Raw genomic sequence first — 70,426 nt, forward strand, 5'->3', positions numbered from 1 at the left:
CAGTAAAGGCTGAGTGGCTGTTGTTCAGTCGCTCAGTCAGGGCCGACTCTTTGCGACCCCAGGGACTGCAGCAGGCCAGGCTCCTCTGTCCTCCACTGTCTCCTGGAGTTTGCTTAAATTCACGTCCGCTGAAATGGGGATATTGAGCAGCTATTCATAATTTTCTTCATGGAGCTCTTAGCACATTATGTATCCGTGTGGTGCTGGTGGCTTATTATCTGTTATCTCGACTCTGTAGAACTTTGACTAAGTGTTCCAGTCCCGAGACTGTAGAATGGTAGTCCCTCACAAGCATAAGCTTAGAAAACTCCTTTGAGAGCATATTTTGAAGGCTAGCTTATTTCGCTCCTGTATCCTATTCAGTGGCTGTATGCTTGCCCAGGAAAATTAATGTGAGTTATTGTTTAGCTTGGTGGGTTAGAAGTCACTTGGCCAAGGGTGTAGGTGTCTTCTGTGTAGCCATTCCTATGCATATCGTCAGCCATGCCTCTGACTTCCAGCCTCCCGATCTTGCAACCTGGGGCTCTTAATGAAAGAAGAAGATTAGGCAGCAAAGGACAGATGGGTCTCCAGTATCTATGCTATCCAGCTAAAGGGAGTCAAAAAAACATGCTCAAAACACACAATTTATTAGATATCATCTGTCCCCAAACCAAGGGGCAACTCCTCAGTACAGAAACAGAAAGTGCATTTGAGATGTTTCTCTCAGCTCTACAATTTCTGAAAAGTTAATCCTCCTCTTCTGGCAAAAATGAAAAACCACTATAAACAGAAAAATTCTTCTGTTCCCGGACCCTTGAACCAAGGAAAATAGAGTTCTGGGCTAATTTATATATTTCACAAACATTTTCCCATTTCTGAAATGGAATTTCTGTGAGTTTATGAAACTGCTTTTGTTTAAAGCTTCGAACAGTTTCAACAGCTTTAGGAGAGAGTGATCTTATTTTTTATATTACTGAGAACACAGATTTATGATTTCTGGAGGATTATAACTTATTCATAAAAATGGAAAAATAAGATAGTTCAGTTCAGTCACTCAGTCGTGTCTGACTCTTTGCGACCCCATGAATCATAGCACACCAGGCCTCCCTGTCCATCACCATCTCCCGGAGTTCACTCAGACTCACGTCCATCGAGTCAGTGATGCCACCCAGCCATCTCATCCTCGGTCGTCCCCTTCTCCTCCTGCCCCCAATCCCTCCCAGCATCAAAGTCTTTTCCAATGAGTCAACTCTTCGCATGAGGTGGCCAGAGTACTGGAGTTTCAGCTTCAGCAACAGTCCTTCCAAAGAAATACCAGGGCTGATCTCCTTCAGAATGGATTGGTTGGATCTCTTTGCAGTCCAATGGACTCTCAGGAGTCTTCTCCAACACCACAGTTCGAAAGCATCAATTCTTCGTCGCTCAGCTTTCTTCACAGTCCAACTCTCACATCCATACATGACCACAGGAAAAACCATAGCCTTGACTAGATGGACCTTAGTCGGCAAAGTAATGTCTCTGCTTTTGAATATGCTATCTAGGTTGGTCATAAGTTTTCTTGCAAGGAGTAAGTGTCTTTTAATTTCATGGCTGCAATCACCATCTGCAGTGATTTTGGAGCCCAAAAAAATAAAGTCCGACACTGTTTTCACCGTTTCCCCATCTATTTGCCATGAAGTGATGGGACCGGATGCCATGATCTTCATTTTCTGAATGTTGAGCTTTAAGCCAATTTTTTCACTCTCCACTTTCATTTTCATCAAGAGGCTTTTTAGTTTCTCATATATATATGTATATATAATAAGATAGTTATATATATATATATATATATATATATATATATACAATTCCAATCCTAGTTTCTGTAGTTCCAATTTGTTAAAAAAAATCCTACTTCCCTGGGAATTCCCCCAGGGTCCAGTGGTTAGGACTTGGTGCTTTCACTGCCGGTATCGGTTTGATCCCTGCTCAGGGAACTAAGATCTCTCAAGCCTCATGGTGAGGTCAAAAAAGGGAAAAAAGATACTACTTCTGTGGCAGGCAGGAAGAACAGCTATTTTTAACTCACAAGTTGTAAATCTTTTCTGTGGTAAAGGATTATCATTTATCCCCAAAGAGATAGGAGACAGTTCCCGTGGGATTTTCAGCAAGTAAATGGTTCCGCTTAATCTCACTGAAATCAAGGGGCTCTGTTTCATTTAAAAAATATGTTCAGGATAAGACTGATGCCTGTTTCCTAACTTCAAGGTCATTTTTAAGGTCGGCTACAGAGAAAGTGACTTGTCAGTGATGTGTCTCTAACAGTACAAGGGGACATATCTACAAGTGGAAGGGAAAAAATAGCTGACCTTACTCAGGTCAGCTAGTGAGGACTGTGCCAAACGTTGGATTCTAAACTTCAGCAACCTAGTTGTAAGAAAAAAAGCTACTTTTTAACCCCTTTCCTGTACCCCAGAAATTCTGAACACACCATGTAACAGCAGACCTAATATTGTATTGCAATTACTTGTCTTCCTCCTGCAGGTGAAATCCTACAGTGAGTGACCAGCAGTGAGCCTACAGTAGATGCTTTATAACCGCTTTCTAAATGTGTGTGCGTCTTAGTCTCAGTCGTGTCCGACTCTTTACCACCCCATAGACTGTAACCCGCCAGGCTCCTCTGTCCATGGAATTCTCCAGGCAAGTGCAGCGGGTTCCCATTCCCTTCTCCAGGGGATCTTCCCTGGATCGAACCCACATCTCTAGTGTCTCCTGCTTCAGCGGGTGGATTCTTTACCACCGTGCCATGGGCTATCCAGTGTGAATTCTCAGAGGGACCCCCCTCTGCACCCCCGCCCTCCCTGCCCCAAGCTGAGCAGAGCTTTCGCCACCCTGGGAGCTGGTTCATGGATGAGTGTTGTGGTTAAGGAGGCTTCTGTGACCTTCTTACTACACATTATTGGATGAAGAAATCCCTGAATTTTTAACATTGAAGTTTTACTATCATGTTTTTGAGGACAGTCTGTGTGTTTTCCACAGTCTAACATTGGTCCTTCCATATAAGAGGCTGTAACTACTTGATGAATAAAGAGGTACGTAGAGGTATTTTACACATTATGGACTGATACCCTGGAAAGGTTTCTCCCCTCCCACCCATGGGTGTCAGCCACTTATACTGATGCTGACTTCCAGCCACTGATTTAGTTTCAGAAGCAGCACTGTTCTTGTCAGTGTGTGTGTGTGTGTGTGTGTGTGTGCTCACTCAGCTGTGTCTGACTCTTTTGCGACCCCATGGACTGTGGTCTGCCAGGCTTCACTGTTCATGGAATTTTCCAGGCAAGAATACTGGGGCAGGTTGCCATTTCCTTCTCCAGGGGGATGTTCTTGTCTATATATCTGTGTTTGTGAAATCCTTTGAACACTATCACATTTGCCTTTATTAGAAGAGGAAACTGAAAAAATGTTGGGAATTACTGAGTGTGCTAACAGTGGTAGACTTTTATCTCATGATATCTTTAACTGCTTGGACTTAGGCTGGTGAACTCGGCAGTTCATGGTGGAGGAAAAGGATGTGCTGCCAAAGATTTGTGCCTAAAAACTAAGGGGAAATTTGGAGTTCTATAAAATGGGATCTTTAGAGAACTTCCATTCTCTTTACAACATGCAAATATACATACAAAGATAGTTTGATTTTTGTTCTTTTCAGTTTATACATATACATACAAATATAGTTTCAGTTTATACACATACATACAAATACAGTTTGATTTTTGTTCCAGTTTACACATATACATACAAATATAGTTTGATTTTTGTTCTTTCCAGTTGATAAAACATTGGAGAAATATACAGTATAAGAAAATGAATTAACTGTCATTGTTTAGAGAGATGACAAGTATTTATTATAAAGATCTTTAAATGGTGTTTATTACAGAGTAATTGAACACTTTTTCCGAAGTATAATAACAGCTTTTTATGGACGGTGTGACAGAGACCGCGTGTGGGTCAAACTCAGGCACTAACTGGGAGGGGCCCTCGATCAAGTTGCTGGAATGTTCTGCGTTACTCATCAGTCGCCAGTGGACAATCTCTGTCCAGGGCTCTTTGCTGCTCTCAGGGAGGCTGAAGCTCCCTGACTTGTGGGAAAAGCTGTTTCTAAAAGGATGGGTCCAGGGAGCTGGTGCCCAGGGGCGCGTAAGACAGGGGTGGTCCCCGAGTCTTTTTTATAAAATTTGGAAACGGTCTCAGGGTGGCAGTCTTTGCGATTTCTCGTTTAAAATGACTGTTCATCATCAGGCAGAATGAAAGAAACTGCAATTCATAGTTTCACGATGCCCTGTGGAAACCGTAGTGTTTTCTTCTTTATCTTCATGCCAAAGAAATTAGTTTTTTACGGTGAAGACTCCCCCGGCTAAGGACTCGTTTCACGCGTCGGAAAACGGACTTCTTCAGTATTCTGAGTTACCAGACTAAAAGAAAATTTTTAAAAAGCCTCCAAACAAAACCTCATCATCTACGCGTTCTCTCCTCAATAGTTTCTAGAGGAGGCTTGGCCGGCACCGTTTCCAGGGATAATCAAAAGTAAATGTTTAATAAGTAACTATGCAATCGAATGACTTCTATTTTTCAGCTTATTTCCGCCCCGGGGACCGTAAAATCCTCAAAAAAGGTGGGGGGGCCGTCTCCCTCCCCGCCACTCCAGCTCGGGGCGGCGTGCACGCCCTGCCCTCTGCCCGCCGCGCGCCCCAGGCGCTCGGGTCCCGGGCCCCCGCCCCGTCGAGTTACTCAGGCCCCGCGCGCAGGGCGGAGCCGCGGGCCGGCGGCGCAGGTGGGGAGGGGCGGCCGGGGCGCGTCGGTGACACCCGCGGGGGAGCGGGGAGGCGCGGCGGCCGCACCCCGCCCTGGGAAGAAACCGGCCAGGTGTGGCTTCGGCGCCCGGCGCCAGCGGGGAGGAGACTCGCGCCCCCGCCGACCAACACCACCACCCGCCCGCGGCCCGGCTCCTCTGCGCCCTCGCCGCGCTGCGAGCCGCAGCTCCCGCTCCCGGCCCGTCCCCAGCGCCCTACCCCCGCCCGCTTGCCGCGCTCGCAGCGGCCCGGCCGGCCCCAGTGGAGAGGCGCGACCTCGCGATCCTTCTGCGTCCCCAGCTCAGCCCCGGCGTGGGGCCTCTCCCGGGAGCCCCTCGCCCTCGCCGAGCCGGCCGGCCCTCGCGTCCGCCCCGGAGCTGAGCGGCGCTCCAAGTACCCGCCGACATGAGCTGCAACGGAGGCTCGCACCCGCGCATCAACACGCTGGGCCGCATGACCCGCGCCGAGTCCGGCCCCGACCTGCGCTATGAGATGACCTGCGGCGGGGTCGGCGGGGGCGGCGGCGGCGGCGGCGGCGGCGGCACCAGCAGGATGTACTACTCGCGGCGCTGCACGGTCACCGACCAGAACTCGGACGGCTACGGGTGGGTACCGGGTCGGCCAGGGCGCCCGGGGCGCAGGCCGGGGCCGCCACCCTCCCCTGGCACCCTGGGACCGGAAGGATCCCTGACCGACGGGGAAACTCAGGTCCCGAAATGGGACGGTCGGTCAGTCTGAGGTCCTGCGCGCATTCCCCGCGCGCGCTGGGGCCGGATCGGCGCGTCCCGTGCGCGCCGCGCCGACCGGGGTGGGCGCGTGCGCCCGGGGGAGGGAGCCGCTCCTGCGCGCCCGCGGCCGGCCAGTGAAGGTGCCGGCGGGGCGCGGGGGTCCCGGCTGAGCCCGGAGCTATCCCTTGCGCGGCGTCGCCTTAGTCTAGAGCCGCAGATGGGAGGTGAGGCGGCCGGGGCTGCGACCACCAAAGCCAACTTAGCTAACTGTAACCAAAAGTAAATCAGTACAGAAGCGGGGGCTCCGGCCTGCGGGCTGGCCGGGGTGGACTCGGCGGGCGCTACTGCTCATCGCCAACTCGTGGTCACCCCGAGACCCCGTCCGCAGCGGCGCCTGGGCAGCTCGGCCACCAGGGGAGGCTTTTGTGTAGAGGCTGCGCGTCCCGGGTCGAGAAGGCTCCGCTTCGTCGGCTTCTCCTGCTACCTAGACTGAGTTGCCTGGCGGGGGCGGCAGCCTGTTCCCCCGCCTCCCGGCCCCCCAGCCTGGATCGGCCGCGCCGCAGCTCCGGCCGGAGAGCACACCTGTGGCCCCGCGCCCGCGCCCTTTGTTTCCTGGTTTTTCAAATGCACCCGAGAAACGACCTCGGATTCCGGGTGGCGGAGGGCGGGCGCAGACTCCTGCGCTCTGAGCCGGGGCTCGCGGAGGAGCGGCGCCGGGTCCCACCCCCGCCGGCCCGCCACGCCGGGGGCGCCCTGGTCCAGGTGCCCCGGGGAGGGCGGTGGGAAGAGAGCCAGGTCTGCCTCCGAGTCAGCGGGGAAATCCAGCGAGGAGGGTCACTCGGGTGGGGGCGGAGAAAGATAACGAACCTACGTCTACCCGGTCCCTGGAGCTGGGGTCGCCCACCTGAATCGTGAGAATTTCTCGGCCCTCACCCCTCTTTCCGCCCCGCTGCAAGTCCTTGCCTTGTAGGGCTTTGGGGGAAAGAGGCCTGGGTTCCAGAAACTTTGCCGACCTTGCCTTGTGGCCTTAGGCTGGGGAGGAGCAAATTGAATCCACTCCCAGGGGTTTTGTTTTGCCGGCAGTTTTGGAGGCGGGGACGGACTCGAGTTGCAACGTGTTTTCTGCTTCGATTTATTCATTTCTTTATCTTCCTGGAGCACCTTGAAATTTTATTTTCCCTTTCTGAGTGACCAATGAACCGTCTCAATCTTGGCGCTCTTCCTTTTCTTACTAATTTTCTTTAAAAAATCGGATGGCGCTCTTTAATGAACAAAATCCGCCTGGGGGTTTCCAGAAGAATGTGCCAGGCCACTAGGGAGGCTGAGAAGAAACTTTTGCTCATTTTCACTTTGGTTTTTAAGTTAGTTTGAAAACTTGGCCAACCATTTAAATCCGAAACTTTACTTACCCCTCCCAGTCGTCTAGTATTTGGAAAGCACATGCTATACATTTAAAGCCATTTAAACCCAAGTCAGAATTAGCAAGGCCACTTCTTTGCCGCATTTTATGAACCAAATTGTTTTTCTCTTTTTAAATGCTCCTGTTATCCTGTTTTAAATTGACAATACACATTATTATTAATGGAATATTTCACCCTCTTGGCTTCTCCTGGAAGTAAATTTGTAATTAATATCTTGCTTAATGAACCGAATAAAAAGACACCTGGTTTTTAAGAATTCTTAAATTCTTAAACGTTAAATTTGGGCAAGGTTCAATGTTTTCGCATAGTAGAGCATCATTTTTTTGTGTTTGGTTTTTCCAACTTGAAGGCTGTTTGTAAATCTGTTAAGTTTTACATCTCTGCGGGAAGGGAGAACTGACTCAAGTGAAAAATGACCTAACTTTGAGGGAGGTTGTTTTCCTGCTCTTTGGTGTGGAGCTGCCGGGCTGAGAGGTGGTGGGGGGCTGGGGCGGGGGCCTCAGCAGGCATGTGGCCCCGGGGTCTCTGTGGATCCAGGGACTGGAGTTTCCCCTGGCCTGGCCCTGCCTGGCGGGTGCCCCTTAGAGGCTGAGCATTATTAGCACACACACAAAAGCCCGCAGAAGCCGAGGTCTGCATTTTACTACAACAGCGACTGAGGGTCCCTGCACACGCCACACCTGTTGTCCAGGTTTTTTTGTTTTTTTGGTTTTTTTTGGTCTTGTGTGGAGGGAGTTTGCTAGTCCCTGGCAGGGACTTTGCAGAAGCAAGATGCCATCTCTCACTGCCAAATGAATGTTGAGGAAGGATTCAAAAAGCACTTTTCTGGCCAGAAGTTTTTCTAAATTGAGGTGCTTTGTTTTTAAAGTAAAAAACAAAAGAAAAACAAAAAGAAGCCTCTAAAAAAAACCAGCATGAGAGCGACCGGTTGCATCTAAACTCCTTTGTTTCTAAAGCTCCCACTTGATTGGCTGAATTGGATTGGTGATTTTTTTGCGTGATCAATGTTTGCATGTAGCCCTTCCCTAAATACACGGATTTGAGTGTGAACAGAGCCCAGATCTTATTTTTCCTTCGAAAGTGGCTTTACAATCTCTTGCCTTGGTCGGTCCTTTTCTTAGAACAGTTGTCACTGTTCAGGACCAGACCGTTCTCACTCTGACAATCCCTCCTTCCCTCGTTGTCTTTTTCGGCTTTGTTTCAGACTGCATGGAATCTGCAATGACTTTGTTTACCTTCTGCTGCTCTAGCTTAATATTTTCAAGTTTAGTACATACTACAGGCTTAATAATTAAAGAGGTTTATTTTCAAAAATTTAAACTTTGGATTTTTCCTGTGTAGGATGTTTGCTGTTTTCAATGAAGGCGGAATTACTCTAGTCTTTTTCCTGTAGAAATCACAAATCTGTAGTGAAATTTGGTGGCCAAGTGACCAAGTCCTCCAATTAGATCTTCCGCTGATCAAAGTGTGGAATTTTGATTCCACAAAGGGGGATTACCAGCCGAATACAGTCACTAAGGGCTTCCCTTGTGGCTCAGCTGGTAAACTGAATGCCTGCAATGCAGGAGACCTGGGTTCGATCCCTGGGTTGGAAAGATCCCCTGGAGAAGGGAAAGGCTACCCACTCCAGTATTCTGGCCTGGAGCGTTCCATGGACTGTATAGTCCATGGGGCCGCAAAGAGCCGGACTCAAGAGCGACTTTCACTTCACTGTCACTAAGCCACAGAAATATGTGCATAAAATGGTAATGCTTTTCTCCAGAACTCACAGTTTCCAAACCAGGATGTGTGTGTGGTCCCTGTGCTGTGCTTGGTGGCTCAGTTCTGTCTAACTCTTTGTGACCCCATGGACTGTAGCCTGCCAGGCTCCTCTGTCCATGGAATTCTCCAGGGATCGGAGGCGGATTCTTTACCGTCTGAGCTACCAGGGAAGGCTCACTATTTGATATCTATTTTAAACTACCTTTTAAAAGAAGCCTGTTTCTTAGCATGAAATTAAACAGGCATATTTGCATTTAATTTTAGAGTGGGAAGGGGATGCTGGTGAGGACATAAACCTCACTTTCTCACTTGAGAGACAAAGAGATTAAGACTTGCCCCGAATCCCAGAGTCGACGCAGGGCTCGTCCGTCTGCCCTCTGCCCTCTTGTACCATGCACTGAAGTGTATGAGACTGGACAGCCCTGTCCTTCCAGGATGAAAGTACATCGAGTGTGTGTATTCGTTCACTCAGCCAATACATTCTGAGCATCTGCTGTGTGTTAGATGTTGGGGAGATTCAAAGGTGGAAATACAAAGGCTTCTGGAAGGGAACGGATGCTCTTTAAGGGAAGATAAGGACATAAGTACTCTGTTACACAGGAGGGGCGCCCGTGACTCAGGCTTCATAAGGGACATGATAACATCTATAGTGGCGGCACTTGGAAGACTTTATTATTAAGGCAGTGGTTGAATTGGACTTTGGGGAATTTCAGCTGGTAAAGACAGGTGGGCAGAGAGTGCTCCAGCGGGAGGGAAGAACAGGAGGAAAAATGTGAGAGGTGGCAAACTGGAACAAGTTCCAGGGCTAGAGAGTGGCGGTCTCCCTGTGGGGCATTTGCTGCAGGGGGGAAATGGTAAAGAAGCAGAGAGGCAGGGCGGGCTGGGGCAGCGCCTGGGAGGCCTAGACTCCGTGGTGGGGGGATTTGGGTAGGCACAGGGGATCCACTGCAGGTTTCATCCCAGCCAGCCAGGGTCTTCGTTGAAGGAACAAGGAGATGAGACCGTCACAGAGAGCTCTAGGACTGTTTTCAGGGCTTGTACCGGTGAAGGAGGGAGGTGATGGAAGTTGGTCAAGTTTGGTGGCAGTGGGACAGGAGGTAGATGCGATGGAGTGACAGCTTCAGCTCAGAATTGGATCAGAGAGGCAGGGGAGAATCTGAGGAAACAGGCTCAGGGGTGGGTGACTCACAGAATGGTCATTCTAAATGTTTTAATGGGAAATGATGGCAAAGTAAGATTTAGTGTTGCTTAATATAAGGCAGATGATACCACTTACATAGTGATTAAGTTTAACATATTTGATACAAATATCAGATCCGTGGTTAATAATAGTTATATCACCACAGGGCAAACACCCACAATGTGCCAGGTATATTGTTGTCTCAAGCCTCAGGACAAACTTCCCATTTCACAGATGGAAAACTGAGGTTAATGCAGTTAGATGACTTGGCCTAGGTCACACAGCTAGCTGGAAGTTAAGCTGCCTTTGCATCCTGTATACCACCATGGCTCAAGAAAAGATCAAACCTTAACATCTCTTCTCCTTGTAAACTCTTTATCCAATGAGTTTTCACTTCTTTTTAAATTGTTGCATTCCTAGGATGTATTTTATAACCGTTGTGTTCTTTCATTCACACTCCTGTAGAGTTTCCATCTGCTGAGGAATGCAATTAAGCCCACTAATTGCTGGGCAGATCTACAGAACAGCTTCCAAAAGGAGTTAATTTTTTCTCTAAATATGGGCATAATTTCATTGTTGTTCAGGTGGCTGAAATGTCTTGGGAAAGACAAAAAGTGCTGATGCCTCCATGCTGACTTCTTGGGGTGGATCCCAGGAGAGCTTGGGTGTGACTTGGGGAGTCTAACTCTCAGCCAACCAGTCTTTCCGGACTTCTCAGAGGTTCTAGAAGGAGTGGCTGAGTCTGGAGGCCTTGGTGCCTGGGGCCCTGCTCCCCACCCTTTGCTTTTCTCTGTTTCCCTCTTGCAATCCTGGGAAAATGGGCAGGTGTGGTTCTGATGTAGAAACCACCGCCCTACAGACCCCAAGACTCTGAGAGACAGCATCTCGTAAAATGCCAGCATGGCCCCATCATCACGGGCACCTTAGCACCAACACCCTGGGCTGGGGAGGATCCAAGACCTTCAGAGACCCTAGGAATGCGAAATCCAGATTTCATGAAGATGATGACCCAGGAGTGGGAGGCTGTAGCCGATAGGTCTAAGTTTTTGCTTGGAATTCAGTGTCTTGACATGCAGACATTTTTCCCTTGCTTCATCTGGCACCTGGAAAAAAATTTTTTTTGATTTGAGTTGGCTTCTTGGGTAGTGGCTCAGATGGTAAAAAAAAAAAATATGCCTGCAATGGAGGAGGCCCGGGTTGGATCCCTGGAAGGGGGAGATCCCCAGGAGAAGGGCATGGCAACCCCCTCCAGTATTCTTGCCACGAGATCCCATGGACAGAAGAGCCAGGTGGACTACAGCGTGTGGGGTGGTGAAGAGTCAGACATAGCTGAGAGACTAACAACTTCAATTTTTTCACTTCTTGGTGGATAACTCGATAACTTCTACATGACTTTTTTTTTTAAATAGACATCAGAAGGAATGTAAGTTTTTATATAGGGACAGAATTCAAAATAGAAATCCCTACTTTGGCTTTGAATTTTTAAGGGTCAAATATTCATCCCCACTCAATACAGGAAAAGAAAGCATATTTTTCTGATCCTTTCAAAAAATGTCTTTCATGCAGTTAAAATGTATCACTCTCTTTGAAGTGTCTCAAATTTTATTTTAGATCTTATAGATAATTTTAGGAATTAAAAATTACTTGGTGAAGTCTGAAATGCCCCACACTTCGTACTCAGTCATCATTTCTTTCCTTTTTTTAATTTCTCTCTCTACTCTCAATTTGCTGCAAGATATCCTTAAAATTAGGCAAAGTTCAAGATTATAAAATGGGGCAAAAACCACAAAGTGAAAAATCAAAGGGAAATCTAAGAATCATTTCACAACAGCAGCCACTGCTCCCCTGTAAGAGCGACCCGGCAGGAGGATTTAGTTTCTGCGGGGCTTGCACCCTCTGGGGCTCCTCCTCGAAGCATCAGGCCAGCCCTGGGAGGTGGCTGTGTTCATGCAGAAACCCCAGGCCCCTCCAGTCTAACTAACTTGCTCCAAGTCACAGGCTGTCCTGCCGGAAGTGGCCAAGCAGGGGGTGGCCCCCAAACTCTTCTGAAGTTAATGATCTGTAATCGGGGTGCCCGCCCCGCCCCTACCTTTCACCAACAAACTGTGAAAATAGTAAGCATGGAGAGGAAGTGGACCTTGATTAGAATGCTGATTCCGGAGATTCTGGGTGAGGACAAAATGAAGGATCAGAGGAAGGCTTCTTTCTAAAACTGGTAGAAAAAAACAAAACAAAACATCTTTTTGCCCACTATTCGGGTGAGGTAAATGCGCTACCTGATGGATCTTTGGAAATACCAGCCTTTGATTCGCCTTTGTTTTTCTTCCCCTTTCCTAAACCAAACAAACATGTGTTAGAGATCTTCTGTGTGCACAGCCCTGTGTCATCAGGTGTGTGTAGGAGTTGAAAGTGGCTGAGATGTGGGACTTTGCTGTCCAGGAGCAGGCCAGACAGGTGTGTAAACAACTCGTGCAGAATGGGGGCAGAGGTGTGCCAGGAAGCTCTATGCATGGAGGCCGCAGCCCTGGGTGTGTAACTTCTGATACATGATGTTTCCACTGACATGTGTTTAGTGAGTCTTAAAGGTAGGGTATTTTCCTTAGGTGAAGTAAGCGATTTTTTAAAAAACAAACTCCATGGATGCTTTACTTAAGCTCTTTTAAAGAAACTCAAACAAGATAATGTATGGAACGTGTTTTGAACCTTGTAAGGAGCTAAGCAAATAGACTTTAAGTCCATATTAATGAAAGTAAGTTTCAAGAGCATTACGTAATCACCATAATTTCCATTAAATATTTATTGAGTTTTTCCAAGGTCATTATTCCGTGAATCTGAATACACATAAGACATCATTTCTGGCACACATCCAGGGTCCTGTGTTGGTGGAATGAATAAAAAGAGAGAGATAGAGGAGAGACGAGCAAAGGAAGGAGGAAGATACGAAGGAACCGGGTGGAAAAGAAAATACACACAAGAAATACGGAGTCGGGGGCACCAGTCAAGTATCTAATGAACAGCAAGAATGATTGTAAAAGACTTTTATAAAGCAAAGTATTTTAAAAAAAGTCTTAATCTTGTAATGTTGCACGCCCCTTTTCGAAATATTTTTCTCGTGTTTTTTTCTATGATCTTGGGAAAAGTGTTAAACTAATGACTTCACATTTAATTTTGGAATCTTTTTTTTTTTTTTTTTTTAAGAAATGACTGTTATTTGTAGGTAGTAAAACAGAAAGCTCTATAGTACCGGTCATGCTTTCATGTGGCCCACTTGGATGAAAATCCGGACCATGTTTTCCATTTAGCCTCTGATGAAGGGAGCTTTATCTAAACCTGCTGCAACCCTAACTTGTTTAAACAAGTTTTAGGAAGGATTTTCAGAAAAAGTGTAGGCAGGTCCTTTGTATGAATCATTTGTCTTTGTGAGTTTGAAGATAAAACAGGATTTCAGAGATGTTAAAGACTTTTAAGGACATGCATTATTTTTTTCAAGGCAAGCTATTAATTTTGATCAAAATTATTTTTTATTGATTTGACCCAGATGAGTTTTCTTTTTTCTTTCTTTTTTTTTTTTGCCTTGACATCCTTCATCCTCCATGTCACTGAAATAAAACTTAAAAATTGAACTTTTGACGTCTTTAGTTCCATTCCTAACATGGTTTAAAATCTCTACACCCCTAACACCAGTTCGTACCGGTTCTGAAAATTTCTTTGAGGCTAAGGATTTGTAAAGTCCTTATGTGCTTGTTAAATAAATAAGTGATTTCTTCCTGTCTGATGGAATTTCGCATTTTCCCAAAATGCACTGTATGAAGAGGAAACTTTATTATCTTTAAACAGAATGTAGACTTTTGAATTATTTTCAATAGGAGTAGTACGTTTGTTGGCTTCATAAAATAAAGTTACAGAACAAAGGAGCTAAGGAAATTTTAGACAGAATCTAGCCTAACATGAGTTAATTGGATCTAAAAAATTTCAGATATTAACTAAAAAAGATCTAAAATTATGTGAAAAAATGTTTTTGACTTAAAAAATTTTGAATGACAAAAAACCACCAGTGTTCCCTGAAGCAAGCTCTCCTGGCTCCTCTGCGTAAGGTCCAGCCTTGCGAATCATCTGGGTGTCTGATGAGTCAGCATCCTCTGAGCAGACACAGCCACTTTGATTTTTAAGCCAGTTCTGTGTGAGTCTGTCACTGGGCGGAAACAGGACCGCTGAAATGTGAAGGTGGATTCTCTGTCCTCATCAGTAAACCTCAGGGGGCCTGGGTCTCCCTTCCTCCAGTCTCATTTTGATGTTTCCCAAGGATGTTCAGACTGAAGTGAGATTTTACAGACAACAGATGAGAGCTGTTAAGTCTTGCTTTAAGGACCAGTCTTGAAAGGTTGTGTCTAAGAGAAAATTTGCTTCATCAGATCATACTTTCCTAAGACCAGTCACAGTACCAAGGGTTCTTCATTACACTGTGCTTACAGTTTAGCTTTTCATTTTTCTTTTTTATACTTTTAAAGAGATTAGATTTTTGTGCATGACAGCTGTTCATCTATTTCCTAACATGCCAAGGCACACACAGAGGGTTTTATCGGCTGTCAAGGGTGTGTATAGTGAACATAAGCACATTTTTTAGTAAAACATAAAGAATTCTTTTTAGTATTATTAACAGACTGTGGAGTTACTTTTTTTTTTAAGTGCAAATTCATAATATTTTAAGCCAACATTTAATTGCTTTTCCTCTTTTTCCTGGATACAGTTCATTTCTAAGTGTCGTGTAACTAACTACTCTAGTAGTTGGGTAAAGAGAGCTGATGAGTTAATTTTGTTGTCAAAGGAATCTAGTGGCATAAAGTCACTTTAAAAAGACCTGTATAGGGACTTGCCTGGCCGTCCAGTGGTTAGGACTCTGTGCCTCCGCTGCAGGGGGCATGGTCTCAACCCGTGCCCGAGGCATGTGGGCCCCAAAAGATTTGCATATATACACTTAGAGACTTTCATTCGCAAGTTTGGCCTCTCTGCTGCTTTTTTACTTTTTTAATGTTTAATAGTTTAATTTTTTATGATATGGAAAAACCCCAGGGAACATTTTGGCCAAGCCCCTCCCTCACCCAGAGTTCCCATCTGCACCTGCCTAGGAACCCCCTGTGCTAGTCTTTATAGTCACACACATTATTAAGTCATTTAAGAAACTCAGACTTTGCACTGCTCTGAGAGTGCCCTCTGCGTGGGAGGGGCTGGCATTCTTTGTGGGAATCACCCTCTGAACCCAGTCATGTATCAGAATGACCCAATGTTTCAGAAGAAAGGTCCTCTCATGCCTCTTCAACCAGGAAAACAAATGTAATTCACAGGACTCCCTAATTGCCTACCCATCCTCGATTCTCAATGACGCTTCTGTGCTTCTTAAAGTCTCTGTCTCCTGAAGGTCTTTCCTCCCTATTACAATAGGTGCCTTTTGGAAAGTGTTCTAAGTCAATTGGAATTTTGCACAGGTTTTGACAAGGGATAGAGTCCTGTTTATATCTCAGCAATCCCAGAGGTGTGCCAGGCCTCCTGCCTGATTCTGCGTGGGAGGCGGAGAAGGGCGGCATTCATGCGGGGAGGGTGGGGCGCCCTGGTTTTGTTGGGTGGGCGGTGCCCGGCCTGCCTGGAGCAGCCCCGGCCCCACCTGGCAGCGGTTCCCAGGGGAGCTGGTTTTTCACCCACGCACTCTCAGCCGGTGCTGGCATGTCGGGAGCCCAGCTGGCAGGGACGGACTGCCAACGGGTGGCAGTGAGAGAAAGTGCCTCTCGGATGTGAGATGAGGCAGAGTCAGGAGCGGAGGGGATCATCCCACATTCTTGTAACCTTACCCCCTCTCTGCCTAGTACAGCCTGTGCTTTTCAAACTTTTTTTTTTAACAGTGAAATTCTTCCTTTAAAATGCACGGACACCCTTCCCGACACACACACACACACACATAAAAGAAAGTCCAGGATTGAGCCGGCGTCGGTTTTATCTGAAAGCTTGGGCTGGGCTGACTGGTGCCTGGAACGCTGGGAGGAGCTCAGGTTTCTTGTAGGACACTCTTAAAGTCTTTCCTAAACAGTAATAATTTAACGGGCTTTACATGTCTCTTAAGCTAAGCTGTAGTGTGCTGTGCTGTGGCATAAGGCACCTTGGCAAATTAAAAAAAAATAAGACTTTTTTATTATAGATGACTCTTTATTTGTATCTGGAACAGACTGAATTTCTTTCTTTCTTTAAAGTGTAGAATATCTAGGACTTCCTTTGTGGTCCAGTGGCTAAGACTGCACCCCCAGGGGGCGGAGGTTCGATGCCTGCCTGGGAATGCTGCAACTAGGAATTGACATGTGAAATTAAGACCTTACACAGCCAAACAAATGAATAATAAGTATTTTTTTAGTGTAGAATATCTACAACATTCTCCTTAGACACCACCCTTGTTTTAAGGTTTCTGCCACTTCTCTTCCAGTAAAGTGCTGCATTCGCAATACACCTGTGGCTGAGCAGTCATACAGGATAATATTCCACGGTCATCTGGAAAGGAAAAAAGTGCCTTGTTTTTGCATTAAAGATACTTAAATTTGCCATCACTTTCTTCACTCCGTTTTTTCTTGACCGCTATCGTCTTTTTCTGTAATTGCAGAAAATAGTTTTGCAGAATAAGCTTTTCTTTCGTCTCCTACAAGTGTCCTCACAGACTGGTCAGGGAAGCCCTGCAGCTCTGGGCTGAAGCCCCCTTTGGCAGAGGGACTTTTGATGGCATTGACGTCGGATGAGTGACAGAGAAGGTGCTAGAAATGCATTTCCACGACTCATCCAGATTAGATCCCGTGCTGTGCTTAGTTGCTCAGTCGTGTCCAACTCTTTGCCACCCCATGGACTATAGCTCACCAGGCTCCTCTGTGTGTGGAATTCCCCAGGGAAGAACACTGGAGTGGACTGCCAGGGGGTCTTCCTGACCCAGGGATCAAACCCACATCTCCTGTGAAGCACGCACAGAAAAGGGGAAGGGGGACACAGAGACCCAGCCAATGTGAGCAAAGGGGGAGGGGGACAGAGGCCCAGCCAATGTGAGCAACTGGGAGGGAGACACAGAGACCCAGCCAATGGGAGCAATGGGAGGGAGACCGGGGTGGAGTGTTTTTGCATCTTTTCTGAAAGTTCACAATTTTTCAAAATTGAAAAAAATTTACCACCAGCCTTCTCTGTGTTTTTCCTTCAGTCAAACGGGAACGATGTCCAGGCACCAGAACCAGAACACCATCCAGGAGCTCCTGCAGAACTGCTCCGACTGCCTGATGAGGGCGGAGCTCATTGTGCAGCCCGTAAGCTCGCTTCCCAACCCCCTAATCCCCCTAGTGCCGACCGCAGCTGCTTCTGTTCCTGGGCTTGCTCCTACTGATGTAGACTCATAGATCTCTGCAATCTCATCCCTCACCTTCTTCACATACTTAGCATGTAGCGATGCTTTGTCTCAGAACAGACTTCCCCACCTACCTGCAGTATTGATTGAACCATGGGAACTAGTTTTCACACTTTTTTCCCAACAAATGCTTACTCTGTGGACTGCCGCCCTTTTGGGATTGCGATCACCTGTGGTTGTTTCTGTGATTTGGTAACACTTTCTCTTCCTAGAGATGCACCCTGTCGTGTTTATGTCACTGGGTTGTCATGGATTGTGATGTACACCATCAATTTAATGTCATTTTTTCAGGAAAATTTACCATCTTGTGAGAACAGTTCTACAGTAGAAACGTTACAAAGTATGGGAAAATGAGCAATTAAAAATTGAGGGGAGATAGTAACATTGGGGAAGGCCTCATGCTCCTGGATGTTACTGAGATAGCATCGGATCTCACTGAAATAGGTGTAGAAGTCAAGAGATGCGTGATTTTATCTGAGTACCCATCATTCAGCTCCCTCCAAAAGTGGCATTTCACTAAATATCACTCATCATCAAAACCAGTACAGTTATTAGCTCAATGCAACCAACTAGACAGCTTTCTTTTTAAGAACTGAAAAGTTATTTCCTACAAGATGCAGGGAAAACTCAGTTTGTGTGTTAAAAAAAAAAAAAAGACCTTATCTGGCATGACGGTACAGGGCTCTTACCACAGCAGAATTCCAGTTAGATGAATGGCTTGTGTAAATAAGAAAGATAGGCATTTAACATTGAAGCAAGGGCGAGATTAGCAATCTTTGGACATGCTTTTAAAGGCCTCTCAAAATGTAAAAAACAGTCTACAATTTTGGTTTGTGACAGTGAAAGTCCCACCCCAAGGACTGAATTCCCCAGGCAAGAAGAATGGGTAACCATTCCCTTCTTCAGAGGATTGAACCAGGTCTCCTGCATTACAGGCAGTTTCTTCAAATTAATAAGATAATTTTCATTTAAAGGTTTTTTTGCAGTTACGTGGAATGGGGCGGGGGGGGACTTATTTAAGTTTATAGCAGAAACTTTCGCTTCCAGTTAGCACACATGAAGCTTTTCTTTCCCGTATCGTGTGCTCCCTTCACGTGACTTCTTTCTTGCAGGAACTGAAGTATGGAGATGGAATTCAGCTGGCCCGGAGCAGAGAGCTGGACGAGTGTTTCGCCCAGGCCAACGATCAGATGGAAATTACCGATAGCTTGATCAGAGAGATGCGGCAGATGGGCCAGCCCTGTGATGCTTATCAGAAAAGGTATTGCAGGGACTTCCCTGGCGGTCCAGTGGCTGAGACTTCCCTACTCCCAATGCGGGGGGCCCGGGGTTCGATCCCTGGTCAGGGAACTAGATCCCACCTGCTGCAACTAAAGATCCTACACGTGACTAAAACATCCTGGATGCCACAATGAAGATATCGAGTCCCAGCTAAGACACAGCGAAGCCAAAGAGACATTTTTTAAAAAAAGAGAAAGGAAAAAGATATTATCCACAGAGCGAGCATGGTGCAGGCGGGCCTGCAGACCAGCAGGAGTTGTGCAGACGTGGTGTAGGAGTTACACTCAGTCCCCTGACCCTGGTCTTCCCTTGAGGGAAGCACAGACGTTTTCCGGGAAAGGCTCCCTTGCTTGATAATTTCGCCCCATTTTTGGGTCTCTAATACAAATCACCTAAACACACTACCTTCATCTTTTGTGGAGTCACGAAGCTGCCGAGCAGTGAATTAAGCAGACCTGCCCAGGAGGGTGTGCTCCTTTTGAAGAGTCGAGTTTGCTGTGAGGTGTTCACCGTGCTTCCGCTGCGGGGGCAACAAAAGCCTTTGGCGCGGTCGTTGACGTTTGAGTCTGAGATTAAGTTGAGGACTTCTCTGGTGTCCCAGTGGCTAAGACTGGGTGCTCCCACTGCCGGGGGCCTGGGGTGCATCCCTCAGTGAACTAGAGCCCACATACCCCAACTAAGAGTTCACCCTGCAATGAAGAAAGAAGGTCCTGTGTGCTGCAGCTGAGACCCGCTGCAGCCAAGTGAATAAATATTTTTAAAAGAATGAATAAAATAGAGCCCAGCTAAGTTTACTGCATACAGAAATGAGACTCAGAGTTGAAGATGCCGTTTCATGCAGAGGTGTGTAGTCTGATTTTGTGTGATCATGGTATTCAGAGCATGGGGTCCTAGGAGATCCCCGGGCTGGAACTCGTGAGAAAGTACAAGATGCTACCAGGTTGGGCAAAGGCAGTTACCCTTGCTGTGATGCTTCAGGTCTGGAGCAGAAGAATACTTAAGGTTTTGTCTGTGACTAAGGTAAAAAAAAAAAAGCCTATAAATAAAACATTTGTGGGCTTCCCTGGTGACTCAGTGGTAAAGAATCCACCTGCCAGTGCGGGAGATGAGGGTTTGAGCTGGAAAGATCCCACATGTCTCAGAGCAACTAAGCCTGTGCTGATGCTACCGAGCCTGTGCTCTGGATCCTGGGAGCTGCAGCTAGTGAAGCCCGCCTGGGGGCCCTAGAGCCTGTGAGAAGCCCCGACGTTGTCACGAAGAGTAGCCCTCACTCTGTGCCACGAGAGAAAAGCCCTGCAGCAATGAAGACCCAGCGCAGACAAAATAAATAAAACTACAAAAGAAAAGAGAGGTCATAAAGAAAGAGCACGTGTGGTCCCTGTACTGACCCAAAGGGGGATGGTTGCCCAGGACGGGTCTTCAGGGGCTGTCTTCCTGCCGCGGCGTGATGGTTCCCCTCTCCTTTCAGGCTGCTGCAGCTGCAGGAGCAAATGCGAGCCCTCTACAAAGCCATCAGCGCCCCCCGCGTCCGCAGGGCCAGCTCCAAGGGCGGCGGAGGGTACACCTGCCAGAGTGGCTCCGGGTGGGATGAATTCACCAAGCGCCTCACCAGCGAGTGTCTGGGGTGGATGAGGCAGCAGAGGGTAAGCAGCTTCCAGCGGGAGGAGGTTGGTGCTCAGAGCTCCCAGCCCCTCGTGTGAACCGGGGCGGCCGGGGCGATGACCCAGGCCTCTTGCTGTTTTCTCCTTTTCCTCATGTGCTTTTATTTTGGAATGAAGGCTTTTATTTAGAAATAAATGAAACTTCCGGGGATTTTTTTTGTTTTCTTCTTCCTCATGTGGCTTAGGGAACCAGCTTCATGGCTTTATAGTCGTACTTTATCACCCAAGTAATATTTAACAGGTGAAAATCTAGTTCTTACAGGAACATCTATTATGGGAGTTCATGGCTAAAAACACTTCATCCCTGAGCTCATCAGGTGTTACCGAGAGGTCCTTAAGAGAAAGAAGAAGGTTGTGGAGGTTCATTTAAAATGCTAAGGAATTGGAGGCGCTGGACAGGCAGGGAGACTGGATCTTCCAGTTTGGGCTCATGGGTTGTTTCATCTTGTATTTTTGAAGTGTCAGGCGTCTTGTGCAAGCGTGACATCACTGATGTGGGAGCAAAGTGAGATGCTGGCACCCGATGTGCTGAGCCCCGAGAACTGGAGTTTCTACAAAGGATTTTTCACTGCTAATGATTGTTTTGTTGTTTTATGTAGTAATTAGGTGCTGTAATGAACAGGTGGCAGGAGGAATGTAGATGGGTATTTTATAGTGAGAACCGATCCTGACGAATCATCCTTCTCTTGAGAAGGTGGGCGTGTCAGAATGCTCAGTCGTGCAGAGGTGGGATTGAGGTTGTCAGAAATAGTGGTCTTATGACTTGTCCTTGGACCAGGTAGGCAGTGGTTCTAAAGTTTCTCAATCTTTGTTGTGGGTGTTCTTTCGCAAGTGTGAGGGCTTATGGGACTAAACATTCACTCATTCGTTCAGTTAACCTTTTCTCCCGTGTCTTACAAAGACTTTGTAACGCAAGAAGGTGGGGCTTATAAAAGAGCAAAGTTGTAGTTCCAGCAACGTAAATACAAACCTATTTGCAGGTTTCCCAACTCCCTTTAAATCTTGGAACACACGTTTCTGAAGCATTTGCTATATGTCGACTCCATGCCAGAAAATGAGGGTTCCAACGTTGTGTCCCATAGCCCTGAAAGGGAATATTATTCAAGAAAATAAAGATATATATACACACCCAAGTGCCACTTTTCTATGCAGAGCAGTGTGGGGTTGATAGGAGTGGGGAGGGGTGGCACGCCCATCCTTGCGGGATGGAGCCAGCAGAGAAAGCTGGGCAGAGCTCCTGGAGCCTGGACTATGTTGGGAGGATCAGTGACATTAGGGGAAACAACCTTTGAACCAGATGACTTCTAAAATGGCAGATTCCCTCACTTCTTAGTCACTACCGCAGTTCTATAAAATGACAGCTCATACTTCGTCACTTTCTGAATTCATGTTGGGTGTAGCTTTGTGAGAATCTTTGGTAGCAAAGGCTCAACTTTTTTTTTTTAATCTGTAAACATGGCATTTTATTAACAAAATGTTTACACTATCCCTACAGTACAATAAATTTTGTAGTGACTTAGCATGGTATCCTCTAAAAAAGTTTGGTATAGAATATTCCAGCTAAAACAATAGTTTAAAAGTATGCCAAGGCTGAACATTTTTGTTCAGTTGATAACTCGTGTTGGACTCTTTGTGACCCCATGGACTGTAGTCCAACAGACTCCTCTGTCCGTGGAAATTCCCAGGCAAGAATACTGGAGTAGGTTGCCATTTCCTTCTCCGGGGAATATTCCTAACCCAGGGGCTGGCAGATTCTTTACCACTGAACCACCAGGGAGGCCCCAAGGCTCCGCATTTTCAAATTTTGAGCATTTGGAAATAGAAGTGTCACATGGACTCAATTCTCCATTGTGGTGAGGAAGGGGGGCGTCTTCTAACAGATGATATTGATGAGGGTTTCAAAGGAACTGTGAGCTGCTTTATCCCTTATTGCCGGTTTGCTCTGAGGTTCTCCAGCCCTTTCCTCCTATCCCTGCTTCCTCCAAGCCTGCATTCTTCCTGTCGCTCCCGGGGGACTGAGCTGCAGGGCCAGCTGATAAGGGAGAGGTGTCTCCAGCAGCACAATCGGCACACAGTCACACAACTTCTGGGCCAGGGTCTTGTTTCCCTGATTTGTGTTTCTGCTGATGAGCAGGGCAGATACTGCACACCTGGCTGGTAATGAAGGCGGGGTTGGTCATTTCATTAACTTCCCGGTGCCCTCGCTTGCTTTGCTTTACGGTTGAAAGGAGCCATGGGAGGGCAAGGTCAGAGTCCTGGGTAACTTAGAGTTGTCTGGTGGGCTGCCTTTTCTGAAGGCTCGTCAAGTACATGAGAACGTGGATGGAGCTTAGAACAGCAGGTGTTGTTCCCGCTGCAATACCGTTCTGGAATGTTTGCCCTCGCCGTGTCCGAGAGATTTGGCAATTTACATGAGCTCATGCCAAAGAAAGACGAGATGATAGACTCGCCCCAGTATGCAGCTTGTGAAATAATATGTTTGATTCTTATTTTTTGGCACTCTGAAATTGAAGTAATGGAGATGCAAATTAGAAAGTTAGGTTTACTTTTTAGAAAGCTAACATAAATCCATGATCTTAATATTGCCAGTATTCATTGAACTGAAGGTGTTGGAGATATATTGTCACTTCTCTTTGAAATAGGCCATGGAGAGTTTTGCCACCCAAAAGGCAGTGCTAACGTCTGGATTTAAAGAGTCAACAACTGCATTACTCAAAACCAGTTAAAGAAATAAACAATGAAAAATTGTCTTAGGTCAACTGTTAAGCTTGGGAAGTAGTACTTGATTGAGCTTAATGAACTATTTCTGATGCACATTTAAAAACAACTGAATATGGAAACCTCTGTCAGTATCTTATCACACTGTGTCAAACATAGATTTGCAGTGGCAGCTGTGTATACACACAGGTCACTTGGACACGCACAGGTAGATTTTTCTTTTTCCTTCAGTGTGCACAGTCTAGGTTTTAAGGATCTCATTACAGAATCATCTCTGCTCAGCCCATCTTGAGATGGGGGCAGATAAGTTGAGGGAACCCCCAGCTTTTACTGTATTGGGCAACCCCCACGAACTGTTTGGGATTTCCTAGCCTTTGCAATGGAGAAGGCAATGGCACACCAATCCACTACTCTTACCTGGAAAATCCCATGGACGGAGGAGCCTGGTAGGCTGCATTCCATGGAGTTGCTAGGAGTCGGACATGACTGAGCGACTTCACTTTCCCTTTTCACTTTCATGCATTGGAGAAGGAGATGGCAACCCACTCCAGTGTTCTTGCCCGGAGAACCCCAGGGATGGGGGAGCCTGGTGGGCTGCCATCTGTGGGGTCGCACAGAGTCGGACACAACTGAAGCGACTTAGCAGCAGCAGCAGCAGCAGCCTTTACAAACTTTTTTTTTTGGTTTCAAAAATGTTGATTAGTTACAGCTTCATTTGTATGAGTGGAAGCTTCATATGCACCGTGGCCACCTGGCCACCGGGGGTGCTGTCGAGGAAGGAGTTGGAAATAAGGGCCCTCTGTCTCCTTGGCAGGCGGAGATGGACATGATGACCTGGGGCGTGGACCTGGCCTCGGTGGAGCAGCACATCAGCAGCCACAGGAGCATCCACAACGCCATCGGGGACTACCGCTGGCAGCTGGACAAGATCAAAGCCGACCTGGTACTTGGAACTCTTCTTTGCAGAGACTCCCAACAGTGTACTGAAGGCTGCTGTAGCTACAGCATCCCAGGCAGTGTGGGCTCAAACATGAATCCGCGATTTCTTCCCTAACAGACTGGGAATTTGTTTTTTTTTTTTTTCATCTTGGCCTGTAGGCATTTTTTTGAATATTGAAGTACAGTTGATTTACAGTGTTGTGGTTAACTTCTGTACAGCAAAGTGATTCAGTTATACATGTATACAGTATTTTTCATATTCTTTTCCATGATGGTTTATCGCAGGATATTGAACACAGTTCGCTGTGCTATACAGGTGGAACTTGCTGTTTCCCATCCTGTATATACTAGTTTACGTCTGCTGATCGAAACCCCCAGTCCACCCCCCAACCCCGCTCCCCACTGGCAGCCAGTCTGTTAGTCTACATAGGGTCTGTTTCTGCTTCGTTGATAAAGTTCATTTGTACCATTTACATCACTGACTTTTGTTCTTAGCCCGAGATGCTCGTCCTTACTTCTTCCACTCTTTTTTTTTTTTTTAACCTACTCTTGTCTACTTGAGTATCTGATCAGGTCTCGCCCTCTTTTCTCTAAGTTCTGAGGAGTCCTAAGTGATATTTTCAAACTTTTAAAAGTTTGTGTAACAGTGAGTCTGTAAGTGATAGTGATGAGCCCTTAACTTTGTAGAGGTGCCACCACCAGGCCAGTGAACTTTGCCTCCAGACCGACTGGGAAAAGTCCTTGTGGGTAAAAGTTTCCATAGAGCAGCTACTTCTTGCTGCTGGGGAATCGGAAGTTAGTATGTGTTTGACAGAAGGAGGTTTAGAAGGGCTGTTCTTTCTATGTAAACCCTCAAGGGGAATTAAATAGTTAACTCACTGTTGGTGTTCTTCTAGCGGGAGAAATCTGCAATCTACCAGCTGGAGGAGGAGTATGAAAACCTGCTGGTAAGACGACTTATTCTGAAAGCTCTGGGTTCAGTGCAGTTCGGTCTTGTAAATGTGGACCTGGGGATTAAACCACCTGCTTGGCGCTATCCTTAGGGACTCTGGAAGTACCTGGAAGTATATGAGGGACTTGCAGGTGCTGGTTTCATTTCTGCTGCTGTGTTTTCTTTATAAGGGAATTTTAAAAGAATATTTTCTGAAGACAGCGCTATTCTGTTTGCAAGTTGAAGGCTCCTGTCAGTAGCCCTTGTTAAATACTTGCAGTTAAGGACATAAAGCTTTTCCACTTGTGAACTGCAGCCTTTTTACAAAATATAAGCAGAAATAAGACTTGTTTTCTTTAGAGAGTGGTTTTCCAGACCATCCTTACCATTTTATGACAAACTGAATCAATTCCTTGACTGGTAAAAAGAGATCTTTCTATTCTTCTGCCTATTTGAGTCACCCTGTCTTCACTTTGCCAGTGTTTCCCTGTTGGCAACGATACTATTTAAATAACATGGCTAGTGGCGACACAGCTGTTTTCCAAGGTGATGACACTTTGAATTTCGGGGACATTGGGGAGGGCAAAGAGAGCTTGATTTATCTTTTTAAGAATCTGTTTTCTCTTTATGGTCCAAAGCTAATGAGTGAAGCCAAACATCAGTGTATGAGTCAAGACCCATCCGGATCAAGCTAGTTCATTGAATCTAAAATTGTCCCCTTGTTCCTAAGTTCGGGTGGGTCCTTGCCATCTCCCAGCTGATCACTGAATGCAAGAAATTAGCATTTGACTGCTTCTTGGGATTTTTGTTGGTGAAAGGAACCAGCCAGGGTTTATCTGTGGCATCTGCAGGGAGCACCATTCATCTGCACATTGTCCTAACGCTGCTCTGACCGTCCTGTGCAGAAAGCGTCCTTCGAGAGGATGGACCACCTGCGGCAGCTGCAGAACATCATCCAGGCCACGTCCCGCGAGATCATGTGGATCAACGACTGCGAGGAGGAGGAGCTGCTGTACGACTGGAGCGATAGGAACACCAACATCGCTCAGAAGCAGGAGGCCTTCTCGGTAAGCCCCCGGGAGCCGCGTGTCGGCGACGGACGCGTTTGTAATCATTCAATCGGCCGCCTGTCATCCAGCCTCGGCGGAGAGATCGTGACAAACCATTCCTTCCTGAAGGCTTTTCAGTGACTTAAGACGGGCAGTGCGGTGCTTAGCATCTCAGAAGACAGAGGAGTGAGGCAGTTCAGTCAGATATCCCCCAGTGTACACCGAAGAACGTGGTGGCTTAGACCTGAGAAGTAGACAGTCTCAGTTCGTGTTGTGGGCTTCCCAGGTGGCTCAGTGGTAAAGAATCTGCCTGTAACGCAGGAGACCTGGGTTCGACCCCTGGGTTGGGAAGATCCCCTGAAGAAGGAAATGGCAACCCACTCCAGTATGCTTGCCTGGGGAATCCTATGGACAGAGGAGCCTGGCGGGCTACAGTCCATGGGGTCACAAAGAGCTGGACACGACCTAGGGACTGAACCACAACAAGTATGTGTTGTGACTCTGTCACTTCACCTGTGTGCATTTGGATGAGACGGGTCACCGGTCTGGCCTCAGCCACATACTGGATCTCAGACATCCTTTCCACTCTTAAAAATGCTACAGTTCTTGAGGAACGCATCACGCAGTTCTCTGCCATTGTACATTCCAAGATGCAGTTTTGTATTTGATTCCTCTAAGGATGGTGGGAGGGATGGAAAGCTGCCAGTGACTTGCTCTAGAGGATTTGCTTCTCTTTCATTCACAGATACGCATGAGTCAACTGGAGGTTAAGGAGAAAGAGCTCAATAAGCTTAAACAAGAGAGTGACCAACTTGTCCTCAATCAACATCCAGCTTCAGACAAAATTGAGGTGAGTTTCATGAGATTTTTACTTTTATCAAGGGAAGAAAGGGATACTTTTCAAAAAATAAGACTACCCAAGAAACAAGAAAGACTGTACGAATGAGTAGTTTTTGCCCATTGCAAAGCAATGACAAGTTTATTTATCATCACCCTAGACCAGGGATTGGCAAACTTTTTCTGGAAAGAATCAAATAGTATAATATTTTACACTGACAAGCCATTTAGTCTTTGTTGAAATTAACTCTGCCATTGTAGTGTGAAAGCAACTGTAGCAACATGTAACTGAATGTGGCTGTTTGCCAATAAAACTTTATTTATAAATGCAAGTAGTGGGCCAGATATGGCCCTTGAACTGTAGTTTGCTGACCTCTGTCCTAGACTGTGATCTGTGGGATGTGCTCAAGGCAGACTCCTTGTCCAAAGGCTGACTCCCTCTACTGACAATCAGTGGGCAAGAGCTTTTATGGATGGTGGGAGGGGCTATATGCAGAAATAGCACAGTCAGCTCTGATAGTCATCTCAAAATTAGTCATGCGGTGATGATTGGTGTTGTCCTGATGCTTTTAAGTACAGTTGGCCTTTAGTTTCAGGATTGGTTTGTTCCCATTTATTTGAGGCCAGTTCTCAGAACTGCGGCAGCTTATGTCATGCCGACAGTCTAGTCCTCATGGAGATGACCTCTTCCACCTGGTGGAGGTTTCAGTATGTACAGGACAACTCACAGGATATAGCCCTTGAGGAGGAACTTTGCTTATTGAATAAACTATTAATATTTAGTCATGTTGGACCATATTCCTTTGTTTCTGCATTTTCTCACTTCTCTGATTAAGCTCATTGTTTGGGTAAAGTTTTTCCACAGACAAGAGGCAGTTTGAGGACATGAGCGAGGGGGTAGGGGGCACGGACCATAGGGTCCTGCACCATTTCTCCTTGAAGCTCCTCATGATCTAACAGCTGAACAGGAATAGAACTTGATGCCCCTGCTTTATCCTTGTTCTGACTGGTCTGTTATGATTGGTCAGGAGCTATGTCATTTGGATGAATATTTTAACTAATACTTGTAAGGATACCCATTTGTTAAAACTAGGTCTTTTTTTTTAACTGCACAGCTTACAGGATCTTAGTTCCCTGACCAGGGATTGAACCTGGGGCCACAGCAGTGAAAGCGCTGAGTCCTAACCACTGGACCACCAGGGAATTTCCAGCTGGTCTTAAAATTTCATTTCTACCATACCAAAAGGTTCCTGTTGGGAAATTCTAGTTTCAGTTTTTAGAAAAAACTTTACTTGATTTGGAATTAAATTTTAAAAACTGCTTTATACTTCTCATTGATGCTCACCCATCTGTGGATTGACGGATGCCTCTCTATGGCTGGGTGGTGGAGAGACGTCTGCTATTCTCTCATTTCAGGCCTACATGGACACCCTGCAGACCCAGTGGAGCTGGATTCTTCAGATCACCAAATGCATTGATGTTCATCTCAAAGAAAACGCTGCCTACTTTCAGGTTTTTATCCTCAGTAACCATTTAACTGTCTTTTGGGTCTTGATGCCTTCTCTTTTGAATGTGTTTGAAAAAGCACTGACAACAGTATTTACAATATTGCATAAATACTGTTTGTTGGGGTTTAGCTTAGAGGAGCATAGACAAGTCACCTATCTTTCAGATAGTCTCGCGCGCGCCTGTAAGTTTCTGCTCTCATCTTTTCCTTTAACTTCCTGTCAGATAGACTCGTAGGGAAGATACCCCTGCAAGTTGAAGTATTAGGTGATGCTGCGTGTTCAGTTGCTTTTAACTGACGTGGAGTCACCCCCATCCTTCACAGTTTTTTGAAGAGGCTCAGTCGACGGAAGCCTACTTGAAGGGTCTCCAAGACTCCATCAGGAAGAAGTACCCTTGTGACAAGAACACGCCCCTGCAGCGCCTGCTGGAGCAGATCAAGGAGCTGGAGGTAGAGTCTCAGATGCAAGCCCTTTCCTGGGAATAAAATAAACGCAGCCACCAATGGATCCAGACTGCTGTTCGGATTTGTGTTGCTCTGCAGAGCAGTGAATGCTCAAAGCTCAAGCAAACCTTGTCTTCACTTTCAGTGGCTTTTTCTCAAATACATTTCTCTGCACGCTTAGCTACTGTTGCAGATTACTTCTGCTTCAGTAGTTACCGTTGCTCTAAACAAAACAGGAGAGGACACTGATGACTTAACATGAAGATCCCTCTGGAAAAGTGTTGGAAAAGCGTACGTCTCATGTTATCAGCATAGTCCTCTCACACAGTGATATGCTTTCCTGCCCCCCTAATTCATGGCTGTGTTGCCTATGTAGTGGCTTCTTATGAAAGGTACCCATGGTCCCTGCACACAAATGAATGGGTGGCTTTTTACAGCTAATGCAACTACAGCAGGGCCTAATTTGTATTGTCCTGATAGCTATAGGAATGCCATTTCAAGATCTCACCTAATTTTCAGAGAGTATGTACGTTCAAGGATGATTTTATTTGCAATTGCAGAGAGAACGGGAGAAAATCCTTGAATACAAGCGCCAGGTGCAGAGCTTGGTAAACAAGTCCAAGAAGATTGTGCAGCTGAAACCGCGTAACCCAGACTACAGAAGCAATAAACCCATTATTCTCAGGGCTCTCTGCGACTACAAACAGGACCAGGTGTGTGCTGTTACTCAGAATGCTGCCAAAGTTTTCCCTTTCTCTATGGATGGATTTCTGTCCATCGAGAGAGCAGAACTGAATTTAGGTTTCAGGGAACACCCTAGTAAATGTCTTTCTTTTGTATACAAAGGGGAAGCTGTTGAAAGAATGGAGTGATTTTGTTCAGAATCATGTGATAATTATCAATAAGTAGGACAATAAGTATTTTTAAACTATTCTAATTCTGTTTTAAGGCTTAAGACTTCTTCTGAGATTAAAAGCAAACAAGATACATGGCCACTATGCTGCATGTAAAGGGGATGTCATTGTGGATTTTATGCATTAAATGAACACATCAGTTCTGTAGGCTCTGTGGTCAATACAAACATTTATATGGAAAGATGGCTCCATTTTAGCAAGTTTTCATGAATTTCCCACAACTCTATATTCTTGTAAAAATTATGGAGGATTTAATAAATGAAAATGTGACTAGTTGATGAGATGAACATTATAAAACAATGGAGTTTATTCTACCATGCAGAAATGGTTTTAGAACTTGGCTGGAGAGAAGAAAGAAATTGAAATGGAGATCGAAATACCTACTTGTTAAACTTGTTACGTTAATAGTTAAGATAGATGTCATAATTTACCCATTTTAAGAAGCTATCTAATTAATTTAGAAAAGAAGCAATTTAGATACTGGAGTTAATTTAGAAAGTTGTTTTTCTGGGGACCTGATACCAGAAATTTTTCGTTTTTATATAAAAATTTTAACAAGCGAATGAGGTGTGATGTCCACACACTGAAATCTACTACATGAAACAAAAACTCACAAGTGCGGAAAAGTCAGGAGGTGAGTTTTTGCTTTATAAAAGGATTTATCACTTCACCGGGGTACTCCCCTGGCTGTCTCCTGGAAAGTCACTCCTCCTAATTGCCTTCAGATACATCTTGTAGACTCACCTGTTGTATTTAAAGCATCAGTCCTGTTGGGCTGTGTCAAGGTCAGCTTGAATGGAGGAGAAATTAAGTGTTTCAAAGCTGCAACACTTTGCATGTTGTCCTTGCGGCTGCTTCTGTTTTTTTGAGCAAGAAGATACAAATGTGAGCCTGTGGATCAAGCCAAAACATGATGCTGCTTGCCTTGCAGAAAATTGTCCACAAAGGGGACGAATGTATCCTGAAAGACAACAATGAGCGGAGCAAGTGGTATGTGACCGGCCCGGGGGGCGTGGACATGCTCGTGCCCTCCGTGGGCCTCATCATCCCTCCGCCCAACCCTCTGGCCGTGGACCTCTCGAGCAAGTATGTAGTTCAAGTTCCTGCTGGCCGTGATGTGGACATGGGTGGGGAAAAGTGTGGCCGACCCCGGTACAAACACTCAGACACACCGCTCCACACAGCTGTCACCTACCCCAAAGTGGGATCCGGTGAAGGGCCCTTTGCCTTGTCTTGAGGTTTTATGTTGAAGATACTGTGCTCATCATTGGAAGATAAAAAAGAATGTTTGACCGTATAGGAACTCATCTTGACCATGCACTTGAAAGGCATGGTTTCAGAATTCTTCCTCCTTTTAGGCAGTTGGTAGTCTGACATATTGGAGAAGGGAAAGGCAACCCACTCCAGTATTCTTGCCTGGAGAATCCCATGGACAGTCCATGGCGTCACAAGATGTTGAACACGACTGAGCAACTGAGCACACACACACACACACACACAGTCTGACATGTAGCCACAAATAGAATATGTGGCTAAACATTTCACATAAACATTTGGCTCATCAGTAAGTAGCTGGAACATTCGCTTGACAGGTTGTCCAGGGCAGATTTTTCCAAATGTTTTATAAAGGAAATCTTCAGCCCGTTCCAGATGGGGTGAGCATAGCCTAAGGAATATTTCCAAACCCCAGAAGCCATCAGAGTTCTACGACCCAAGACCCATCTCTCCCTGCCAGTGTGCATGGAGTCAGACCTCTGTCAGTTAAAAAGTTGCTGACAAATAACCCAACCACCCCAAATTGTACTGTGTGTTTCAACCAAAATGATTCCAGTATATCTAAACCCATGTCAGTCATTGAGAGTATACTTCTGGGTATTGGTCCAAATCCATCAAAATGTTGTTGCTTAGTTGATAAGTTGAGTTCAACTCTTTTGCAACCCCATGGACTGGAGCCCAGCAGCTCCTCTGTCCATGGGACTTCCCAGGTGAGAATACTGGAGTGGGTTGCTATGTCCTTCTCCAGGGGGTCTCCCCGGCCCAGGGATCAAGCCTGAGCCTGCAGCATTGCGGGCGGATCCTTCGCCGCTGAGCCGCCGGGGAAGTCCTCACTGAAACGCTGGTGTTTTGCAGCTGTTCCCTGTGCCCGTTGCTCTGATAGTTCTCCTTTGAGCTTTCTGTGCCATGGGGCCAGGTTTCCCCTTTGGGATGAACTTGGAGAGCCAGGCCCACGTGTTTTTCCCTTGTGCCTCCTAGGATCGAGCAGTACTACGAAGCCATCCTGGCCCTGTGGAACCAGCTTTACATCAACATGAAGAGCCTGGTGTCCTGGCATTACTGCATGATCGATATCGAGAAGATCAAGGCCATGACCATCGCCAAGGTAGGTCCTCAGGACCCCCTTGCTGCCCAGAGGGGCTGCCCAGCCACTTCCCGCGCTGCGGTTCCTACCAGACAAACCTAGCTGTGCAGTTGATGCTTTTGGGGTCAGCAAGAGAGTCAGCTGAGCCTTCCTTAGAGGTTCTAGTTCATCCAACACAGATGGGAGGAATGGCATCGGGCTGCTTACCAGACAGAGGACTAATTAAAGTTACCCAACAAGCCAGAAGTCCCTGGCGAAGGCATGTGGTCCTGTGATCCTCTGGGTCCCCTTCTCCTTAATAGACATGATGGGAAATGAGGTCATAATTATTGACTGGATAGCACAGAAATAAAAGGCAGGGTAGGATTCTTGGAATCCAAAGCGTTAGCTACCCTAGACCGGTAGTTTTCAGATTGTGGTCCAAGAACCCCAGGGGTAGAGGTCCTCCGGGAGGACAGGGGCAGACGGCAGGGAGCGTAAGTCTGGGGGCTTCCCTTCACACTTCTTAGTCAGAGCAGCTTTGCTGTGATCCACTTGACTCTTGGGGTTTCTGAGTCCTGTTTCCTTTGAAGAAGAAAATCGCATAGGAAGAAAAAAATTGATAACTCGCTGCTGTGGTTCTTAGGAGCAAGGTCTAAATCCTCAAAGACCTTTTCTGTCTTAATGGGTCCTTGAGGGGCCATGCCTCAGGCCACTACCCTCCGCTCCCCACCCAGCTTCCCTCCCACCGCCCCCAGCATGGTGCGTTTCCCAGCAAACTCCCCTTGGCCACTGTGTGGGGCCGCCAGAAACACCTCCACCGGGTTTATTTCCAGCTGAAAACCATGCGGCAGGAAGACTACATGAAGACCATCTCTGACCTCGAGCTGCATTACCAAGAGTTCATCAGGAACAGCCAGGGCTCGGAGATGTTCGGAGACGACGACAAGCGGAAGATGCAGACCCAGTTCACAGATGCCCAGAAGCACTACCAGACCCTGGTCATACAGCTGCCCGGCCACCCCCAGCACCAGACAGGTTGGTTCTCTCTTCGCAGCCACCATACATGCAGGTTTCGAAAGAAAGGACGTAGTTTGCCCAAATCTTGTTTTGGAATCACTTCTTTGAAAGATCACATTTCAAAAGTCACTTAAGTTGGAGGAGAATGGATACATGTATATGTATGCCTAAGTCCCTTTGCTGTTCACCTGAAGCTATTAATTATCACAGCATTGTTAATCGACTGTACCCCAATACACAATAAAAAGTAAGAAAAAGACACTAAGTTTTCAGAACCCAATCCAAGGAAGTAGCAACACTCTCATGCAGCCTAGCTGTTTTCTTGGGGCCTCGCACCCTTCTTGCGGGAATTCTCTGATTTTTGTGGTCCTAACATTTTTACAGTAACCACGACTGAAATAACTCACCTTGGGACCTGCCAAGACGTCAACCATAATAAAGTAATTGAAACCAACAGAGAAAATGACAAGCAAGAAACGTGGATGTTGATAGAGCTCCAGAAGATACGCCGGCAGATGGAGCTCTGTGAGAGCAGGATGGCCCTGAAGAATCTCCTTCTGGCAGATCAGGGGTCTTCTCACCACATCACAGTGAAAATAAACGAGCTCAAGGTAGGCGCTCGTTATTATTTTGCTTGATTCCAGGTATATTTATATTTAACCGAGAACTAATGGAAAAAACCTCCTAGTCTAAACATTTTTAGGTTTAAACCTATTGAAACCTTCGTTTTCAATAAAAGGCTTCTGGCCCGACTTCCTTTTTCCTTTCCCATGCTTCAGAATTTGTTGAACGATACCAGGCTGGGGACTGAACTGTCTTTGCTGTTAGATGATGGGCTGCTGAATCAGGCTGCAGTGTTCCTCCTTTTCTGCAATATAGTGCTTTGTAGATTTCCAGAGTTTTCACAAGCGTGAATTAGGGCTCTGCCTGAGACAGCGTATGATGTGGGTTAGACAGGTAGAATGATATTCTTTGCAAACAGGAAATGGACGTGGAGAGATTTGGTTGGGGGAGGGGGTGTAAGAGCCTTGGAGCTGCGACTGCAGCCTAGATGCTTCGGCGTCAGGCTCAGTCATTCCTTCTGCTCAGCCAGGCCTGGGCACGGCATTGGAATGTCTGAGGTGTACTTTCTAAGGGACAGGGTTGATCAACCCAGTGCTGGTAAGGCCTCCCTGATGAAGGACAGGAAGGGTCAACTCTCTCTTGAATCATTCACATTTTGTGGACTTTTTGAGGGCACGAAGGATGGTGACAGGCATACAGCTAAATCAAAGGCGCTTTCCTTCTTTCTGGACAGAGCGTACAGAATGATTCTCAAGCCATTGCTCAAGTTCTCAACCAGCTGAAGGACATGCTAGCCAACTTCAGAGGCTCGGAAAAATATTGCTATTTGCAGAATGAGGTATTTGGATTGTTTCAGAAACTGGAAAATATCAACGGCGTGACGGACGGCTACTTAAATAGGTAAACACGACCGACACTGACCTCAGATATTCTGCTTTTCTCAACCTTCATTTTGTGAGACTCCATTTGCTTTATGTGCTGGTTGCCTGTGGTTTGTCTTTTTATGAGGGACTCACATTTTCTGTGCTTCTGTGAGAGGATCCTCCAGTCTAGGGCTCCAGTCCCTCTGTTCTGAACTCCGGTGTCTCTTCTAACAAAGGCAGCCTCTTCAGGCCAGAGCTTAGCATCCTTCCATTAATGCAAAATGGTGTTCTGAATCGTGAAAGTGGGGGGAAAAGAATGCATTGCTGCGCTGTTTCCAAAATAAGCAAAATCAATTTTTCTCTGCTTTAATATCGTTCCCTTTTATGAAGAGTGGCAAGAGCCAAAGTCTAACTGTGTCATCAGCAACTTTATCTGCCTTTTTGGCTTCCAACAGCTTGTGCGCCGTGAGAGCCCTCCTGCAGGCCATTCTCCAGACAGAAGACATGTTGAAGGTTTACGAGGCCAGACTTACGGAAGAGGAGACCGTGTGCCTAGATCTGGATAAAGTGGAGGCTTACCGCTGTGGACTCAAGGTAATAAGAGGAGTTTTAACAGCAGCCCGGTTTATTTCGGAAAAAAACGCAGGAACACTCAGTCCCCAGTGATAAAGCTTTGCTATGTCTTCATGACTTTGGAGGATTACTGGATTTTGTTGGCCACATGTGGTTGACATCAGCTGTTATCCCCAGAACGCTGTTGTCCAGAGCACATTGGCAGGACCTACCTGAGAAGGTCGCTTATAGTGAGATTAGCCTGGGGAATGCGAGTTAAGCCTAGTTAAGCTGGTACTATAGTACTGGGGTGGGCTTCCCCAATGCCTCAGCGGTAAAGAATCTGCCCAAAAAGACACAGGAGACTCAGGTTTGATCCCTGGGTCGAGAAGACCCCCTGGAGAAGGAAATGGCAACCCACTCCAATATTCTTGCTGGGAAGTTTCATGGACAGAGGAGCCTGGCGAGCTACGGTCCCTGGGGTCATAAAGAGTGGAGCATGACTTAGCAACCGAACCTAGTACTGTGGCACTTCTCAGAGCCTGAGATGTGATATTAAATATATTAGTGTGTGGGTGCTCAATCCTGTCTGACTCTGTGATCCCATGGACTGTAGCCCGCCAGGCTCCTCTGACCATGGGATTTCCCAGGCAAGGATACTGGAGTGGGTTGCCATTTCCTTCCTCAGGGGACCCTCCCATCCCAGGATTGAACATGTATCTCTTGCATCTCCTGCCTTGGCTGGCAGATTCTTTAACGCTGTGCCACCTGGGAAGCCCAAATATATTAATAGATTTTATAATTTTCCAGGAATGGAATGGAGTGTGATATGTAGCGGTCCTTAAACCGACTTACACATCAATTTTTTTTCAAATTCTTTTTTTTTTCTTGAGTTAGCACAACAGACTAGATCATTAGCACAAATATTAGGAAATGCAGTCTTTAAAGATACTTTCCTTGCAGTGTAGCATCAAGTGGGAAAGAGGTTAATTTGTACTTTTTTTTTTTTCTGCTGTGACAGAAAATTAAAAATGACTTGAACTTGAAGAAGTCCTTGTTGGCCACCATGAAGACTGAACTGCAGAAAGCCCAGCAGATCCACTCCCAGACTTCACAGCAGTATCCACTGTATGACCTGGACCTGGGCAAGTTCAGCGAAAAGGTCACCCAGCTGACAGATCGCTGGCAAAGAATCGATAAACAGATAGACTACAGGTGAGCCAGCCTCCTCCCGCGCTTTCTGCCCATTTGGTTGTTCCTAATATAATGGCACTTGAAGTCATCACTAAAGAAAACAGTGGTTCTGGAGACTTCCTGGGTGGCCCAGTGTTTAAGACTCTGTGCTTCCAAGGCAGAGGGTGTAGGTTTGATCTCTGGTTGGGGAACTGAAATCCTGTATGCCTTGTGGCTTGGCCAAAATCTAAAACAAGAGACTAGAGGTCTTGTTCTGTGTGTCAGTTCGGCATCCTAGGTGCTCTCTTCGCACACTGGCAGCTTCGTTGGGAGTGGAAGAGACCTCATCCCAGTAGCCAGGCTTGAACTCACGTATGTCGGGTACCCTCCAGGCTCATAGGGAAATAAGGGAAGCCGCTGATCAGGCTCTTCTGTGCCCCCTAAACTCCTGTTATGACCGTTTATTGGAAGGAGTAGTGACTCTGAGGGAGCATTCTCCAAAATTTTGTGAAAATTAAATCTTAAATTTAATACAAAAGAAATGCCTTACTGCAAATGAGGATTTGAAAACATCTCCTGAAAACACCTCCTAAAAACATCTTTATTGATATATAATTCACACGCCATGCAATTCGCCTTGAATTCACAGTTGAAAGTATACAATTCAGTTGTTTTTAGTAAGTTCAGAATGTGTAACCATCAACACATTCCGAGTTTAGAACATCTTCATCACCCTAAAAAAGAAACCCTGAAGACTTCCCTGGTTGTTCACTTCCACTGCAGGGGCACAGGTTTGATCCCTGGTCAGGGAACTAAGGGCTTCCCTTGGGGCTCAGCTGGTAAAGAATCTGCCTGCAATGTGGGAGACCTGGGTTCAATCCCTGGGTTGGGAAGATCCCCTGGAGAAGGAAAAGGCTACCCACTCCAGTATTCTGGCCTGGAGAATTCCATGGATTCTGTAGTCCATGGGGTTGCAAAGAGTCAGACACGACTGAGCAACTTTCACTTAACTCTTCACTCACGCTCACAAGGAACTAAGATCTCGCACCTGCGTGGCATGGCCAAAAACAAAATGCCTTGTACCCACTGGCAGTTTGCCCTGTTTCCTCCCAACCCTCCAGCTCCAAACAACCACCATTGTACTTGCTGTCTCTATAGATTTGCCTATTCTGGATACTTCATATGAATGGAAAGATATGATATGTGGTCCTTTGTGACTTTTTTTTTTTTTTTTTCATTTAGCATAACATTTCCCAGGATCACCCATGGTGTAGCGCATGTCAGTACTTCACTTCTTTTTTCTGACTGTATAATATTCCATCACACGGCTATACCACCTTTTGTTTATTCTTCCATCATCAGATGTATATTTGGGTTGTTCCCAGTTTCTGGCTATCATGAAGTGGTGCTGCAAACAATCACACGTTAACTTTTGTGTGAATGTTTGTTTTCAGTTCTTGAGTGTGAGCCCAGTGGCATTGCTGGGTTATCTGGTAACTCTGTGTTACTACTTTTGCAGAGCAGTAGCAACGCCATCTATGGGGTCGCACAGGGTCGGACATGACTGAAGCAACTTAGCAGCAGCAGCAGCAGCAATGCTCTGATAATTTTATTATCTCTTATTATCACCAGATTATGGGACCTAGAGAAACAAATCAAGCAACTGAGGAATTACCGTGATAACTATCAGACTTTCTGCAAATGGCTCTATGATGCCAAACGCCGCCAGGATAGCTTAGAATCCATGAAGTTTGGAGATTCCAACACCGTCATGAGATTTTTGAATGAGCAGAAGGTATAAGCAGATTTGTCACTGAATAGATTTCACTGGGGATAAGCTGTATTTTCCTCTGGTTTTCATAGCAGTACTGAGGTTTAAAGTGATAAGTTTTTTTAAAAATGTATTTTATTGAAGGATAGTTGATTTACACTGATGTGTTAGTTTCAGCTGTACAGCAAAGTGATTCAGTTATACATAAATGTACGTTCTTTTCCATTATGGTTTATGTAGGATATTGAATATAGTTTCCTATGCTATACAGTAGGGCATGTTTTTTCCATTCTATATATAGAAGTTTGCATCTGCTAATCCCAGATTCCCAGCCTCTGTCTCCTACCAACACATACACTCAGCACCCACAGGTCTGTTCTGTATGTCTATGCGTCTATTTTATTTCGTAGATAAATTCATTTGTGTCATATTTGAGATTGCACATATAAGTGATATTACATGGTATTTGTCTTTTTTTCTTTCTGACTTACTTCACTTAGTATGAAAATCTCTTGGTCCGTCCATGTTGCTGCAAATGGCATTATTTTGTTGGTTTCTTATGGCTGAGCAATATTTCCTTGTGTATATATACCTTATCTTCCTTATCCATTCATCTGCTGATGGACATTAGGCTGTTTCTGTTTCTTCACTATTATAAATTGTGCCCTTATGAACATCGGGGTGTGTGTATCTTTTCATGAAATGATAAATCTTTAATACCGCTAGTCCATTTGGGGAATGCTTAAATAATGCCCAGAGGAAAAGCAGTTGAGATATTTACAAAGAAACGCAATTATGAACATAGAAATAATGTTATGTTGTAGTAAAGTATCTTTACAAATTGAGTTAACAGGACTAGAGACGAGTGCTGACTAGATAATAACCTCTTAGATCATAAGAAGTTGAAGATCTTCTTTCTATTTTCTGAATAGAAAACATACTCATCTCCTGAGGTTTAACTGTGAGACTATGGGGTCAGAACAGGTCTTAAACTGAGGGGGGGGGGGGGGGGTGGAAACAACAGTGATTAAAGAATGAAAAAACATTTATTTTAAAATATGTGTACACTTGAACATTTGTAAATATTTTCTTTTCTGTGTAGAACTTGCACAGTGAGATAAGTGGCAAACGAGACAAATCAGAAGAAGTACAAAAAATTGCTGAACTTTGTGCAAATTCAATTAAGGTATGTTGGTTTCAGAAAGCGTGTTTGTGTTTCTTCAAGAATATTATGAACAGTGTTTGCGTTGGCAGCATGTGTATTAAAATGGGAATCATACAAAGATCAGCCCAGCCCTTGTGCAAGGATAACATGCAAATTCATGAAGTGTTCTGTGTTTTTTTCATTAAAAAGAACATTATTGACTACATTATTTTCTGATTCACTTTAAAGATGATAAACTTCTTGAGGACAGCAGTTATGGCTTTTGTGTATTCTCTCCTGAACAAACCATAAACACTTGTGATCCATTAGCTTGAATTCATTATACGCTGGCAGTATTTATGGTAGTGGGCCGGTCTTCATTTTTAGACAGGTGGTGTGTGCAGAAATCTCCGTTTAGCTTAAAGATGTGCCACTGGTTTAATGCTATCATATGATGCTTGGACACTAGCAGCATGTTATGGCCTTTGGGGTTGGACATCAGAAATACAGTGTGGTGATTTAAAACTGGAATTGTAGCTGCCAGTGACTCCTCTTAAGTCAGTTACGTATGTTTTTTGAAACGTCGTTATTCTGCAGGATTATGAACTGCAGCTGGCATCATACACCTCAGGACTGGAAACTCTGCTGAGTATCCCTATCAAGAGAACAGTGATTCAGTCTCCTTCTGGGGTGATTCTGCAAGAGGTAGATAAGTCATTACCTCTCTCTGAGAGCCTGCCCCTCCATCTGCATCTTCTTCCTTCCCTGTCCCCTTCCGGTCTTCCCCACCCTCCCTGAATTCATCTCTTGCTATTTGGAGGGTTTCCATTCAAAAAGGTTTAATAGGTTATCCTCTCTCTAGTGTAAATCATCAATATAAGATGCGCTTTAGGAAATGATCAGTGAGAAGTCTGGGTCAGTCTGTTTATACATTAGACTCTTTGCAGAAACTGGGCTTAAATTCTGGGTTTATTGAGGTTTTTTATTCCATTTAAAAAGTGGGGAAAATATCTAGTCAATTTCTAAAGACAACTTCTTCTCAAAGATATCAGAGAGCATCACCCATGTCAGATGGTTTAGGGGGCATACCCTAGAGGGATGAAGATAAAATGCATGGTATAGGCCCTTGGTTTTATTGCACTTTATTGTTTTATTGTATTTTTGAATTAGCACAGATGAAAAGAGGGAGCTCACTCTTTAAGCTATAATTTCACTATTGGACTGTTTAGAAACAGAATTGGTCAGCTCGCATAGGGCTTCTTGTGAATGCAACATCATTGACTGGTCCTTGCGTATCTTTCCTCCAAGGCTGCAGATATGCATGCTCGGTACATAGAGCTTCTTACAAGGTCCGGAGACTACTACAGATTCTTAAGTGAGATGCTGAAGAGTCTGGAAGATCTGAAGGTAATATACTCACTTTATTTCCATGGACGATTGAAAAGAAAATAGAATGGAACTTAATTATTACTGCCTCATTGGGTTTAACTTTTTCGTTTGCATTGGGGTACAGCCAATTAGCAAACAATGTTGTCATAGTTTCACGTGAACAGTGAAGGGACTCACCCATACATACACATGTACCTCTTCTTCCCCAAGGCCTCCTCCCTTCCAGGCTGCCACATATCATGGAGCAGAGTTCCATGTGCTGCACAGCAGGTCTTTGTTGGTTATCCATTTTAAATATAGCAGTGTATACATGCCCTTTTTTTTTCACTGCCTCATTTTAACATGGACGCTCCTTGGTAAAACTGTATTTCCTCTGAATAGTGTAATACAGTTCGTTCATAAATCAGGTATCAGTCCTATTCTCCAGTTCACTGCACGAAATGGACTGAGGTCATATTTTCAAAATTATAGCTATTTTACTTTGCCAAAACTTTCCCAGGAATTTCATTTGCCGTTTGGTCAAGGAATTAGCTTTATTTCTTTGTGTTAAATTAAGAAGAACACTCAGGACTCACTGGATTTGAATTTTTCACATCAGGTGATTGTTGAATTTACTTCTCATTTCTAATGCTCGTGCTGCGTTTATATGGAAACTTACTTTATGCCTGGAAATTAAGGACGCATAATTTAGGAAATCATAAGCTTTTGGTCTTGAAAGAAATTCCTTCATTTGTAGATATTGAAGGAAGCTGAAACTCAAAGAGGATAAATCCCTTACTAAGATCATGCAAGCACCCAATGGAAGAATGACAAGAGTACGGATTTCTTGAGTTTTTTTGCCAAGTAGCTTTTGCCTTGTATCATTCTTTATGTGCCTGTCTGTGTGTATGTGTAGTTGTGTAACAAGAAGTGAAGAAAGCACCTGGGTCTGCTGGGGAGGATGCACCACTTCTTTCTTACGATGTCGAGATATGTTTCTTTCAACACCCTCTCTGATTTCCCTTCCACAGCTGAAAAATACCAAGATCGAAGTTCTGGAAGAGGAGCTCAGGCTGGCCCGAGACGCCAACTCGGAGAACTGCAATAAGAACAAATTCCTGGATCAGAACCTGCAGAAATACCAGGCAGAGTGCTCCCAGTTCAAAGCTAAGCTCGTGAGCCTGGAGGAGCTGAAGAGACAGGCCGAGCTGGATGGCAAGTCGGCCAAGCAAAACCTAGACAAGTGCTACGGGCAGATCAAAGACCTCAACGAGAAGATCACACGGCTGACGTATGAGATTGAGGATGAGAAGCGCAGGAGAAAGGCCGTGGAGGACAGGTTTGACCAGCAGAAGAGCGACTACGACCAGCTGCAGAAAGCGCGGCAGAACGAGAAGGAGAGCCTCGGCTGGCAGAAGATGGAGTCTGAGAAGGCCATCAAGGAGAAGGAGTTCGAGATAGAGAGGCTGAGAGTGCTGCTGCAAGAGGAGGGTGCCCGGAAGAGAGAGTATGAGAATGAGCTGGCCAAGGTAAGAAACCACTATAATGAGGAGATGAGTAATTTAAGGAACAAGTATGAAACAGAGATTAACATCACCAAGACTACCATCAAAGAGATATCCATGCAGAAGGAGGATGATTCCAAAAACCTCCGCAACCAACTCGATAGGCTCTCGAGGGAGAACCGAGATCTGAAGGAGGAGATCGTCCGTCTCAACGACAGCATCCTGCAGACCACGGAGCAGCGGAGGCGGGCCGAGGAGGACGCCCTGCAGCAGAAGGCCTGCGGCTCCGAGATGCTGCAGAAGAAGCAGCACCTGGAGATAGAGCTGAAGCAGGTCATCCAGCAGCGCTCCGAGGACAACGCCAGGCACAAGCAGTCCCTGGAGGAGGCGGCCAAGACCATCCAGGACAAAAACAAGGAGATCGAAAGGCTCAAAGCTGAGTTCCAGGAGGAGGCCAAGCGCCGCTGGGAATACGAAAATGAACTGGCTAAGGTAAGGGCCAATTACGACGAGGAAATCATCAGCTTAAAGAACCAGTTCGAGACGGAGATCAACATCACCAAGACGACCATCCACCAGCTCACCCTGCAAAAAGAAGAGGACACCAGCGGCTACCGGGCCCAGATAGACACCCTCACCAGGGAAAACCGGAGCCTCTCAGAAGAAGTCAAGAGGCTGAAGAACACTCTGGCCCAGACCACGGAGACCCTCAGGAGGGTCGAAGAGAACGTCCAACAGCAGAAGACCACTGGCCTGGAGATGTCGCAGCGGAAACAGCAGCTGGAGATTGAGCTCAGGCAGGTGACGCAGATGCGGACGGAAGAGAGTGCCAGGTACAAGCAGTCTCTGGACGACGCTGCCAAGACGATCCAGGACAAAAACAAGGAGATCGACAGGTTGAAGCAGCTGATTGAGACGGAAGCCAGCCAGAGGAAGTGCCTGGAGGATGAAAATGCCAGGCTACAGAGGGCGCAGGGCGAGCTGCAGAAAGCTCACAGCAGCGCCACGGAGACCATCAGCAAGCTGAAGGTGCAAGAACAGGAGCTGCTGCGCCTGAGGCTGGACTATGAGCGGGTGTCCCAGGAGAGGACCGTCCGGGACCAGGACATCGCCCGCTTCCAGACCTCCCTGAAGGAGCTGCAGCTGCAGAAACAGAAGGCGGAGGAGGAGCTGGCCAGGCTGAAGAGGGCGGCCTCCGAAGACTCCTCCAAGAGGAAGAAGCTGGAGGAGGAGCTGGAGGGCCTGCGGAGGACCCTGAAGGAGCAGGCGATCAAGGTCACCAGCCTGACCCAGCAGCTGGAGCAGGCGTCCATTGTGAAGAAGCGGAGTGAGGACGAGCTGCGGCAGCAGCGGGACGTGCTGGACGGCCACCTGCGGGAGAAACAGAGGACCCAGGACGAGCTGCGGAGGCTGGCCTCTGAGGCTGAGGCCCTGCGGCGGCAGCTGCTGCAGGAGCAGGAGAGCACCAGGCAGGCGCAGGCGCGCAACGAGCACTTCCAGAAGGCCATCGAGGACAAGAGCCGGAGCCTGAACGAGAGCAAGATCGAGATCGAGCGGCTGCAGTCGCTGACCGAGAGCCTCACCAAGGAGCACCTGATGCTGGAGGAGGAGCTCCGTCAGCTCCGGCTGGAGTACGATGACCTCCGGCGGGGCCGCAGCGAGGCCGACCACGACAAGAACGCCACCATCGCGGAGCTCCGGAGCCAGCTGCAGATCAGCAACAACCGCACCCTGGAGCTGCAGGGCCTGATTAACGATTTACAGAGAGAGAGGGAAAACTTGAGACAGGAAATTGAGAGATTCCAAAAGCAGGCCTTAGAGGTATTCACAAATATTTGATCGCCGCTTGTTGCCGCTCCACTAATCCCCTCCGCGGTCCTCTCTGCCGGGCTGAAGGCTTGCAGCCCTCTCACGTTTTCTCTTTGCTGCTGTCTGTCCTCATCAGACCTGCGGTGGAGTGATTGCAGTGCAGTTGGCCCGTCTCTTCTCTCACCGGTGTTCTCTTTGTAACCCACGCTGGCTCTGCCTTTCAAGCCTCCACCGGGTGTAAGAGCTGACATCTCTTCCTCTCGATGTTCCACGCTGTTTTCTAGAAGACAGCGGCTCTTACCTTGTGAGCTGTGACCTATGTTTGTAGTTAAAATCTTCCTAAATAAAAGCCACGTTAAAGGGCTTTTTGAGCCATGTTAAATTGCACGCTTTCTGTACAATTTTTAAATCACTTTTCTTGCTTGCTTTTCATGATTTTTCTGCATGCATTATTCTATGCTCTTTTCATCCTGGCCCTAATATGTTTCTTTTTGTTTGGCTTTTCTTTTAACCCCTAATTTTAATACTTCTTTAACTTCTAACACATTTGACTTCTGTAAACAATATTTGTGTGGGGCTGGGGGTGCAGGGGTGGATGCATCCATAGATTTGTATAGCTTTATTAAACACATCAATATAGCTGTAACAGGTGGCATGTAGGTACAGCAGGTGTGATAGCCTGGAAAAAAAATTCACCATATTTGTTCAAACCATAATTACTATTAAGAGTAAACCAGGTATACAACTGCTCGTATCTCCTATGGAAAAGTATAGTAAGTATAGAAGCCATTTATCAAAGTGGCAACATATATGTACAGACTTTTTTTTTTTCCACGGACTTGTAAGATAACAGTACAACTAAGGAAAGAGGGAAAGGGCAAATAAGTAACTATATGTTGTACAAATATAGGAAAAGAGGTGAAATGGTGATAGTCCTATGATGTGATGAAACCATTTTTTTTTTCCATTTTCTTTTTGCATTTTAGGCATCTAATAGGATTCAGGAATCCAAGAATCAGTGCACTCAGGTGGTGCAGGAGAGGGAGAGTCTCCTGGTGAAAATCAAAGTCCTGGAACAAGACAAGGCCAGGCTGCAGAGGCTGGAGGAGGAGCTGAGTCGTGCCAAAACAGCTCTGGAGGCGGAAAGCAGGGTGAAGCAGCGCCTGGAGTGTGAGAAACAGCAGATCCAGAATGACCTGAACCAGTGGAAGACGCAGTACTCCCGCAAGGAGGAGGCCATCAGGAAGATCGAGTCGGAACGAGAGAAGAGCGAGAGAGAGAAGAACAGCCTTCGGAGCGAGATCGAAAGGCTGCAGGCGGAGATCAAGCGGATCGAGGAGAGGTGCCGGCGGAAGCTGGAGGACTCCAGCCGGGAGACGCAGTCCCAGCTGGAGACGGAGCGCTGCCGGCTGCAGAGGGAGATCGACAGGCTCAAGCAGCGCCCCTACGGGTCCCACCGCGAGACCCAGACCGAGTACGAGTGGTCCGTGGACTCCTCCAAGCTGGTGTTCGACGGGCTGAGGAAGAAGGTGACAGCCGTGCAGCTGCACGAGTGCCAGCTGATTGACAGGGCGACCCTGGACAAGCTGCTGAAGGGGAAGAAGTCCGTGGAGGAAGTCGCTTCGGAGCTCCAGCCTTTCCTTCGGGGAGCGGGAGCCATTGCCGGGGCGTCCGCTTCCCCTAAGGAGAAGTACTCCTTAGTGGAGGCCAAGAGAAAGAAGTTGATCACCCCGGAATCCACAGTCATGCTCCTGGAAGCCCAGGCAGCCACGGGTGGTATAATCGACCCCCACAGGAACGAGAAGCTGACGGTGGACAATGCCATCGCGCGGGACCTCATCGACTTTGACGACCGCCAGCAGATCTACACGGCGGAGAAAGCCGTCACCGGCTTTGATGACCCATTTTCCGGCAAGACCGTGTCTGTGTCAGAGGCCATCAAGAAAAATCTGATTGACCGAGAGACTGGAATGCGTCTGCTGGAGGCCCAGATCGCTTCGGGGGGCGTGGTGGACCCCGTGAACAGCGTCTTTTTGCCGAAAGATGTGGCCTTGGCCCGCGGGCTGATTGACAGAGATCTGTATCGTTCCCTGAACGACCCCCGGGATAGTCAGAAGAACTTCGTGGATCCAGTCACCAAAAAGAAGGTCAGTTACATGCAGCTGAGGGAGCGGTGCAGAATCGAACCACACACTGGACTGCTCCTGCTGTCAGTGCAGAAAAGAAGCATGTCCTTCCAAGGAATCAGACAGCCCGTGACCGTCTCTGAGCTGGTCGACTCTGGCATATTGAGACCGTCCACTGTCAACGAACTGGAGTCGGGTCAGATTTCTTACGATGAGGTTGGCGAGAGAATTAAGGACTTCCTCCAGGGTTCAAGCTGCATCGCCGGCATCTACAACGAGACCACGAAACAGAAGCTCGGCATCTACGAGGCCATGAAAATCGGCTTGGTCCGCCCTGGCACCGCCCTGGAGCTGCTGGAAGCGCAGGCGGCAACTGGCTTCATCGTGGATCCCGTGAGCAACTTGAGGTTACCGGTGGAGGAAGCCTACAAACGGGGCCTGGTGGGCATCGAGTTCAAGGAGAAGCTCCTGTCTGCAGAACGAGCCGTCACCGGGTACAATGACCCTGAAACGGGAAACATCATCTCCTTGTTCCAAGCCATGAACAAGGAGCTCATTGAAAAGGGCCACGGCATCCGCCTGCTGGAAGCGCAGATTGCAACCGGCGGGATCATCGACCCGAAGGAGAGCCATCGCCTACCCGTCGACATCGCCTACAAGAGGGGCTACTTCAACGAGGAGCTCAGTGAGATTCTCTCAGATCCGAGTGACGATACCAAAGGCTTCTTCGACCCGAACACTGAAGAAAACCTTACGTATCTGCAGCTGAAAGAAAGGTGCATCAAAGACGAGGAAACTGGCCTCTGTCTCCTTCCCCTGAAAGAGAAGAAGAAACAGGTGCAGACCTCCCAGAAGAACACCCTCAGGAAGCGCAGAGTGGTCATCGTGGACCCGGAAACCAACAAGGAGATGTCCGTGCAGGAGGCCTACAAGAAGGGCCTCATAGACTACGACACCTTCAAAGAGCTGTGTGAGCAGGAGTGCGAGTGGGAGGAAATAACCATCACCGGCTCGGACGGCTCCACTCGGGTGGTCCTGGTGGACAGGAAGACAGGCAGTCAGTACGACATCCAAGACAGTATCGACAAGGGCCTCATCGACAGGAAGTTCTTCGAGCAGTACCGGTCGGGCAGCCTCAGCCTCACTCAGTTCGCGGATATGATCTCCCTGAAGAATGGCGTGGGTGGTGGCGTGGGCTGCGGCGTGGGCGGCAGCGGCGGCAGCAGCACCGGGGGTGGCCTCAGCGATGATGTCTTTGGTGGCTCCCGACACGAGACCGTCAGTAAGATCTCCACCATCTCCAGCGTCAGGAATTTAACCATCAGGAGCAGCTCCCTGTCTGAGCCCCTGGAAGAATCCAGCCCCATTGCAGCCATCTTCGACACGGAAAACCTGGAGAAGATCTCCATTTCAGAAGGGATAGAGCGGGGCATCGTTGACAGCATCAGCGGGCAGCGGCTTTTGGAGGCTCAGGCCTGCACGGGCGGCATCATCCACCCGACCACGGGCCAGAAGCTGTCTCTCCAGGATGCGGTCTCCCAGGGCCTGATTGACCAGGATATGGCCACCAGGCTGAAGCCCGCTCAGAAAGCCTTCATTGGCTTTGAAGGAGTGAAGGGCAAGAAGAAGATGTCGGCGGCAGAGGCGGTGAAGGAAAAGTGGCTTCCCTATGAGGCCGGCCAGCGCTTCCTGGAGTTCCAGTACCTCACGGGGGGCCTAGTGGACCCCGAAGTACAAGGGAGGATAAGCATGGAGGAAGCCATCAGGAAGGGGTACATCGACGGCCGGGCAGCTCAGAGGCTGCAAGACACCAGCACCTATGGCAAGATCCTGACCTGCCCCAAAACCAAGCTGAAAATATCCTACAAGGATGCCATCAACCGCTCCATGGTGGAAGACGTCACCGGCCTGCGCCTGCTGGAGGCTGCCTCTGTGTCCTCCAAGGGCTTGCCTAGCCCCTACAACATGTCCTCTGCCCCGGGCTCCCGCTCCGGCTCCCGCTCTGGGTCCCGCTCGGGCTCCCGCTCCGGCTCCCGCTCCGGCTCCCGCAGTGGGTCCCGGAGAGGAAGCTTCGATGCCACAGGGAACTCCTCCTACTCTTACTCCTACTCCTTTAGCAGCAGCTCGATCGGGCACTAATGATCAGTAGGAAAGGTGGCTAGACCTTGGCGCTCATTTATATGAATTTTCACTGTATTCAAAAATAGAAAGAGCAAACCGCGTGCTTGCCGGATAATGATAGAACTTTTTAGGCTTCAGAAAACATAGCCAAGGGGAGGGGGGCGGAAATACATGGTAGAGGCTGTTCTGGCTTTTTCTCTTCTTAGCTCATCTGAACTAATGTAACACACTGGACGTAGTATCTATGAAGTAGTGGTAGTTGGTTATAAGGATAGCACAGATTGAATCTAGAGTTTGTTTCTTCTCTTCTGTGTTTAGATTTTTGATCACTGCTTCTTGAACTTCTTTTGGCCAATAATGTAGATTTCTATGCTTGGAGAAGAAAATAAAATTGACCTTATAGTCATCAGTCTGCTTCTCATCTAAATATTTCTATTTTATGTATTAGGAGGAAATTACCCTACCCTCCCCCACCCCCCTACCCCCAAAAAAGAACCCCTCTGAAACTCAAACGTTTGGAATAAGGCTCCTTGGATTGCATGACCCATGACCCCATATACTCTTCAATGTACCTGTTTGGTTTGGTATTAGTTCGACTGTATATGCATGATAGTAACAATCTTTGCTTTTCTTCTATCAGAGTTTCCTGTTTATTTTGCTTGTCATTGTCTATGTACTTTCAAAAGGTGTCTTTATGAAGTTTGCTATTCCAGCAATAAAGTTTTAAATGTTTGAAGTTTTTGCATTTTGATTTCATGATATGTTCATACACACAAGGGCATTTAGCAGAAGCTTTTTGTTTATTGTAAAATATGTCTAAAACTGTTTACTAAATACCTATTAGGCTCCCCTAGTGGCTCAGGTGGTAAAGAATCTGCCTGCAATACAGGAGACCCAGATTCAATATGAAAGACCATTAAAAAGCTGTTTTAGTTCTGAATTCTTGTTAGAAGTTGGTCTTCTGAAGGTAGTTTTTCCAACATTTCTGTACTAGGTAGAATTTTGGAAAGAAGCCTGTGTAAAGAGGCCAGGTCAGAGGTCTGCACACACTTCTAGTTTATTCTGGGCAGTGAATAACATAGGCTAATTCACAGTCATACCCTTTAAAAACATGAAGTGGCTAAGATTCCATGTTGGGTAGCCTTAAACTACATGGTTGCATTTTTGTTCCCTAAGAGGAAAGAATTGATTTTGAATCTGTGAACCAGATTCCAAAAGAGTTCTTGGTTCTCTGTTGAAGCCTATTCTTCAGATCCAAGAAAACTAGTTATATCACATTAGGGGCCCAACGGTTATGACCTCATTTAAACATAATTTACTCTGTAAACGCCTTGTCTCCAAATAGTCACGTTGGAGGTTTTGGCTTCAACCTATGAATTTTGGAGGGGACACAACTGAGCCCATCCTAAAGGCCTAACCTAGAACAGTGGTCAGGAGACCTCTTTAGGAAATGGTGATGAACAGAGCAACCTGAAGCCGTGTAAAGGAGTTCTTTGGGTTGACATGGTACACCTGCTCCAAGCCGCTGCCAGAGCTGCATTAAGTTCTGAGCTGAGAGGGCCAGGTCCTGGAGAGTGGACATACTTGACCTGGGCTGAGGTTTGATCTGGTTCACATACACTGTACATCCACAGGACAGGGAAATTTTCAATGACGGTCATCACTTCACATCCAAAAATAGTCTCACATTTTGCAGGAGGCTTGGCAAACTATGTAAATACAAATAAAAAGTAAGGATGCTGTGGGCCGAGTGCGAATAGAATGCTTCTTACAGCACACCCAGTTGCAGCTACGGGACTATTTCCATATTATTAACTTTATTTGTGTGTGTGAGAGAGAGAACTCTGCTATTTACCTTTGAAAACAGTTGCTCACAAAAGTATCCTCCACTGTTTCTTTGCCTCATGGAAACAAGTGCAAAGGGAAACAAAGATTTGGCATCAGGCTTGGGGAAAAGAAAAAGAAGGATTAGATTGTAGGAGTTATTAATAACTATTTGGGGAAACCAAAAGGGCTGATAAAGTGAACTTGGGTTCATCAAAACAGGGAAGTACTTGAGGGCTAACAGGATACGTCAGAGAGACCCAGGTGGTTATAGTGGTTTCCACTGGCCAAACTTGGAACCATTTCAGTCAGTTCAGTTCAGTCGCTCAGTCGTGTCCGACTCTTTGCGACCCCATGAATCACAGCACGACAGGCCTCCCCGTCCATCACCAACTCCCGGAATTCACTCAGACTCATGTCCATCGAGTCAGTGATGCCATCCAGCCATCTCATCCTCTGTGGTCCCCTTCTCCTGCCCGCAATCCCTCCCAGCATCAGCATCAACAAAAATTATGTTGGTTAAAAAAAAAAAGTCCAGAATACTCATAGGATATAAATGGACATTGATTATTAATGGCCCAAATCAACATGACAAGTCCTCCTTATCCTTTAGTAAATGCCCCCTGCATTGCTCACTTGTGTTGACAGCATCATTATGACTATGTCAATTATCAGTGATTTACTTCTTCAAAAGAAGTCCATGGACCCATGGGAGAGTTTTTAATTATTGATTTACCCAACTCAGTTTTCTCAAAAATATCAATATTTTGTATTGTTGCTAATTTCTGCAAATACATTTCTACTTAAAAACTAGAATTATGGTAATGGAGTGTGTAATAATGAATTTTAAAATGCTTAATAATTTAAAAAAACCCTGGATTTCATAGTGAAACAAACAACAGAGAAAACGAAGGAGCCATGATAGAGAATCATCGTTTATAACTGCTGACATAATCAGATTCAGGGAAGGATTGTGTGACTGTTGGGAATAGAAAGTTCATATGGCTTCAGAGTATCATCCTTCAGATTACTTACCAAATACCAAAAGGAAAATGTACAGTTAGATGTCTGAAATGTAGAAATGGAGTGATGCCCCACCCAACCAAGTGATCAAATTTAGCTTTACTAACAGTAGGAAAATCTAAGCTATGTGTCCTTTATAAAGTGTAATAGAGAGGTACACACATCTAACAAAAAATGCTTAAGCTGAATCTAATCATAAAGGAAAAAAATCTGACAAATCCAGAAAGAGGAAGGTTCTACAAGATGACTGAGTCCTGACAAAATTCAGTGACTTAAGAAGGAGACTGTGGGGACATCCTTGGTGGTCTAGTGTTTAAGATTCCTTGCTTTCACTGCATGGGGAGCCAGTTCATTCCTGGTTGGGGAAATGAGATCCCTATTGGCCATTGCGTGTGTGTGTTAGTCACTCAGTCGTGTTTGACTCTGTGACCCCATAGACTTGAGCCCGCCAGGCTCCTCTGTCCACAGAATCTTCTAGGCAAGAATACTGGAATGGGTTGCCGTTTCCTTCTTCCACGGGATCTTCCGCACCCAGGGATTGAACAGATTCTTTACTGTCTGAACCACTGTAGTGCAGCCAAAAAAATAAAAATAAAAAGGAGAGTGAGGGAGGCTTTTCTAGAATACAAAAGAACCGATTACAGCTCATGGTTTGAAAATAATGATGAAATGGTTATAAAAGGAATTGGGGGGGACAAGTGGGGAGATAGATATGAATATTATTATAAATTATTAATTTTCTTGGATTTGATCATATATTGTGCTTATGTAGGAAAATGATCTTACTTTTCCTTTTTTCTAAATTAAAAAAAATTTTGGCCATGCCTCCTGGCATACAGTTTCAGTTCAGTTCAGTCGCTCAGTCATGTCTGACTCTTTGTGACCCATTGAATCGCAGCACGGCAGGCCTCCATGTCCATCACCAACTTCCGGAGTACACTCAAACTCATGTCCATCCAGTTGGTGATGCCATCCAGCCATCTCATCCTCTGTTGTCCCCTTTTCCTCCTGCCCCCAATCCCTCCCAGTGTCAGGGTCTTTTCCAATGAGTCAACTCTTCTCATGAGGTGGCCAAAGTACTAGAGTTTCAGCTTCAGCATCAGTTCTTCCAAAGAACACCCAGGACTGATCTCCTTTAGGATGGACTGGTTGGATCTCCTTGCAATCCAAGGGACTCTCAAGAGTCTTCTCCAACACCCTAGTTCAAAAGAATTAACTCTTCGGCACTCGGCTTTCTTTGTAGTCCAACTCTCACATCCATACGTGACCACTGGAAAAACCGTAGCCTTGACTAGACAGACCTTTGTTGGCAAAGTAATGTCTCTGCTTTTCAATATGCTATCTAGGTTGGTCATAACTTTCCTTCCAAGGACTAAACGTCTTTTAATTTCATGGCTGCAATCACCATCTGCAGTGATTTTGGAGCCCCCCAAAACAAAGTCTGACACTGTTTCCACTGTTTCCCCATCTATTTGCCATGAAGTGATGGGACCAGATGCCATGATCTTCGTTTTCTGAATGTTGAGCTTTAAGCCAACTTTTTCACTCTCCTCTTTCACTTTCATCAAGAGGCTTTTTAGCTCCTCTTCACTTTCTGCCATAAGGGTGGTGTCATCTGCATATCTGAGGTTATTGATATTTCTCCTGGCAATCTTGATTCCAGCTTGTGCTTCTTCCAGCCCAGCGTTTCTCATGATGTACTCTGCACAGAAGTTAAATAAGCAGGGTGACAATATACAGCCTTGATGTTCTCCTTTTCCTATTTGGAACCAGTCTGTTGTTCCATGTCCAGTTCTAACTGTTGCTTCCTGACCTGCATACAGGTTTCTCAAGAGGCAGGTCAGGTGGTCTGGTATTCCCATCTCTTTCAGAATTTCCCACAGTTTCTTGTGATCCACACAGTCAAAGGCTTTGGCATAGTCAATAAAGCAGAAATAGATGTTTTTCTGAAACTCTCTTGCTTTTTTGATTATCCAGTGGATGTTGGCAATTTGATCTCTGGTTCCTCGGCCTTTTCTAAAACCAGCTTGAACATCTGGAAGTTCACGGTTCATGTATTGCTAAAGCCTGGCTTGGAGTATTTTGAGCATTACTTAACTAGCGTGTGAAATGAGTGCAATTGTGCGGTAGTTTGAGCTTTCTTTCGGATTGGAATGAAAACTGACCTTTTCCAGTCCTGTGGCCACTGCTGAGTTTTCCAAATTTGCTGGCATATTGAGTGCAGCACTCTGACAGCATCATCTTTCAGGATTTGAAATAGCTCCACTGGAATTCCATCACCTCCACTAGTTTTGTTCGTAGTGATGCTTTCTAAGGCCCACTTGACTTCACATTCCAGGATGTCTGGCTCTAGGTGAGTGATCACACCATCGTGATTATCTGGGTCGTGAAGCTCTTTTTTGTACACTTCTTCAGTGTATTCTTGCTACCTCTTCTTAATATCTTTTGCTTCTGTTAGGTCCATACCATTTCTGTCCTTTATCAAGCCCATCTTTGCATGAAATATTCCCTTGGTATCTCTAATTTTCTTGAAGAGATCTCTAGTCTTTCCCGTTCTGTTGTTTTCCTCTTTCTTTGCATTGATCACTGAGGAAGGCTTTCTTATCTCTCCTTGCTATTTGGAACTCTGCATTCAGATGCTTATATCTTTCCTTTTCTCCTTTGCTTTTCACTTCTCTTTTCACAGTTATTTGTAAGGCCTCCCCAGACAGCCAGTTTGCTTTTTTGCATTTCTTTTCCATGGGGATGGTCTTGATCCCTGTCTCCTGTACAATGTCACGAACCTCCATCCATAGTTCATCAGGCACTCTATCAGATCTAGTCCCTTAAATCTATTTCTCACTTCCACTGTATAATCGTATTTGATTTAGGTCATACCTGAATGGTCTAGTGGTTTTCCCCACTTTCTTCAATTTAAGTCTGAATTTGGCAATAAGGAGTTCATGATCTGAGCCACAGTCAGCTCCCGGTCTTGTTTTTGTTGACTGTATAGAGCTTCTCCATCTTTGGCTGCAAAGAATATAATCAATCTGATTTCGGTGTTGACCATCTGGTGATGTCCATGTGTAGAATCTTCTCTTATGTTGTTGGAAGAGGGTGTTTGCTATGACCAGTGCGTTCTCTTGGCAAAACTATTAGCCTTTGCTCTGCTTCATTCCATACTCCAAGGCCAAATTTGCCCGTTAACTCCAAGTGTTTCTTGACTTCCTACTTTTGCATTCCAGTCCCCTATAATGAAAAGGACATCTTTTTTGGGTGTTAGTTCTAAAAGGTCTTGGAGGTCTTCACAGAACGGTTCAACTTCAGCTTCTTCAGCATTACTGGTTGGGGCATAGGCTTGGATTACTATGATATTGAATGGTTTGCCTTGCAAACGAACAGAGATCATTCTGTCATTTTTGAGACTGCATCCAAGTACTGCATTTCGGACTCTTGTTGACCATGATGGCATACGGGGGGGGTGGGGGGTGGGGTCTTAATTCCTCAACCAAAGACGGAACCCCCACCCCCTACAGTGGAAGCACCAAAGTCTTATTAATCATTGGACCGCCAGAAAAGTTCCCTCAGTTGTCCTTCACTTCAGTTCAGTTCAGTCGCTCAGTCGTGTCCAATTCTTTGCGACCCCATGAATCGCAGCACACCAGGCCTCCCTGTCCATTGCCAACTCCCGGAGTTCACGCAGACTCGCGTCCATCAAGTCAGTAATGCCGTCCAGCCATCTCATCCTCAGTCGTCCCCTTCTCCTCCTGCCCCCAATCCCTCCCAGCATCAAAGTCTTTTCCAGTGAGTCAGCTCTTCGCATGAGGTGGCCAAAGTACTGGAGTTTCAGCTTTAGCATCATTCCTTCCAAAGAAATCCCAGGGTTGATCTCCTTCAGAATGGACTGGTTGGATCTCCTTGCAGTCCAAGGGACTCTCAAGAGTCTTCTCCAACACCACAGTTCAAAAGCATCAATTCTTTGGCGCTCAGCCTTCTTCACAGTCCAACTCTCATATCCATACACGACTACTGGAAAAACCATAGCCTTGACTAGATGGACCTTAGTCGGCAAAGTAATATCTCTGCTTTTGAATATGCTGTCTAGGTTGGTCATAACTTCTCTTCCAAGGAGTAAGCGTCTTTTAATTTCACGGCTGCAGTCACCATCTGCAGTGATTTTGGAGCCCAAAAAATTAAATTCTGACACTGTTTCCACTGTTTCTCCATCTATTTCCCATGGAGTGATGGGACCAGATGCCATGATCTTCGTTTTCTGAATGTTGAGCTTTAAGCCAACTTTTTCACTCTCCTCTTTTACTTTCATCAAGAGGCTTTTTAGCTCCTCTTCACTTTCTGCCATAAGGGTGGTGTCATCTGCATATCTGAGGTTATTGATATTTCTCCTGGCAATCTTAATTCCAGCTTGTGTTTCTTCCAGTCCAGCGTTTCTCATGATGTACTCTGCACAGAAGTTAAATAAGCAGGGTGACAATATACAGCCTTGATGTTCTCCTTTTCCTATTTGGAACCAGTCTGTTGTTCCATGTCCAGTTCTAACTGTTGCTTTCTGACCTGCATACAGGTTTCTCAAGAGGCAGGTCAGGTGGTCTGGTATTCCCATCTCTTTCAGAATTTCCCACAGTTTCTTGTGATCCACACAGTCAAAGGCTTTGGCTTAGTCAATAAAGCAGTTGTTCTTAGGAGATGCATAAGTGAAGTCGCTAAGTGTGTCCAACTCTTTGGGACTCCATGGACTGTAGCCTCAGGCTCCTCCGTCCATGGAATTTTCCAGGCAAGAGTACTGGAGTGGGTTGCCGTATCCTTCTCCAGGGTATCTTCCCGACCCAGGGATCAAACCGGGGTCTTCCGCATTGCAGGCAGACGCTTTACCATCTGAGCCACCAGGGAATCAGTGTGTGGGGCCGTGTGTATGGAGAGAGTGTGAGAAAGGCCAAATATTAGCAATTAATAAGCAGAGGATGGCTACACAAATGCTCATTGTACAATTCTTTAAACTTCCCTGTTGATATAAGCCTTTTTTTTTTTTTTTAAATGGCGAGGGGTGGGGGCGGGGGGCGTTGTTGATTGGATGATACCTTTCGGGGAAGGCCAAGGGCAAAGGCATACAGAGTGAGTGAAAGTCACTCAGTCCTGTCAGACTCTGCGACCCCATGGACTGTAGCCTGCCAGGCTCCTCTGTCCATGGGATTCTCCAGGCAAGAATATGGAGTGGGCAGCCATGCCCAACTCCAGGGGATCTTCCTGACCCAGGGATCGAACCCGGGTCTCCCACACTGCAGGCGGATTCTTTACAGTCTGAGCCCCCAGAGAAGCCAAATCATCCAGAAACCAGGTGAAAACAGCCACTTCAGGAAAAAACCGGAAGAGACCTCTCAAACGCCCCACTTCCCGGGCCGCTTCCCTATTGGCGGCTCCAGTCACGTGTCAGCGTGGCCCCGCCCCCTGCCCCAGAAGTCCGCGCGCGCGCGCGCCGCCCTCAGTCTCGTAGCTTCTTCCGGGAGCGCGCACTGGAGGTGGAGGCCATGGAGGCCGAGCCTCCTCCGGTTGAGGAGCGTCGGCGGTTGCGGGAGGAGTTGAGCGAGTTCGTGGAGAGCTGCCGCCGGACGCTGGAGGAGGTGACGGCGTCGCTGGGCTGGAGCCTGGACCGGCTGGAGACCGGGGAGGAGGCGGCGGCGGCCGAGGTGAGAGGCCCGCGGGGCCGTGGGCGGCGGGCAGGGCGCGGCGTCTGCAGGGCCGAGGGGGGCGCGCGGGACTCGGGGCTGTAGCCTCCCGGGCGCTCGCACCGCTCCCGGGGAAGCCGAGGAAGTGCAATGAGATAAGCGGGCAGGCCTGGGGTGCTGCCGGGCGGCTTGCCGTGTCCTCCGCGCGTGGATTCCGCCTTGGCACCAGGTTCGGGGTCGGGAGAACTGGGGAGTTGATGGGAAACAGTGGAAACAGTGGCAGACTTTATTTTGCGGGGCTCCCAAATCACTGCAGACGGTGACTGCAGCCATGAAATTAAAAGACACTTGCTCCTTGGAAGAAAAGGTATGACCAACCTGGACAGCATGTTAAAAAGCATAGATGTTACTTTGCCAACAAAGGTCCGTCTAGTCGAGGCTATGGTGTTTCCAGTAGTCATGTATGGATGTGAGAGCTGCACCGTAAAGAAGGCTGAGCGCCGAAGAATTGATGCTTTTGAACTGTGGTGTTGGAGAAGACTCTTGAGAGTCCTTTGGAACGCAAGGAGATTCAACCAGTCCATCCTAAAGGAAATCAGTCCTGAAGATTCATTGGAAGGACTGGTGTTGAAGCTGAAGCTCAAATACTTTGGTCTCCTGATTCTAAGAACTGACTCATTTGAAAAGACCCTGATGCTGGGAAAGATTGAAGGCGGGAGGAGAAGGGGATGACAGGATGAGATGGTTGGATGGCATCACCGACTTAGTGTACATGGTTTGAGTAAACTCTGGGAGGGTGATGGACAGGAACGCCTGATGTGCTGCAGTCCATGGGGTGGCAAAGAGTTGGACACGACTGAGCAGCTGAACTGAACCAGGTTCCGCGCTGGGAGAACTGGGGAATTGAGGGTCGCCTTCCTCTGCCCCAAGATAGTGCACTTCTGGCACTTCTGACAGGGGTGGCAGCATTCTAGGACAGTTAAAGGATTCGGTACCTGCAGCTCCTGGACGTTAGGATTGCTCTGGAAAGAGATGTAGGCAAGTGTGTTAGGGTCAGCAATCCTGATCTTTTTAAAAAATATATATATATTTACTTTTGGCTGCGGCAGGTCTTAGTTGGAGGCACGCAAGCTCTTGGTTGCAGCATGTGGGATCTAGTTCCCAAGCCAGGGATCGAACCTGGGCCCCCTGAATTGGGAGCACAGAGTCTCAGCCACGGGGACCACCAGGGAAGTCTCCAGTTGTTGTTGTTTTTCTAATGAGATGAAAGGAAGTGCCCACGGGGCATCATACTTCATGAGGCCTACGATGCTTTGAAGTGAAGTGAAGTCACTCAGTCGTGTCCGACTCTTTGCGACCCCATGGATTGTAGCCTACCAGGCTTCTCCCTCCATGGGATTCTCCAGGCAAGAGTACTGGAGTGGGTTGCCATTTGCTTTACGGGTTTATAATTTTTTGAAAAACTCTTTTCACTGTTTGTTTGGAGGTGTAGTTGAAGCTGTGAATTCTGTTGAGCGGAGCCTCCCAGGCCTTTCCACATCACTGTGCTCCCAGCAATGTAGTAAATTTACATTTCTTTTATTAACAGTTAAATAGCTCTTTGTTTATGCCGCTTTTTGTACATTATCTCCTTTAATACTCCTAATGACCCTATGAGGTAGGTACCCTCAGCCACCTTTTACAGATGAGAAAACGAACTGAGAGAGGTGAGCATTTGTCCCAGGACTCGTTGTTAAGTGGTAGTCAGGATGTGAACCCAGGCATTCTACCCCTGAGAGTCTGTGTGCCTCATTGCTTCGCTGCCTCTCTAAAACTCCACTCTAAAATTCCGAAATTCTTGGGAGTTCTGCAGTGGTTAAGACTGCCTTCCAGTTCAGGGGAGTAGGTTCAATCTCTGGTTAGGTAACTAAGGTTTCACATGCTGTGGGGTGTGGCCAAGAGTTAAAAAATAAAATGAAATTCTGAAATTCTGATAATCAGTTGTGGGTGTGCATCTCATGTTTGCAAAAGCAACACCTGATATTCAGGAGGGTGACTGGCGTAAACATCCTGGTGCGTGGCATTGCTAATTCCTAGACCAGGTGCAGTACAGAAAGGCGGTGCATTTTCACTCCTCTGCTGGAATGCTTTCATCCTGTAATTGCGTGAACAGCAGTCAGTCTCTGCCCTCCAATGACTGCTGGTGGTGAGGGGGAATACAGAGAGTAGCCGCTGTGTGTTACAAGGTGAAGAAGTCTGTGAAGGGTGAGACAGGATTGCTGTAGTGCATGCGGGTTATTGTAGGCTGTGGGGGTGGACAGCCACAACTTCTTTGCAAGGTGAATTCTAAACTGGTGAAAGGAGCTAAATTAGCTAGGTGCAGCACAGAGAAAGCATCAACAGCATGGGTAGAAATCCAGAGATAAGGCTATGCACAGATCAGGAAACCTCTGGAAGTTAAGCATAGCTAAGAGCTTGGGATGTAGGGGAAGAGGGGAATGGTGGTCAGTAGGGGCCAGAGCTTAAAGGTCCTTGTACAACTGTGTTAAAGAATCTATATATACATTTTTTTTTTTTCCTTAATGAGAATGGTAGGGGGAGACATGAAGGTACTTGAAGCCAAAATGCTGGTTGCTCAGGCAACTAAATTTTAATAAAATTCTAACTGCTTATGTTTATTGAAGTGTGTTTACCAGGCCCTGTGTGAATTGCTTTGTGTGTATGAATTCAGGTATAATTTATTTAATCTTCACAGTAGCTCTGTGTGAGTAGTCCTGCTATTAGACCCATTTCACAGGTGAAGAAACAGAGAAAGGAAGGCTCCTGACCTTGACTACGTTCGTACGGTCATTCAGTGGCAGGCCTCGGACACACCCTGGCTGCCGTGTGGAGGGTGCAGGCAGAGGGAGCAGTTGGCAGGGGCTCTTGTCACCTCGGATGGAGAGGACGGCATCCGGCATGGGCAGGCTGGGGAAGGGGCGGGGTTATGTGTAAGGACCTCTGAGTTCCTCAGGGGGAGATGGTCGGTGAGGTTGTCCAGGTGGTGTGCGTACATATATCTTCTAGGAGGTGGGCTTTGAAGGGTTGGAGGGGGACAGAGGCTGTCAGGGGTAAAGAGAACCAGGGAGGTTGTTTCTTAACGTGTACGTACACTCACACGGGAAGTGGGGTGGAGAGGCTTACAGAAGAGGATATAAAAACATTTAATGGGATAGTTATTTCTTGAAAAATGATGGACCTTTTCCTTTGCTTCTGTTTGATCTTTATAGGATGAAGTTGCTATATGCCCTTACGATTCCAATCACCACATGCCTAAATCGTCTTTAGCAAAGCATATGGTGTCTTGTAGATTGAGGAAGCTGGGCTATACCAAAGAGGAAGAGGTACCATATATTTATTATATATATGTCATGTGATTCATGCATTAATAAATCCTCACAGTATTTGGAAGATGTAGTGTGAGGTTTTCTGAGAAAATAATAGTCATTTGTGAGGTGCAGTGGGATTTGCCTCATTTTGCAAATGATTGCAAGAAATGCTTAAATGATACTAAACCTATTGTTGGTTTATGTCAAATATTAAAGTAGTCATCTCATACTGGAGGACATTAAGATTTACTTTTTTTTTTTTTTACCGTTTAGGATAAAATGTATAATTCTGACTTTTTCTATGAGAATGCGAATGTACCTTCAATTACTTTGAGTAAGTATTAATATAATTTTTAAATATCTTAGGCTATATGTGTATAGGTATTTATGTTTCATTTTTTTTTTTTTTTTTAATTTTAAAATCTTTAATTCTTACATGTGTTCCCAAACATGAATATGTTTCATTTTTGAATTATCAGAAGAGTGGGCTTTGTAAGTATCCTGATGATTGATTAAGAAAGGTATTGCTTATAGTGATACTAGTTTACTCAATCTGAGATTTAGAGACCAGGTTTATAACGGACACCAGAAATCCTCTAGAGTGTCCTACAATAGGGCACATGCCTGCCTTCTTGGTTATAACGAAACCTGGCCCCACACATATGTTGAAGATAGAGCCGAGGATGGAAGTGTGTTCTGAGTGGTCACCGATTACACAGAGGTTAAAATCTCGGGCTCTGGAATCAGAATGCCTTGTTTAACTAATTCTGTCACCAATAGTTGTGTGGCTTTCAGTAAGGTAATTAAACAATTTTTTGCCTAAATTTCTTTGTAAAATAGGAATGATGCTAATAACACCTGTAAGGAGGATTAAATATCACATATGTAATATGGTTAGAATACTGCCTGACACTTAGCTGGGATTCACGAAACGTTAGATATTACATTGGTTGCTAAAATTTGCGGCAGCAACTGCTGCGTGCTTGATTATATTAAGTGTTTTCTGAACTGCTCGAAGTCTGGTTGCTTATTGGATTCTGGTGGATCAGAAAGAATTCTGCATTCAGATTACCTCAGCAGCAAGGTGGGTTGTTAAGATTCTGGATTCTCGGTGTGCCCAGAGAGCTTGGATTATTGGAACCTAGTTAATAATTCCATTGTGGACATTGATGATTCATATTGTGTTTATGGATTTTTTTTTTTGACAGATAAGGACTCACAATTCCAGATAATTAAACAAGCTAGAGCTGCAGTTGGAAACGATGGTGATTATTATAATCAAAGTAAGTGGCGTCATAGTTTGAGCTAATTAGTTAGACTGTTTTTTTTTTCATAGCGTGTATCACTAATTTTCAAGAGAAATCTTGTAAAAACAGTTACATGGAATAGGTTAAGCTTTCCATCTGACATTAGACTAAGTACTTGGTGTCAAATAAATGCCCGAGTAGACCGTCTCACTCTGAGATTTCCTCTCTCGTGAGCACTGTTGTTGTTGTTAGTTTAGTTGCTCAGTCGTGTCTGACTCTTTGAGACTGCGTGGGTTCTGGCCTGCCAGGCTCCTCTGTCCATGAGATTTCACAGGCAAGAATCCTGGAGTGGGTTGCCATTTGCTTCTCCAGGGGATCTTCCTGACCCAGGCATTGAACCCCCATCTCCTGCATTGCACGCAGGTTGTTTTCCACCGAGCCCCCTGGGAAGCCCCTCTCGAGAATTAGCTCAATGTTACATGTAAGGATGTTGAAGTGCAACATCCTTACATCCCTGCGCCTCGCAGTGAAGCACGGACAGTGTTAGACGTACAGTTTCAGAGGGTTGTGGGTACGTGGTGCCCAGCTTTGGAAGCTGGGGTAAGAGATGCTACCTGGGACTTCACTTTAGCAGAGACAAGCTTAGAATTTTGTTTCAGCTTTTAGGAAATTGGAAGAAAACTTCATCCTTCAAAATCATAGAAGTAAATGCGTAAATGGAATTAATAGATTTCTGACTCTAGGTAGAACATCCAGCCAAACCCTGACTGGCTCCTTTGATAAAGGTTCTCAGTTGTCTTTGAGCTTTCTGAAGGTACCTTTCTCTGAATACCTATCCTTTTTCTCCCTTGTTGATGTTTAAGGTCGTGACCCTGTGTTGTAAGCTAGTATCTGGGCTCAATTTCTCCCTCGATCACACTGTGGCTTTGAAAGGAAGAAGTCTGTTAGTCTCAGCGTATTGGTAGCGGCCAGAAGCATGTTTCTTGTGTTTGCTGTTTTGAAGGATCCATGTAGTTCTGGGTGTTATTCTTTGAGAGGGATGTTTGACTCTCGTCTTACTCAAAGAGATACTGAGCTGTGGTCGGTTAAGCCTTTTTTGGCCATCATTCAGTTAAGACCCAGTTAAAAAGTAGAGGATTTTGTTTGTGTGTTTTGGGAGAAGTTACTAGTTTTAACTTTATTTGACCTTAGCTAGTGAGATTTACTAAATTTATTTTATCTAGTCCAGCATCTGTTTTTTTCAGATAAGGAAATAAACCCTGTCCAGCAGAGGTGATGAAAGAAATTCTGGGGTGCTTGTTGTAACGTTCCTCAGTACTTCGCTATTTTAGAAGAGATTCGTTCTGTTTTGTTTTCAAAGCTCTCTTGTGTATTTCATTTCTCTTTGACATCATAGTTGTGATAGGTTAGACAAGTATTTTCTCTTCCATATTAGGTGAAGAAATAGAGGAACGCAGAAGTGAGTTAATGCTTTTGTGCTTTAACATAAGCTGGATTGAAAACCTACCTCTGAATTTTGCGGATTTGAACGTTGAATTTGGTTCTTTACAAAAGCAAACAGTTACTTTAAATGAATAGTTCTTTCAGTAGATAAAAGGAACTTTGATTTTGGATTTTTGTACTGTCTTAATATTTAATTGTTAAGGACAACTTGTTATATCATCTGTAATCCTCTTTTTAAAACTTTTTTTCATCTTACATACAGCTCTGCAATTTCTCAATAGAGATTATTTTTTTGTGGCCCATTTATGTCTTACACATTTAAAACTTTTTACCCCAGGACAAAAATCTCTTTAATATCTTATTGATGTTTACTTTGAAGGAATGACTAACATGAACAGCTTTACATTTTCCGTATAACTAATATTTTGTTGGTTATGTACTAAATTTTAAGTTTCTTATATTTTCATTTCATTGGTCATATCAGGCCCAAACTCAAGGTATAGACTTCTCAACCTGCTAATCTTTGTCAAAGCTTGAACAGCCATTAGATCTACTTATTTACTTTCAGATGTAGTTATGTTGGGATAAACAATCATTTTATATTTGATCTTTTTCCTTCAATATTAAAAATTCAAGTTGCTGTACTTGAATTTCATGACATCTGTGTGGCTGGTGGCCATGATTTGAACATGAGTGTACTGGGCTAAAGCATCCTAAAGAGATGGGAGATGACGGTTCTAACCCTGATCTTTTCCTCCCACTTGTGAGACTTCAGTGGATCATTTTATCTGTAAGGGCCTCATTTCTGCATCTCATGTTAGGAAATTGACTTGGTATGAATTCTTCACAAAATTCTGAATCCGTATCTTTGACACAAGTTAATATTTAATATTGTTAAATATATTATTATTTAATGTTAACATTATTGATGTTTAATATTGTATTTTACACATTTGAGATGGCATGTGATGGCCACGAGGGCTAACAGAAGAATGAGAGTTCTGGTTACTGGGAAAGTAGAACGGAGTTTCAGTTTGGGGTGGTGGCAGAGTTCTGGAGGTCGGCACAGCTGATGGTGCACAGTAGTGAGGATGTGCTGACTGCCGCTGAACTCTCCACCCGAAAAGGGGTCAAATGGTAGATTCCATGTTGTGTCTATTTTATGGCAATTTTTTAAAACTATTCTTAAAAAAGTACGTAGAGGGTCAGAGTTAGTATGATGACAGCTCATTCAGATAGATCTCCAAATCATATAGAAACTTGCATCTGAACTTTTTACGTTTTGTGGAAATGTGAGCTTCTTTAAGTGTGTTTATCCATTTTTTTTCTTTTACCAGAAATATCTATGTTCTGAATGATTTGAATGCCGTTTGTTGTTTAACTTTTCCTGTACTTTTTCTTTTTCAGTAATTGGGGTGAGTATAAAGAGGAATTAGGAACCTGAATGTACTCCTTATTTAAAGATATGCAGTATCCTTTTTGCAAATGATATCCTTTTAAAAGTATCATTCAAATTTCTAAACTTTATCTTAATCACTGTCAAAACATTATAGTGGTGACTTGGAATTTTAGTTGAATTTCAAAGAATTTAAGTATCAGTCTTAACCAGACAGAAATTTTAAGATGAATAAAGAAAACTCCAAAATATTTTAAGGAGGAAGTTACACTTCTTTGTTTACAAAGAACAGGCAAAGGTTTGTGTGGAACGTGTTTTAAAATACATCAGTGTTCTTTTCATCTTTGTATTTTTCTTCCAAACTGTGTAGCCTATAATCAGATAAATTAGGTTTATCAAAGCTGACTCACTTTCGTATTACAAAATGAAGTGCTGAAAATCTGGCTGCATAGAGGGGCTTTTCCTAGTGTTTGCCAGAATTAGAGTAAGAGGGATTGACAGTGGGGAACCCTTCCTCCCCGCTTATTCAGAACCTTTTACTAGTACAGATTGGTATCCGTCACTGTTACTTCAAGACTCCGATTCAGTGTAGCTCTCCTCGGAATTTATAGGCCTGTAAAGTCATCTCTTTTCTCGCGTTGTTATCCTTAGTTCATGGCGTGTTCTCATTTGAATTTTTGTTGTGCCACTTTATAAGCATCTGAGAAGAGCTATTGATTTTATATTATCCTGTGAACCTGAGTGATTACTTTAGGGTAACCTAGCAAACATTAAAAGGATTCCTTTAGTAGCTGGTGTTCTTTGTTTGTATTCATGGATAATGAAGTCTAGAAAGAATCTTTTTAAATTGCTTATTTACAGTTACAATAATTTTTTATTTCTTTGAGAAAAATTGAATCTCAAAAATTTTCTTCAATCTTTAATACATCGTATCAAGGTATTGTATTTACTTTTTTTCATTAATGAGCAGATTATAGAAAGTTCTATGATGGGGGGGTGGGGCGCTTGCTGTTGATAACTTTTTTCAGTTTGGTGAAGCCAAGATGCTGCTGCTTCTGAAAATTAAAAGAAGCTTTAGTCTCAGTCTGTCTTTCTCTGATCTGAGGAAGTTTGGGATTTCTGCCCCTTGGTCTGTAGCTCTAAATCACTGCCCAAATGGGATATATTTTGACTGAAACATATCGCTTGGTGTCTCATAAATATGTTTTTAACACATTTTTCGTATTTCTATAATTTATTTTCAAGGGGGCTGTAATGTATATTTCCTATTAAAATCATTTTCCTTCACCTTCTGTGGGGAAAAGCATATATAGAGAAAATTGATATCTACTTTTACAGTATGGGGAGCCTTTTAAAATTTTGTTTGTTTTTTCAATGGGCAAATTGTCTCATGGTTATTACTGTCTGCCTTCATGGGATCTGTCTTAACGCTGTCGGGGAGAATAGCCAACATCCACGTCCATCCTTTCTGTGGATGCAGCGTTCAGGACAGAGTCAGTGTCACACAGGTGGCTGTTCTGTATGTTTAGGGACTGCTGGAAACAAGTGGCTTGTGTTAATTAAACGTCACATTATTACCATGCATGTTTAAAGATAAGTATCATAGACTGTAAATCCACAGAGCTTCATGTATTATTTATCCTTGTGATCTTATTTTTACTCTAGGGGTGTATTCTTCATTGCCTGTTGAAGTTCCTCTGAATCACAAACGGTTTGTTTGTGATCTCACTCAAGCCGATCGTCTTGCCCTCTACGATTTTGTAGTCGAGGAAACGAAGAAAAAACGCTCAGATTCTCAAATTATCGAAAATGACAGCGATCTCTTTGTAGACTTGGCGGCCAAAGTCAATCAAGGTTTGAGATGAATATCTTAGTTTTCTATTTCTTAATTGTCATTTCCTCCTTATAAGTGTTATTAAGATGATTTGTCAGGCCATTTTGAGTTGAAATAGGATGGTTTTGTATCATCTGATATTAACATATATGTTAAGGTGTTTACTTAGTGCTTGAAATTTTGTTCTCTGGTTGTTACAGTAAGCATACCTTTCTTCCATAAGAATGTTACTTAGAACTGGACTGTTACTTTAATCTCTGTACCTAAAACACTCTATGTTCAACTAACGGCTAGAGAAAAGGAATGATGTCAAATAGTCCATTTATACAACATAAAAAAGTGCTACATTAAAGTGTGGTGAGATGTCAGATGATCACGGTGTTCCTTCCCTCTAATTCATAAGAGTTTACAGTTTCTGATGATGTAATAATTTTATTTTGGTCTTTTATTAGATAATAGTCGAAAAAGTCCAAAATCTTACCTTGAAATCCTGGCAGAAGTGAGAGATTACAAAAGAAGACGCCAGTCCTATAGAGCTAAGAACGTTCACATAACCAAGAAGTCATACACCGAGGTGAGTTCTGCGTGTTTGTAGAGCCTTGCTGAACGCAGAGGTTTCCCTCCTCAGTCATCGCCTGCCCCGTGGTTCCCACAGTTGCCTAGAGGCTCCCTGGGAGCACGAGGCTCCACTGTGGCCACATCTGATTTATATTTGCTCCATCGCATTCAGACCCAGCCTTCACCAGGCACGGGCTCTTCAGGGCACAAAGACCTTACGTAAAGAGGTTGTGCAGTCTTACAAAAATCCTGCTTTTGAGAAAGTGATAACTGCGTCATGATAAGAACGTAGATTTTGGCTGTAGACAGACCCAAGCTTGAGTTTTGATGTTGCAGTTTATCACTGTCTCTTTGACCTGGGCAAGTGATTTGAGCTTTTTAAGACTGAAATTTTTTTCATTTTATACTAATACAGACTTTGTAGGGTTATCGTGAGAAGTAATGGAAATAATGCTTATGGACAAAGGAATTTTCAATAAATAGCTTTTTTTGGCAGAAACTTTAGTGTCCTCTTATGTATTCTACTAAACATTTCGGCTTAAGTGTTTTGGTATAAATTATTTGTAACTTACAGTATTACATATATAATAAAATTTAAGTGCATTGCTGTTGCTACTGCTGCTAAGTCGCCTCAGTCGTGTCTGACTCTGTGCGACCCCATAGACGGCAGCCCACCAGGCTCTGCCGTCCCTGGGATTCTCCAGGCAAGACCACTGGAGTGGGTTGCCATTTCCTTCTCCAATGCATGAAAGCGACAAGTGAAAGTGAAGTCGCTCAGTCGTATCCTACTGTTCGCGACCCCGTGGACTGCCGGCTACCAGGCTCCTCCGTCCATGGGATTTTCCAGGCAAGAGTACTGGAGTGGGGTGCCATCGCCGCCTCCGTCAAGTGCATTAATTTGTGATTTAATTGCTAAGTTATGTCCCTGACTCTTCGACCCCATGACCTGTGGCCCACCAGGCTCCTCTGTCCATGGGATTTCTCAGGCAAGGATACTGGATTGCCATTTTCTCCTCCAGGGCATCTTCCCGACCCAAGGAGTGAACCCCATCTCCTGCACTGGCAGGTGGATTCTCTACCACCGAACCACCAGGGAATCCTGTTATCTGCATATGATCTCTGTTTATTTTACACCCACTCACTCCCTCTCTCCTCCTGCCCCAACCGTTGGTGGTTTGGGAGCAGATCCTAGATGTCCTTCATCTGTAAAAACGTCCGTGTGTTCCACCCTTTTAGTGGTTTATCGTGTCTCAGTGACCTCCAACATACAGATGAGCTGCACTACCTCAGACAGTACACGGGACTCGCTCGTGTGTGTCCTTCTCCCAGATCACCCAGGGTTGACCTCGTGCCCCGTCATGCGTCCTCTGTCTTCTGTGCGTGATTTCTACTCTTCAGGCTGAGTTAACACGTGTCATGATCGTGTGCCCCTGAATCCTCAGTGTGTCGCCTGTTTGTGTTTCCTAGACTGCGCACCTCCCACAGTCCACCGTATCGTAGCTCTCAGGAAACGTGTAATTGATCGCAGTGCCATCTGCTCGTTTCTCGAGCAGCTTCCTTACCTGGCAGTTGGGTCCTCCCCGCCCGCAGGTGATCCGGGATGTGATCAACGTGCACATGGAGGAGCTGAGCAGCCACTGGCAGGAGGAGCAGGAGAAGGAGGCGGACGGGGCGGACAAGTATGTCGCCGTGTCGTCAGTGGGAGCGGCCCTCTGTCAAGTCTGTTGCCTGTCGCTGTTGAGCTGGGTTTAAGCACCTCCAGGACCAGTCATAGCCCACTGATTCATCCGGAGGCTTCCTCCTCTTCCTGTGCCCACAGTCATGAGACAGACCATGCGGAGCTGGGTTTCTTTGCCTGCCCTCTTACTGGAGTGCAGGGTTATACATATTTATTTGGTCTCTGCTATAGAATGTTGGGCTCGAGGCTGGTCTTTCGTGGAGACCAGTGGTTGAAAGTAGCTGACAACCATTCTTTCTGTCTCAGGAGCGAAGAAAGACGATCGGCCTCAGTGGACTCGAGGCAGTCCGGGGGCAGCCATCTGGATGGCGAGTGTTCACGGCATAGACGGGACCGAAGTCGGAGCCCACACAGACGGAAAAGAACCAAGGACAAGGACAGAAGCTGGGGCTCCAGGAGAAGGAAGGAGAGGTGAGCCCGGCGGCGCGGCGCTCGTTGCCGAGCTGTTGCTTCTGACACGTGGACAGTCCTTCCATCACAGGCCGTGTTGAGAAGATGGAGCGTCAGCACTGTGAGGTCGGGGAGCAAACAGCCTGTGAAGGTCCTTCACGTGCGTCCTGTTTCAGGGCGGCTGTCCACAGCTCTGCGGGCGTGGCTCGGTCTGCCTGCTCAGGCCTGGTTTCCCTTCATTATTAACTGCTTCTCAGCAAGACACAGGAAAGGACTGTCTGGGCAGAAGGGTAGCTGCATTACAGAGGTGTTTGCCTGGGTCTTCCTTCCGTCCCTCAGTATCTGCCCTCTGCTTCCTGTTTTCCTGCTGTCGTTCTCTCTTTGTCTTGCTAATCCCTCAGATAAAGAGCGTTACTAAGTCAGGAAGGCCCAGGCTTTATGGCCTTGTTGGGATTCCTGGTAGAGGTTTGATCATTGGGGAGATATAAAGTGACACTGAGATAATACAGGTTGGCGGAGGTCTGTTCGTGTGTTCCAGCCGCTTAGTGGGCCTCCGCCTGGACCTTAGCTTGGCCAGGTCTGCCCCTGGACTCATCTGTTTTCCACTCTGCTCCTCTGGCCCCTCACGCCTGTCCTGGTTGCTAATGACCGGCATCTGTCCGCCTAAGCCGGAACGCGAGGCCTTGCTAGCCGCTGTCCCGCTCCTCGCTGTCTGGGCTGGCTGTCATCAGTCCTGCGTGACAGGGCCCCTCTCGCGCTCCCCGCCCCTCTGCCCTGAGCGCTGTCCTCTGGGAGTTTTCCTGGTTGTTCTGTCTCTACATTGGTGCCGTATGGACCTGTCCCTCCCCAGCTGCTGGAGTGAGCCTTCGCCTTTCAGAGCTGCTCAGCAGCGGCATTCTCGTGGCTCACAGCGGCTCTCGAAGCCTCACTCAGTGCTTTGCCGCAACCCTGCGGTTCCGTAGCGTCTGCCCCAGCCAGCCCGAGCCACGCACCGTTCCCTGTCCCCGCTGTGTCTCATCCGTGCCCGTCCACCGCCTGTTCTGCTGCCTCTCTCCTGTTTTAAACTCCTCCTCAGCCTTTGAGATGCAGCTTAGTCATTCCCGTGAAGCTTTTTTTCCCCATCTGTTGCCACTCTACCCAGCACCTGCGTTTCATTGACCTTAAGTTATTTTTCTCCGTACTAGACTGAGCTCATTGCAGGCAGGTCTGGGTCTTGTTTAGTCTCATTTGCACAGTGCTTGTCTAAAAGTAAGCTCTTACATGGTATCGCTCCAGGATCAGTGGTGATCAGGAGTCAGGCTTTTTGGTTTAGTAATTTTGCTCATCTTGTTATCATTCAGTTTGTAAGTTTAAAGCTAGCTATGAGTTCAAAATGTGAAGTAGTTTCTTGGTAGTCCCTTTTGATTCATTTACTGAAGGATAACCTCTGGTCATCACACATCGACTCTTGATCAACTGTCGGAAGTTGTGTTCTCTCCCTTTTTCTGGTTTCTTAGTTCTTCCTCCACTTGAGTAATTTTTGACATGTCCAATCAGTCCCTGTTGACTGATACACGTTAAATAGTCTCAAAACCCAAACATGGATGATTTCCTTCAGTGAGGATAAGCTGAGTGTCGGCAGGAAGTATTCTTTGAGACCCCCCTGAGGTGGGATGACCTGCAGGGAGCTGAGCTGGGAGCCGGGATGCGGAGCTCAGACAGAGCTCTGAGTTCCTCCTGTGACTCCAGAGTCCTGTTTGAAGTGAACTCTCAGGTCATCCACCTTGTACATATATTCAGAGCATAACTCCAAAGCGCAGCTTTAAAAAAAAAGTCCATTTCTTGTATCCTCATCTCAGTTTTGTCCTGTATTTTTAGTGATGCTTTTTTTTTCTTTATTCTTTAAAAAAAACTAAAACACTGTTCTGTTTTAAATGCATGTTTTAACTTGCTCTGGTTTATATCTGATGTATGTACATTGCTGTGAATTATTATTTTAAAGCTTTGATCATTTTTTTTCACCCCTTTCGTTTC

The 70,426-nt window shown here is 45.8% G+C and overlaps 2 protein-coding genes and 2 non-coding genes across 4 annotated transcripts in view; 3 read left to right on the forward strand and 1 right to left on the reverse strand.

Annotated features, from left to right (window-relative positions):
- The first annotated feature begins 5,213 nt into the window (after positions 1-5,213).
- DSP (desmoplakin) lies at positions 5,214-47,971 on the forward strand. Its single transcript, XM_052648980.1, has 24 exons — positions 5,214-5,413; positions 17,118-17,220; positions 18,431-18,579; positions 20,068-20,242; positions 23,793-23,921; positions 24,814-24,864; positions 25,754-25,915; positions 26,643-26,747; positions 28,151-28,246; positions 28,566-28,691; positions 29,246-29,398; positions 30,531-30,685; positions 31,853-31,979; positions 32,774-32,975; positions 33,342-33,568; positions 34,255-34,421; positions 34,840-34,978; positions 35,958-36,151; positions 37,742-37,904; positions 38,983-39,066; positions 39,622-39,729; positions 40,333-40,431; positions 41,424-43,718; positions 44,693-47,971. Exons 1-24 carry the CDS (start codon positions 5,214-5,216, stop codon positions 47,969-47,971), a joined length of 8,688 nt encoding a protein of 2,895 aa, XP_052504940.1.
- TRNAE-UUC (transfer RNA glutamic acid (anticodon UUC)) lies at positions 27,865-27,937 on the reverse strand. The gene has a single exon. It is a non-coding gene; the product is annotated as a tRNA-Glu (tRNA).
- Positions 39,119-39,222, forward strand: LOC128057056 (U6 spliceosomal RNA). Its single transcript, XR_008200246.1, has one exon. It is a non-coding gene; the product is annotated as a U6 spliceosomal RNA (small nuclear RNA).
- An 8,348-nt stretch (positions 47,972-56,319) lies between the features above and the next one.
- The window catches only part of SNRNP48 (small nuclear ribonucleoprotein U11/U12 subunit 48), a 14,315-nt gene continuing 208 nt past the window's right edge, over positions 56,320-70,426 (forward strand). The window contains exons 1-8 of the mRNA XM_052649143.1: positions 56,320-56,481; positions 59,709-59,822; positions 60,081-60,141; positions 61,016-61,090; positions 65,559-65,747; positions 66,180-66,301; positions 67,876-67,964; positions 68,270-68,434. Of these exons, the coding sequence (XP_052505103.1) occupies positions 56,323-56,481; positions 59,709-59,822; positions 60,081-60,141; positions 61,016-61,090; positions 65,559-65,747; positions 66,180-66,301; positions 67,876-67,964; positions 68,270-68,434 (974 nt within the window). The 5' untranslated portion in view covers positions 56,320-56,322. The remainder of the gene's footprint in view (positions 56,482-59,708; positions 59,823-60,080; positions 60,142-61,015; positions 61,091-65,558; positions 65,748-66,179; positions 66,302-67,875; positions 67,965-68,269; positions 68,435-70,426) is intronic.

This window comes from Budorcas taxicolor, chromosome 11 (genome assembly GCF_023091745.1).
Source record: "Budorcas taxicolor isolate Tak-1 chromosome 11, Takin1.1, whole genome shotgun sequence".
Taxonomy (NCBI): domain Eukaryota; kingdom Metazoa; phylum Chordata; class Mammalia; order Artiodactyla; family Bovidae; genus Budorcas; species Budorcas taxicolor.

What these genes read in the sequence shown, in the direction of transcription:
- DSP (XM_052648980.1), top strand. Translation starts at nt 5,214, where the DNA reads ATGAGCTGCAACGGAGGCTCGCACCCGCGCATCAACACGCTGGGCCGC. An exon ending in GGTGGATGAGGCAGCAGAGG is followed by an intron (nt 20,243 to 23,792) that starts GTAAGCAGCTTC and finishes TCTCCTTGGCAG; the next exon opens with GCGGAGATGGACATGATGAC. An exon ending in CAGCTTCAGACAAAATTGAG is followed by an intron (nt 26,748 to 28,150) that starts GTGAGTTTCATG and finishes CTCTCATTTCAG; the next exon opens with GCCTACATGGACACCCTGCA.